This window comes from Ovis canadensis, chromosome 23 (genome assembly GCF_042477335.2).
Source record: "Ovis canadensis isolate MfBH-ARS-UI-01 breed Bighorn chromosome 23, ARS-UI_OviCan_v2, whole genome shotgun sequence".
Taxonomy (NCBI): domain Eukaryota; kingdom Metazoa; phylum Chordata; class Mammalia; order Artiodactyla; family Bovidae; genus Ovis; species Ovis canadensis.
Window position 1 is genome coordinate 1,629,622 of NC_091267.1, and position 71,017 is coordinate 1,700,638.

Genomic DNA, 71,017 nt, shown 5'->3' on the forward strand with positions numbered 1-71,017 from the left:
CCCCCGAGGAACTCGCATGGGGACTGCCCTTTCCTGAGGCCACCAGAGCGGGTACCCGAGGTCCCCGTCGTAAGTCGAGAGCACCTGCCGCAACTCGAGAAAATCCAGGAGGTTTTGCCCTCCAGGCGAGATGAGGCCCATTTCCGCTGAGGCTTCTCGAGGTTAATCACATCTAACCACTGGAACTTCCAAAGGGTCCTTCACACCCTTGCTGCAACTCAAGAAGTTCCCCGACATACCCGTCTCCACTCGAGAGGAAGCACGAGGGTCCCGCACACATCCAGGGGAGCCCCGTTTCCGCCTCCTAGCTCGAGATGAGGTATCCTTTCCCTGTTTCGTAGGGAAAGAATTCCCGGCGTTCCCGTCGCATCTCAAGAGGAGGCGCTCTCCACAGGAAAGGCGAGAGGATCTCCAGGGTCGTGCCACCATTTCAAGAGTCCCCCAGATGTGTCAGTCCATTCCAGAAGAACCTGTTTTCCCTGCACTGCCTTGACATTCAAGCCGAGGATCGACTCCCACCACTTGTGCACGTGGGACAGCCCTGTGGGAAAGCCTCGTGGGAAAGCCTCATGGGAAAGACTCGAGGGAAAACCATAGATCCTTTGATCCACGCGGCGGACTGCGTGACACTGCAGCTACCGCTCTGGAGGAAAGCGCATGTGCATGTCCACATTCGAGACGAGTACTGACTCCCTTGGGGAGACTACAGAAGTACCCCAGGATCCATGTCAGCACTGCAGAGGAATCCTCAGGTTCAGGCCCCGACTCCACACAAGGTCTTAGGCCCCGGCATCGACGGGAGAGGAATCCCGAGAGGCCCCCGAGGAACTCGCATGGGGTCTGGCCTTTCCTGAGGCCACCAGAGTGGGTCCCCGAGGTCCCCGTCGTAAGTCGAGAGCACCTGCCGCAACTCGAGAAAATACAGGAGGTTTTGCCCTCCAGGCGAGATGAGGCCCATTTCCGCTGAGGCTTCTCGAGGCTAATCACATCTAACCTCTGGAACTTCCAAAGGGTCCTTCACACCCTTGCTGCAACTCAAGAAATTCCCCGACATACACGTCTCCACTCGAGAGGAAGCACGTGTGTCCCGCACACATCCAGGGGAGCCCCGTTTCCGCCTCCTAGCTCGAGATGAGGGATCCTTTCCCTGTTTCGTAGGGAAAGAATTCCCGGCGTTCCCGTCGCATCTCAAGAGGAGGCGCTCTCCACAGGAAAGGCGAGAGGAACTCCAGGGTCGTGCCACCATTCCAAGAGTCCCCCAGATGTGTCAGTCCATTCCAGAGGAACCTGTTTTCCCTGCACTGCCTTGACGTTCAAGCCGAGGATCGACTCCCACCACGTGTGCACGTGGGACAGCCCTGTGGGAAAGCCTCGTGGTAAAGCCTCGTGGGAAAGACTCGAGGGAAAACCATAGATGCTTTGATCCACGCGGCGGACTGCGTGACACTGCTGCTACCGCTCTGGAGGAAAGCGCAAGTGCATGCCCGCATTCGAGACGAGGACTGACCCCCCTGGGAAGACTCCAGAAGTACCCCAAGATGCATGTCAGCACTGGAGAGGAATCCTCAGGTTCCGGCCCCGACTCCACACAAGGTCTTAGGCCCCGGCATCGACGGGAGGGGTATCCCGAGAGGCCCCCGAGGAACTCGCATGGGGACTGGCCTTTCCTGAGGTCACCAGAGCGGGTCCCTGAGGTCCCCGTCGTAAGTCGAGAGCACCTGCCTCAACTCGAGAAAATCCAGGAGGTTTTGCCCTCCAGGCGAGATGAGGCCCATTTCCGCTGAGGCTTCTCGAGGCCAATCACGTCTAACCACTGGAACTTCCAAAGGGTCCTTCACACCCTTGCTGCAACTCAAGAAGTTCCCCGACATACCCGTCTCCACTCGAGAGGAAGCACGTGGGTCCCGCACACATCCAGAGGAGACCCGTTTCCGCCTCCTAGCTCGAGATGAGGGATCCTTTCCCTGTTTCTTAGGGACAGAATTCCCGGCGTTCCCGTCGCATCTCAAGAGGAGGCGCTCTCCACAGGAAAGGCGAGAGGAAGTCGAGGGTCGTGCCACCATTCCAAGAGTCCCCCAGATGTGTCAGTCCATTCCAGAGGAACCTGTTTTCCCTGCACTGCCTTGACGTTCAAGCCGAGGATCGACTCCCACCACGTGTGCACGTGGGACAGCCCTGTGGGAAAGCCTCGTGGGAAAGCCTCGTGGGAAAGACTCGAGGGAAAACCATAGATCCTTTGATCCACGCGGCGGACTGCGTGACACTGCTGCTACCGCTCTGGAGGAAAGCGCAAGTGCATGCCCGCATTCGAGACGAGGACTGAGTCCCCTGGGGAGACTCCAGAAGTACCCCAAGATCCATGTCAGCACTGGAGAGGAATCCTCAGGTTCCGGCCCCGACTCCACACAAGGTCTTAGGCCCCGGCATCGACGGGAGAGGAATCCCGAGAGGCCCCCGAGGAACTCGCATGGGGACTGGCCTTTCCTGAGGCCACCAGAGCGGGTCCCTGAGGTCCCCGTCGTAAGTCGAGAGCACCTGCCTCAACTCGAGAAAATCCAGGAGGTTTTGCCCTCCAGGCGAGATGAGGCCCATTTCCGCTGAGGCTTCTCGAGGCCAATCACATCTAACCACTGGAACTTCCAAAGGGTCCTTCACACCCTTGCTGCAACTCAAGAAGATCCCCGACATACCCGTCTCCACTCGAGAGGAAGCACGTGGTGTCCCGCACACATCCAGGGGAGCCCCGTTTCCGCCTCCTAGCTCGAGATGAGGGATCCTTTTCCTGTTTCGTAGGGAAAGAATTCCCGGCGTTCCCGTTGCATCTCAAAAGGAGGCGCTCTCCACAGGAAAGGCGAGAGGAACTCCAGGGTCGTGCCACCATTCCAACAGTCCCCCAGATGTGTCAGTCCATTCCAGAGGAACCTGTTTTCACTGCACGGCCTTGACGTTCAAGCCGAGGATCGACTCCCACCATGTGTGCACGTGGGACAGCCCTCTGGGAAAGCCTCGTGGGAAAGCCTCGTGGGAAAGACTCGAGGGAAAACCATAGATCCTTTGATCCACGCGGCGGACTGCGTGACACTGCTGCTACCGCTCTGGAGGAAAGCGCAAGTGCATGCCCGCATTCGAGACGAGGACTGACTCCCCTGTGGAGACTCCAGAAGTACCCCAAGATCCATGTCAGCACTGGAGAGGAATCCTCAGGTTCCGGCCCCGACTCCACACAAGGTCTTAGGCCCCGGCATCGACGGGAGGGGTATCCCGAGAGGCCCCCGAGGAACTCGCATGGGGACTGGCCTTTCCTGAGGCCACCAGAGCGGGTCCCTGAGGTCCCCGTCGTAAGTCGAGAGCACCTGCCGCAACTCGAGAAAATCCAGGAGGTTTTGCCCTCCAGGCGAGATGAGGCCCATTTCCGCTGAGGCTTCTCGAGGCCAATCACATCTAACCACTGGAACTTCCAAAGGGTCCTTCACACCCTTGCTGCAACTCAAGAAGTTCCCCGACATACCCGTCTCCACTCGAGAGGAAGCACGTGGTGTCCCGCACACATCCAGGGGAGCCCCGTTTCCGCCTCCTAGCTCGAGATGAGGGATCCTTTCCCTCTTTCGTAGGGAAAGAATTCCCGGCGTTCCCGTCGCATCTCAAGAGGAGGCGCTCTCCACAGGAAAGGCGAGAGGAACTCCAGGGTCGTGCCACCATTCCAACAGTCCCCCAGATGTGTCAGTCCATTCCAGAGGAAACTGTTTTCCCTGCACTGCCTTGACGTTCAAGCCGAGGATCGACTCCCACCACGTGTGCACGTGGGACAGCCCTGTGGGAAATCCTCGTGGGAAAGACTCGAGGGAAAACCATAGATCCTTTGATCCACGCGGCGGACTGCGTGACACTGCTGCTACCGCTCTGGAGGAAAGCTCAAGTGCATGCCCGCATTCGAGACGAGGACTGACTCCCCTGGGGAGACTCCATAAGTAACCCAAGATCCATGTCAGCACTGGAAAGGAATCCTCATTTCCGGCCCCGACTCCACACAAGGTCTTAGGCCCCGGCATCGACGGGAGAGGAATCCCGAGAGGCCCCAGAGGATCTCGCATGGGGACAGGCCATTCCTGAGGCCAACAGAGCGGGTCCCTGAGGTCCCCGTCGTAAGTCGAGAGCACCTGCCGCAACTCGAGAAAATCCAGGAGGTTTTGCCCTCCAGGCGAGATGAGGCCCATTTCCGCTGAGGCTTCTCGAGGCTAATCACGTCTAACCACTGGAACATTCAAAGGGTCCTTCACACCCTTGCTGCAACTCAAGAAGTTCCCCGACATACCCGTCTCCACTTGAGAGGAAGCACGAGGGTCCCACACACATCCAGGTGAGCCCCGTTTCCGCCTCCTAGCTCGAGATGAGGGATCCTTTCCCTGTTTCGTACGGAAAGAATTCCCGGCGTTCCCGTCGCATCTCAAGAGAAGGCGCTCTCCACAGGAAAGGCGAGAGGAACTCCAGGGTCGTGCCACCATTCCAAGAGTCCCCCAGATGTGTCAGTCCATTCCAGAGGAACCTGTTTTCCCTGCACTGCCTTGACGCTCAAGCCGAGGATCGACTCCCACCACGTGTGCACGTGGGACAGCCCTGTGGGAAAGCCTCGTGGGAAAGCCTCGTGGGAAAGACTCGAGGGAAAACCATAGATCCTTTGATCCACGCGGCGGACTGCGTGACACTGCTGCTACTGCTCTGGAGGAAAGCATAAGTGCATGCCCGCATTCGAGAAGAGGACTGACTCCCCTGGGGAGACTCCAGAAGTTGCCCAAGATCCATGTCAGCACTGGAGAGGAATCCTCAGGTTCCGGCCCCGACTCCACACAAGGTCTCAGGCCCCGGCATCGACGGGAGAGGAATCCCGAGAGGCCCCCGAGGAACTCGCATGGGGACTGGCCTTTCCTGAGGCCACCAGAGCGGGTCCCCGAGGTCCCCGTCGTACGTCGAGAGCACCTGCCGCAACTCGAGAAAATCCAGGAGGTTTTGCCCTCCAGGCGCGATGAGGCCCATTTCCGCTGAGGCTTCTCGAGGCTAATCACATCTAACCACTGGAACTTCCAAAGGGTCCTTCACACCCTTGCTGCAACTCAAGAAGTTCCCCGACATACCCGTCTCCACTCGAGAGGAAGCACGAGGGTCCCGCACACATCCAGGGGAGCCCCGTTTCCGCCTCCTAGCTCGAGATGAGGGATCCTTTCCCTGTTTCGTAGGGAAAGAATTCCCGGCGTTCCCGTCGCATCTCAAGAGGAGGCGCTCTCCACAGGAAAGGCGAGAGGAACTCCAGGGTCGTGACACCATTCCAAGAGTCCCCCAGATGTGTCAGTCCATTCCAGAGGAACCTGTATTCCCTGCACTGCCTTGACGTTCAAGCCGAGGATCGACTCCCACCACGTGTGCACGTGGGACAGCCCTGTGGGAAAGCCTCGTGGGAAAGCCTCGTGGGAAAGACTCGAGGGAAAACCATAGATCCTTTGATCCACGCGGCGGACTGGGTGACACTGCTGCTACCGCTCTGGAGGAAAGCGCAAGTGCATGCCCCCATTCGAGTCGAGGACTGACTCCCCTGGGGAGACTCCAGAAGTACCCCAAGATCCATGTCAGCACTGGAGAGGAATCCTCAGGTTCCGGCCCCGACTCCACACAAGGTCTTAGGCCCCGGCATCGATGGGAGAGGAATCCCGAGAGGCCCCCGAGGAACTCGCATGGGGACTGGCCTTTCCTGAGGCCACCAGAGCGGGTCCCTGAGGTCCCCGTCGTAAGTCGAGAGCACCTGCCGCAACTCGAGAAAATCCAGGAGGTTTTGCCCTCCAGGCGAGATGAGGCCCATTTCCGCTGAGGCTTCTCGAGGCCAATCACATCTAACCACTGGAACTTCCAAAGGGTCCTTCACACCCTTGCTGCAACTCAAGAAGTTCCCCGACATACCCGTCTCCACTCGAGAGGAAGCACGTGGGGTCCGGCCCACATCCAGGGGAGCTCCGTTTCCGACTCCTAGCTCGAGATGAGGGATCCTTTCCCTGTTTCGTAGGGAAAGAATTCCCGGCGTTCCCGTCGCATCTCAAGACGAGGCGCTCTCCACAGGAAAGGCGAGAGGAACTCCAGGGTCGTGCCACCATTCCAAGAGTCCCCCAGATGTGTCAGTCCATTCCAGAGGAACCTGTTTTCCCTGCACTGCCTTGACGTTCAAGCCGAGGATCGACTTCCACCACGTGTGCACGTGGGACAGCCCTGTGGGAAAGCCTCGTGGGAATGCCTCGTGGGAAAGACTCGAAGGAAAACCATAGATCCTTTGACCCACGAGGCGGACTGCGTGACACTGCTGCTACCGCTCTGGAGGAAAGCGCAAGTGCATGCCCGCATTCGAGACGAAGACTGACTCCCCTGGGGAGACTCCAGAAGTACCCCAAGATCCATGTCAGCACTGGAGAGGAATCCTCAGGTTCCGGCCCCGATTCCACACAAGGTCTTAGGCCCCGGCATCGACGGGAGAGGAATCCCGAGAGGCCCCCGAGGAACTCGCATGGGGACTGGCCTTTCCTGAGGCCACCAGAGCGGGTCCCTGAGGTCCCCGTCGTAAGTCGAGAGCACCTGCCGCAACTCGAGAAAATCCAGGAGGTTTTGCCCTCCAGGCGAGATGAGGCCCATTTCCGCTGAGGCTTCTCCAAGCTAATCACGTCTAACAACTGGAACTTCCAAAGGGTCCTTCACACCCTTGCTGAAACTCAAGAAGTTCCCCGACATACCCGTCTCCACTCGAGAGGAAGCACGTGGGTCCCGCACACATCCAGGGGAGCCCCGTTTCCGCCTCCTAGCTCGAGATGAGGGATCCTTTCCCTGTTTCGTAGGGAAAGAATTCCCGGCGTTCCCGTCGCATCTCAAGAGGAGGCGCTCTCCACAGGAAAGGCGAGAGGAACTCCAGGGTCGTGCCACCATTCCAAGAGTCCCCCAATTGTGTCAGTCCATTCCAGAGGAACCTGTTTTCCCTGCACTGCCTTGACGTTCAAGCCGAGGATCGACTCCCACCACGTGTGCACGTGGGACAGCCCTGTGGGAAAGCCTCGTGGGAAAGCCTCGTGGGAAAGACTCGAGGGAAAACCATAGATCCTTTGATCCACGCGGCGGACTGTGTGACACTGCTGCTACCGCTCTGGAGGAAAGCGCAAGTGCATGCCCGCATCGAGACGAGCACTGACTCCCCTTGGGAGACTCCAGAAGTACCCCAAGATCCATGTCAGCACTGGAGAGGAATCCTCAGGTTCCGGCCCCGAATCCACACAAGGTCTTAGGCCCCGGCATCGACGGGAGAGGAATCCCGAGAGGCCCCCGAGGAACTCGCATGGGGACTGGCCTTTCCTGAGGCCACCAGAGCGGGTCCCTGAGGTCCCCGTCGTAAGTCGAGAGCACCTGCCGCAACTCGAGAAAATCCAGGAGGTTTTGCCCTCCCGGCGAGATGAGGCCCATTTCCGCTGAGGCTTCTCGAGGCTAATCACGTCTAACAACTGGAACTTCCAAAGGGTCCTTCACACCCTTGCTGCAACTCAAGAAGTTCCCCGACATACCCGTCTCCACTCTAGAGGAAGCACGTGGGTCCCGCACACATCCAGGGGAGCCCCGTTTCCGCCTCCTAGCTCGAGATGAGGGATCCTTTAGCTGTTTCGTAGGGAAAGAATTCCCGGCGTTCCCGTCGCATCTCAAGAGGAGGCGCTCTCCACAGGAAAGGCGAGAGGAACTCCAGGGTCGTGCCACCATTCCAAGAGTCCCCCAGATGTGTCAGTCCATTCCAGAGGAACCTGTTTTCCCTGCACTGCCTTGACGTTCAAGCCGAGGATCGACTCCCACCACGTGTGCACGTGGGACAGCCCTGTGGGAAAGCCTCGAGGGAAAGACTCGTGGGAAAGACTCGAGGGAAAACCATAGATCCTTTGATCCACGCGGCGGACTGCGTGACACTGCTGCTACCGCTCTGGAGGAAAGCGCAAGTGCATGCCCGCATTCGAAACGAGGACTGACTCCCCTGGGGAGACTCCAGAAGTACCCCAAGATCCATGTCAGCACTGGAGAGGAATCCTCAGGTTCCGGCCACGACTCCACACAAGGTCTTAGGCCCCGGCATCGACGGGAGAGGAATCCCGAGAGGCCCCCGAGGAACTCGCATGGGGACTGGCCTTTCCTGAGGCCACCAGAGCGGGTCCCTGAGGTCCCCGTCGTAAGTCGAGAGAACCTGCCGCAACTCGAGAAAATCCAGGAGGTTTTGCCCTCCAGGCGAGATGAGGCCCATTTCCGCTGAGGCTTCTCGAGGCCAATCACATCTAACCACTGGAACTTCCAAAGGGTCCTTCACACCCTTGCTGCAACTCAAGAAGTTCCCCGACAAACCGTCTCCACTCGAGAGGAAGCACGTGGTGTACCGCACACATCCAGGGGAGCCCCGTTTCCGCCTCCTAGCTCGAGATGAGGGATCCTTTCCCTGTTTCGTAGGGAAAGAATTCCCGGCGTTCCCGTCGCATCTCAAGAGGAGGCGCTCTCCACAGGAAAGGCGAGAGGAACTCCAGGGTCGTGCCACCATTCCAAGAGTCCCCCAGATGTGTCAGTCCATTCCAGAGGAACCTGTTTTCCCTGCACTGCCTTGACGTTCAAGCCGAGGATCGACTCCCACCACGTGTGCACGTGGGACAGCCCTGTGGGAAAGCCTCGTGGGAAAGCCTCGTGGGAAAGACTCGAGGGAAAACCATAGATCCTTTGATCCACGCGGCGGACTGCGTGACACTGCTGCTACCGCTCTGGAGGAAAGCGCAAGTGCATGCCCGCATTCGAAACGAGGACTGACTCCCCTGGGGAGACTCCAGAAGTACCCCAAGATCCATGTCAGCACTGGAGAGGAATCCTCAGGTTCCGGCCCCGACTCCACACAAGGTCTTAGGCCCCGGCATCGACGGGAGAGGAATCCCGAGAGGCCCCCGAGGAACTCGCATGGGGACTGGCCTTTCCTGAGGCCACCAGAGCGGGTCCCTGAGGTCCCCGTCGTAAGTAGAGAGCACCTGCCGCAACTCGAGAAAATCCAGGAGGTTTTGCCCTCCAGGCGAGATGAGGCCCATTTCCGCTGAGGCTTCTCGAGGCCAATCACATCTAACCACTGGAACTTCCAAAGGGTCATTCACACCCTTGCTGCAACTCAAGAAGTTCCCCGACAAACCGTCTCCACTCGAGAGGAAGCACGTGGTGTCCCGCACACATCCAGGGGAGCCCCGTTTCCGCCTCCTAGCTCGAGATGAGGGATCCTTTCCCTGTTTCGTAGGGAAAGAATTCCCGGCGTTCCCGTCGCACCTCAAGAGGAGGCGCTCTCCACAGGAAAGGCGAGAGGAACTCCAGGGTCGTGCCACCATTCCAAGAGTCCCCCAGATGTGTCAGTCCATTCCAGAGGAACCTGTTTTCCCTGCACTGCCTTGACGTTCAAGCCGAGGATCGACTCCCACCACGTGTGCACGTGGGACAGCCCTGTGGGAAAGCCTCGTGGGAAAGCCTCGTGGGAAAGACTCGAGGGAAAACCATAGATCCTTTGATCCACGCGGCGGACTGCGTGACACTGCTGCTACCGCTCTGGAGGAAAGCGCAAGTGCATGCCCGCATTCGAGACGAGGACTGACTCCCCTGGGGAGACTCCAGAAGTACCCCAAGATCCATGTCAGCACTGGAGAGGAATCCTCAGGTTCCGGCCCCGAATCCACACAAGGTCTTAGGCCCCGGCATCGACGGGAGAGGAATCCCGAGAGGCCCCCGAGGAACTCGCATGGGGACTGGCCTTTCCTGAGGCCACCAGAGCGGGTCCCTGAGGTCCCCGTCGTAAGTCGAGAGCACCTGCCGCAACTCGAGAAAATCCAGGAGGTTTTGCCCTCCAGGCGAGATGAGGCCCATTTCCGCTGAGGCTTCTCGAGGCTAATCACGTCTAACAACTGGAACTTCCAAAGGGTCCTTGACACCCTTGCTGCAACTCAAGAAGTTCCCCGACATACCCGTCTCCACTCGAGAGGAAGCACGTGGGTCCCGCACACATCCAGGGGAGCCCCGTTTCCGCCTCCTAGCTCGAGATGAGGGATCCTTTCCCTGTTTCGTAGGGAAAGAATTCCCGGCGTTCCCGTCGCATCTCAAGAGGAGGCGCTCTCCACAGGAAAGGCGAGAGGAACTCCAGGGTCATGCCACCATTCCAAGAGTCCCCCAGATCTGTCAGTCCATTCCAGAGGAACCTGTTTTCCCTGCACTGCCTTGACGTTCAAGCCGAGGATCGACTCCCACCACGTGTGCACGTGGGACAGCCCTGTGGGAAAGCCTCGTGGGAAAGCCTCGTGGAAAAGACTCGAGGGAAAACCATAGATCCTTTGATCCACGCGGCAGACTGCGTGACACTGCTGCTAACGCTCTGGAGGAAAGCGCAAGTGCATGCCCGCATTCGAGACGAAGACTGACTCCCCTGGGGAGACTCCAGAAGTACCCCAAGATCCATGTCAGCACTGGAGAGGAATCCTCATGTTCCGACCCCGACTCCACACAAGGACTTAGGACCGGGCATCGACGGGAGAGGAATCCCGAGAGGCCCCCGAGGAACTCGCATGGGGACTGGCCTTTCCTGAGGCCACCAGAGCGGGTCCCTGAGGTCCCCGTCGTAAGTCGAGAGCACCTGCCGCAACTCGAGAAAATCCAGGAGGTTTTGCCCTCCAGGCGAGATGAGGCCCATTTCCGCTGAGGCTTCTCCAGGCTAATCACGTCTAACCACTGGAACTTCCAAAGGGTCCTTCACACCCTTGCTGCAACTCAAGAAGTTCCCCGACATACCCGTCTCCACTCGAGAGGAAGAACGTGGGTCCCGCACACATCCAGGGGAGCCCCGTTTCCGCCTCCTAGCTCTAGATGAGGGATCCTTTCCCTGTTTCGTAGGGAAAGAATTCCCGGCGTTCCCGTCGCATCTCAAGAGGAGGGGCTCTCCACAGGAAAGGCGAGAGGAACTGAAGGGTCGTGCCACCATTCCAAGAGTCCCCCAGATGTGTCAGTCCATTCCAGAGGAACCTGTTTTCCCTGAACTGCCTTGACGTTCAAGCCGAGGATCGACTCCCACCACGTGTGCACGTGGGACAGCCCTGTGGGAAAGCCTCGTGGGAAAGCCTCGTGGGAAAGACTCGAGGGAAAACCATAGATCCTTTGATCCACGCGGCGGACTGCGTGACACTGCTGCTACCGCTCTGGAGGAAAGCGCAAGTGCATGCCCGCATTCGAGACGAGGACTGACTCCCCTGGGGAGACTCCAGAAGTACCCCAAGATCCATGTCAGCACTGGAGAGGAATCCTCAGGTTCCGGCCCCGACTCCACACAATGTCTTAGGCCCCGGCATCGATGGGAGAGGAATCCCGAGAGGCCCCCGAGGAACTCGCATGGGGACTGGCCTTTCCTGAGGCCACCAGAGCGGGTCCCTGAGGTCCCCGTCGTAAGTCGAGAGCACCTGCCGCAACTCGAGAAAATCCAGGAGGTTTTGCCCTCCAGGCGAGATGAGGCCCATTTCCGCTGAGGCTTCTCGAGGCCAATCACATCTAACCACTGGAACTTCCAAAGGGTCCTTCACACCATTGCTGCAACTCAAGAAGTTCCCCGACATACCCGTCTGCACTCGAGAGGAAGCACGTGGGGTCTCGCACACATCCAGGGGAGCCCCGTTTCCGCCTCCTAGCTCGAGATGAGGGATCCTGTCCCTGTTTCGTAGGGAAAGAATTCCCGGCGTTCCCGTCGCATCTCAAGAGGAGGCGCTCTCCACAGGAAAGGCGAGAGGAACTCCAGGGTCGTGCCACCATTCCAAGAGTCCCCCAGATGTGTCAGTCCATTCCAGAGGAACCTGTTTTCCCTGCACTGCCTTGACGTTCAAGCCGAGGATCGACTCCCACCACGTGTGCACGTGGGACAGCCCTGTGGGAAAGCCTCGTGGGAAAGCCTAGTGGGAAAGACTCGAGGGAAAACCATAGATCCTTTGATCCACGCGGCGGATTGCGTGACACTGCTGCTACCGCTCTGGAGGAAAGCGCAAGTGCATGCTCGCATTCGAGACGAGGACTGACTCCCCTGGGGAGACTCCAGAAGTACCCCAAGATCCATGTCAGCACTGGAGAGGAATCCTCAGGTTCCGGCCCCGATTCCACACAAGGTCTTAGGCCCCGGCATCGACGGGAGAGGAATCCCGAGAGGCCCCCGAGGAACTCGCATGGGGACTGGCCTTTCCTGAGGCCACCAGAGCGGGTCCCTGAGGTCCCCGTCGTAAGTCGAGAGCACCTGCCGCAACTCGAGAAAATCCAGGAGGTTTTGCCCTCCAGGCGAGATGAGGCCCATTTCCGCTGAGCCTTCTCGAGGCCAATCATATCTAACCACTGGAACTGCCAAAGGGTCCTTCACACCATTGCTGCAACTCAAGAAGTTCCCCGACATACCCGTCTCCACTCGAGAGGAAGCACGTGGGTCCCGCACACATCCAGGGGAGCCCCGTTTCCGCCTCCTAGCTCGAGATGAGGGATCCTTTCCCTGTTTCGTAGGGAAAGAATTCCCGGCGTTCCCGTCGCATCTCAAGAGGAGGCGCTCTCCACAGGAAAGGCGAGAGGAACTCCAGGGTTCTGACACCATTCCAAGAGTCCCCCAGATGTGTCAGTCCATTCCAGAGGAACCTCTTTTCCCTGAACTGCCTTGACGTTCAAGCCGAGGATCGACTCCCACCACGTGTGCACGTGGGACAGCCCTGTGGGAAAGCCTCGTGGGAAAGCCTCGTGGGAAAGACTCGAGGGAAAACCATAGATCCTTTGATCCACGCGGCGGACTGCGTGACACTGCTGCTACCGCTCTGGAGGAAAGCGCAAGTGCATGCCCGCATTCGAGACGAGGACTGACTCCCCTGGGGAGACTCCAGAAGTACCCCAAGATCCATGTCAGCACTGGAGAGGAATCCTCAGGTTCTGGCCACGACTCCACACAAGGTCTTAGGCCCCGGCATCGACGGGAGAGGAATCCCGAGAGGCCCCCGAGGAACTCGCATGGGGACTGGCCTTTCCTGAGGCCACCAGAGTGGGTCCCTGAGGTCCCCGTCGTAAGTCGAGAGCACCTGCCGCAACTCGAGAAAATCCAGGAGGTTTTGCCCTCCAGGCGAGATGAGGCCCATTTCCGCTGAGGCTTCTCGAGGCCAATCACATCTAACCACTGGAACTTCCAAAGGGTCCTTCACACCATTGCTGCAACTCAAGAAGTTCCCCGACATACCCGTCTGCACTCGAGAGGAAGCACGTGGGGTCCCGCACACATCCAGGGGAGCCCCGTTTCCGCCTCCTAGCTCGAGATGAGGGATCCTGTCCCTGTTTCGTAGGGAAAGAATTCCCGGCGTTCCCGTCGCATCTCAAGAGGAGGCGCTCTCCACAGGAAAGGCGAGAGGAAATCCAGGGTCGTGCCACCATTCCAAGAGTCCCCCAGATGTGTCAGTCCATTCCAGAGGAACCTGTTTTCCCTGCACTGCCTTGACGTTCAAGCCGAGGATCGACTCCCACCACGTGTGCACGTGGGACAGCCCTGTGGGAAAGCCTCGTGGGAAAGCCTCGTGGGAAAGACTCGAGGGAAAACCATAGATCCTTTAATCCACGCGGCGGACTGCGTGACACTGCTGCTACCGCTCTGGAGGAAAGCGCAAGTGCATGCCCGCATTCGAGACGAGGACTGACTCCCCTGGGGAGACTCCAGAAGTACCCCAAGATCCATGTCAGCACTGGAGAGGAATCCTCAGGTTCTGGCCACGACTCCACACAAGGTCTTAGGCCCCGGCATCGACGGGAGAGGAATCCCGAGAGGCCCCCGAGGAACTCGCATGGGGACTGGCCTTTCCTGAGGCCACCAGAGCGGGTCCCTGAGGTCCCCGTCGTAAGTCGAGAGCACCTGCCGCAACTCGAGAAAATCCAGGAGGTTTTGCCCTCCAGGCGCGATGAGGCCCATTTCCGCTGAGGCTTCTCGAGGCTAATCACGTCTAACAACTGGAACTTCCAAAGGGTCCTTCACACCCTTGCTGCAACTCAAGAAGTTCCCCGACATACCCGTCTCCACTCGAGAGGAAGCACGTGGGTCCCGCACACATCCAGGGGAGCCCCGTTTCCGCCTCCTAGCTCGAGATGAGGGATCCTTTCCCTGTTTCGTAGGGAAAGAATTCCCGGCGTTCCCGTCGCATCTCAAGAGGAGGCGCTCTCCACAGGAAAGGCGAGAGGAACTCCAGGGTCGTGCCACCATTCCAAGAGTCCCCCAGATGTGTCAGTCCATTCCAGAGGAACCTGTTTTCCCTGAACTGCCTTGACGTTCAAGCCGAGGATCGACTCCCACCTCGTGTGCACGTGGGACAGCCCTGTGGGAAAGCCTCGTGGGAAAGCCTCGTGGGAAAGACTCGAGGGAAAACCATAGATCCTTTGATCCACGCGGCGGACTGCGTGACACTGCTGCTACCGCTCTGGAGGAAAGCGCAAGTGCATGCCCGAATTCGAGACGAGGACTGACTCCCCTGGGGAGACTCCAGACGTACCCCAAGATCCATGTCAGCACTGGAGAGGAATCCTCAGGTTCCGGCCCCGACTCCACACAAGGTCTTAGGCCCCGGCATCGACGGGAGAGGAATCCCGAGAGGCCCCCGAGGAACTCGCATGGGGACTGGCCTTTCCTGAGGCCACCAGAGCGGGTCCCTGAGGTCCCCGTCGTAAGTCGAGAGCACCTGCCGCAACTCGAGAAAATCCAGGAGGTTTTGCCCTCCAGGCGAGATGAGGCCCATTTCCGCTGAGGCTTCTCGAGGCCAATCACATCTAACCACTGGAACTGCCAAAGGGTCCTTCACACCATTGCTGCAACTCAAGAAGTTCCCCGACATAACCGTCTGCACTCGAGAGGACGCACGTGGGGTCCCGCACACATCCAGGGGAGCCCCGTTTCCGCCTCCTAGCTCGAGATGAGGGATCCTTTCCCTGTTTCGTAGGGAAAGAATTCCCGGCGTTCCCGTCGCATCTCAAGAGGAGGCGCTCTCCACAGGAAAGGCGAGAGGAACTCCAGGGTCGTGCCACCATTCCAAGAGTCCCCCAGATGTGTCAGTCCATTCCAGAGGAACCTGTTTTCCCTGAACTGCCTTGACGTTCAAGCCGAGGATCGACTCCCACCTCGTGTGCACGTGGGACAGCCCTGTGGGAAAGCCTCGTGGGAAAGCCTCGTGGGAAAGACTCGAGGGAAAACCATAGATCCTTTGATCCACGCGGCGGACTGTGTGACACTGCTGCTACCGCTCTGGAGGAAAGCGCAAGTGCATGCCCGCATTCGAGACGAGGACTGACTCCCCTGGGGAGACTCCAGACGTACCCCAAGATCCATGTCAGCACTGCAGAGGAATCCTCAGGTTCCGGCCCCGAATCCACACAAGGTCTTAGGCCCCGGCATCGACGGGAGAGGAATCCCGAGAGGCCCCCGAGGAACTCGCATGCGGACTGGCCTGTCCTGAGGCCATCAGAGCGGGTCCCTGAGGTCCCCGTCGTAAGTCGAGAGCACCTGCCGCAACTCGAGAAAATCCAGGAGGTTTTGCCCTCCAGGCGAGATGAGGCCCATTTCCTCTGAGGCTTCTCGAGGCTAATCACATCTAACCACTGGAACTTCCAAAGGGTCCTTCACACCATTGCTGCAACTCAAGAAGTTCCCCGACATACCCGTCTCCACTCGAGAGGAAGCACGTGGTGTCCCGCACACATCCAGGGGAGCCCCGTTTCCGCCTCCTAGCTCGAGATGAGGGATCCTTTCCCTGTTTCATAGGGAAAGAATTCCCGGCGTTCCCGTCGCATCTCAAGAGGAGGCGCTCTCCACAGGAAAGGCGAGAGGAACTCCAGGGTCGTGCCACCATTCCAAGAGTCCCCCAGATGTGTCAGTCCATACCAGAGGAACCTGTTTTCCCTGCACTGCCTAGACGTTCAAGCCGAGGATCGACTCCCACCACGTGTGCACGTGGGACAGCCCTGTGGGAAAGCCTCGTGGGAAAGCCTCGTGGGAAAGACTCGAGGGAAAACCATAGATCCTTTGATCCACGCGGCGGACTGCGTGACACTGCTGCTACCGTTCTGGAGGAAAGCGCAAGTGCATGCCTGCATTCGAGACGAGGACTGACGCCCCTGGGGAGACTCCAGAAGTACCCCAAGATCCATGTCAGCACTGGAGAGGAATCCTCAGGTTCCGGCCCCGACTCCACGCAAGGTCTTAGGCCCCGGCATCTACGGGAGAGGAATCCCGAGACGCCCCCGAGGAACTCACATGGGGACTGGCCTTTCCTGAGGCCACCAGAGCGGGTCCCTGAGGTCCCCGTCGTAAGTCGAGAGCACCTGCCGCAACTCGAGAAAATCCAGGAGGTTTTGCCCTCCAGGCGAGATGAGGCCCATTTCCGCTGAGGCTTCTCGAGGCCAATCACATCTAACCACTGGAACTTCCAAAGGGTCCTTCACACCATTGCTGCAACTCAAGAAGTTCCCCGACATACCCGTCTCCACTCGAGAGGAAGCACGTGGTGTCCCGCACACATCCAGGGGAGCCCCGTTTCCGCCTCCTAGCTCGAGATGAGGGATCCTTTCCCTGTTTCGTAGGGAAAGAATTCCCGGCGTTCCCGTCGCATCTCAAGAGGAGGCGCTCTCCACAGGAAAGGCGAGAGAAACTCCAGGGTCGTGCCACCATTCCAAGAGTCCCCCAGATGTGTCAGTCCATTCCAGAGGAACCTGTTTTCCCTGCACTGCCTTGACGTTCATGCCGAGGATCGACTCCCACCACGTGTGCACGTGGGACAGCCCTGTGGGAAAGCCTCGTGGGAAAGCCTCGTGGGAAAGACTCGAGGGAAAACCATAGATCCTTTGATCCACGCGGCGGAATGAGTGACACTGCTGCTACCGCTCTGGAGGAAAGCGCAAGTGCATGCCCGCATTCGAGACAAGGACTGACTCCCCTGGGGAGACTCCAGAAGTACCCCAGGATCCATGTCAGCACTGGAGAGGAATCCTCACGTTCCGGCCCCGACTCCACACAAGGTCTTAGGCCCCGGCATCGACGGGAGAGGAACCCCGAGAGGCCCCCGAGGAACTCGCATGGGGACTGGCCTTTCCTGAGTCCACCAGAGCGGTTCCCTGAGGTCCCCGTCGTAAGTCGAGAGCACCTGCCGCAACTCGAGAAAATCCAGGAGGTTTTGCCGTCCAGGCGAGACGAGGCCCATTTCCGCTGAGGCTTCTCGAGGCCAATCACATCTAACCACTGGAACTGCCAAAGGGTCCTTCACACCATTGCTGCAACTCAAGAAGTTCCCCGACATACCCGTCTGCACTCGAGAGGAAGCACGTGGTGTCCCGCACACATCCAGGGGAGCCCCGTTTCCGCCTCCTAGCTCGAGATGAGGGATCCTTTCCCTGTTTCGTAGGGAAAGAATTCCCGGCGTTCCCGTCGCATCTCAAGAGGAGGCGCTCTCCACAGGAAAGGCGAGAGGAACTCCAGGGTCGTGCCACCATTTCAAGAGTCCCCCAGATGTGTCAGTCCATTCCAGAGGAACCTGTTTTCCCTGAACTGCCTTGACGTTCAAGCCGAGGATCGACTCCCACCTCGTGTGCACGTGGGACAGCCCTGTGGGAAAGCCTCGTGGGAAAGCCTCGTGGGAAAGACTCGAGGGAAAACCATAGATCCTTTGATCCACGCGGCGGACTGCGTGACACTGCTGCTACCGCTCTGGAGGAAAGCGCAAGTGCATGCCCGCATTCGAGACGAGGACTGACTCCCCTGGGGAGACTCCAGACGTACCCCAAGATCCATGTCAGCACTGGAGAGGAATCCTCAGGTTCCGGCCCCGACTCCACACAAGGTCTTATGCCCCGGCATCGACGGGAGAGGAATCCCGAGAGGCCCCCGAAGAACTCGCATGGGGACTGGCCTTTCCTGAGGCCACCAGAGCGGGTCCCTGAGGTCCCCGTCGTAAGTCGAGAGCACCTGCCGCAACTCGAGAAAATCCAGGAGGTTTTGCCCTCCAGGCGAGATGAGGCCCATTTCCGCTGAGGCTTCTCGAGGCCAATCACATCTAACCACTGGAACTTCCAAAGGGTCCTTCACACCATTGCTGCAACTCAAGAAGTTCCCCGACATACCCGTCTCCACTCGAGAGGAAGCACGTGGGGTCCCGCACACATCCAGGGGAGCCCCGTTTCCACCTCCTAGCTCGAGATGAGGGATCCTTTCCCTGTTTCGTAGGGAAAGAATTCCCGGCGTTCCCGTCGCATTTCAAGAGGAGGCGCTCTCCACAGGAAAGGCGAGAGGAACTCCAGGGTCGTGCCACCATTCCAAGAGTCCCCCAGATGTGTCAGTCCATTCCAGAGGAACCTGTTTTCCCTGCACTGCCTTGACATTCAAGCCGAGGATCGACTCCCACCACGTGTGCACGTGGGACAGCCTTGTGGGAAAGCCTCGTGGGAAAGCCTCGTGGGAAAGACTCGAGGGAAAACCATAGATCCTTTGATCCACGCGGCGGACTGCGTGACACTGCTGCTACCGCTCTGGAGGAAAGCACAATGCATGCCCGCATTCGAGACGAGGACTGACTCCCCTGGGGAGACTTCAAAAGTACCCCAAGATCCATGTCAGCACTGGAGAGGAATCCTCAGGTTCCGGCCCCGACTCCACACAAGGTCTTAGGCCCCGGCATCGACGGGAGAGGAATCCCGAGAGGCCCCCGAGGAACTCGCATGGGGACTGGCCTTTCCTGAGGCCACCAGAGCGGGTTCCTGAGGTCCCCGTCGTAAGTCGAGAGCACCTGCCGCAACTCGAGAAAATCCAGGAGGTTTTGGCCTCCAGGCGAGATGAGGCCCATTTCCGCTGAGGCTTCTCGAGGCTAATCACGTCTAACCACTGGAACTTCCAAAGGGTCCTTCACACCCTTGCTGCAACTCAAGAAGTTCCCCAACATACCCGTCTCCACTCGAGAGGAAGCACGTGGGTCCCGCACACATCCAGGGGAGCCCCGTTTCCGCCTCCTAGCTCGAGATGAGGGATCCTTTCCCTGTTTCGTAGGGAAAGAATTCCCGGCGTTCCCGTTGCAACTCAAGAGGAGGCGCTCTCCACAGGAAAGGCGAGAGGAACTCCAGGGTCGTGCCACCATTCCAAGAGTCCCCCAGATGTGTCAGTCCATTCCAGAGGAACCTGTTTTCACTGCACTGCCTTGACGTTCAAGCCGAGGATCGACTCCCACCACGTGTCCACGTGGGACAGCCTCGGGGAAAGCCTCGTGGGAAAGACTCGAGGGAAAACCAAACATCCTTTGAAACACGCGGCGGACTGCGTTACACTGCTGCTACCGCTCTGGAGGAAAGCGCAAGTGCATGCCCGCATTCGAAACGAGGACTGACTCCCCTGGGGAGACTCCAGAAGTACCCCAAGATCCATGTCAGCACTGGATAGGAATCCTCAGGTTCTGGCCCCGACTCCACACAAGGTCTTAGGCCCCGGCATCGACGGGAGAGGAATCCCGAGAGGCCCCCGAGGAACTCGCATGGGGACTGGCCTTTCCTGATGCCACCAGAGCGGGTCCCTGAGGTCCCCGTCGTAAGTCGAGAGCACCTGCCGCAACTCGAGAAAATCCAGGAGGTTTTGCCCTCCAGGCGAGATGAGGCCCATTTCCGCTGAGGCTTCTGGAGGCCAATCACATCTAACCACTGGAACTTCCAAAGGGTCCTTCACAACCTTGCTGCAACTCAAGAAGTTCCCCGACATACCCGTCTACACTCGAGAGGAAGCAAGTGGTGTCCCGCACACATCCAGGGGAGCCCCGTTTCCGCCTCCTAGCTCGAGATGAGGGATCCTTTCCCTGTTTCATAGGGAAAGAATTCCCGGCGTTCCCGTCGCATCTCAAGAGGAGGCGCTCTCCACAGGAAAGGCGAGAGGAACTCCAGGGTCGTGCCACCATTCCAAGAGTCCCCCAGATGTTTCAGTCCATACCAGAGGAACCTGTTTTCCCTGCACTGCCTTGACGTTCAAGCCGAGGATCGACTCCCACCACGTGTGCACGTGGGACAGCCCTGTGGGAAAGCCTCGTGGGAAAGCCTCGTGGGAAAGACTCGAGGGAAAACCATAGATCCTTTGATCCACGCGGCGGACTGCGTGACACTGCTGCTACCGTTCTGGAGGAAAGCGCAAGTGCATGCCTGCATTCGAGACGAGGACTGACGCCCCTGGGGAGACTCCAGAAGTACCCCAAGATCCATGTCAGCACTGGAGAGGAATCCTCAGGTTCCGGCCCCGACTCCACGCAAGGTCTTAGGCCCCGGCATCTACGGGAGAGGAATCCCGAGACGCCCCCGAGGAACTCACATGGGGACTGGCCTTTCCTGAGGCCACCAGAGCGGGTCCCTGAGGTCCCCGTCGTAAGTCGAGAGCACCTGCCGCAACTCGAGAAAATCCAGGAGGTTTTGCCCTCCAGGCGAGATGAGGCCCATTTCCGCTGAGGCTTCTCGAGGCCAATCACATCTAACCACTGGAACTTCCAAAGGGTCCTTCACACCATTGCTGCAACTCAAGAAGTTCCCCGACATACCCGTCTCCACTCGAGAGGAAGCACGTGGTGTCCCGCACACATCCAGGGGAGCCCCGTTTCCGCCTCCTAGCTCGAGATGAGGGATCCTTTCCCTGTTTCGTAGGGAAAGAATTCCCGGCGTTCCCGTCGCATCTCAAGAGGAGGCGCTCTCCACAGGAAAGGCGAGAGGAACTCCAGGGTCGTGCCACCATTCCAAGAGTCCCCCAGATGTGTCAGTCCATTCCAGAGGAACCTGTTTTCCCTGCACATGACGTTCAAGCCGAGGATCGACTCCCACCACGTGTGCACGTGGGACAGCACTTTGGGAAAGCCTCATGGGAAAGCCTCGTGGGAAAGACTCGAGGGAAAACCATAGATCCTTTGATCCACGCGTGGAATGCGTGACACTGCTGCTACCGCTCTGGAGGAAAGTGCAATGCATGCCCGCATTCGAGACGAGGACTGACTCCCCTGGGGAGACTCCAGATGTACCCCAAGATCCATGTCAGCACTGGAGAGGAATCCTCAGGTTCCGGCCCCGACTCCACACAAGGTCTTAGGCACCGGCATCGACGGGAGAGGGACCCCGAGACGCCCCCGAGGAACTCGCATGGGGACTGGCCTTTCCTGAGGCCACCAGAGCGGGTCCCTGAGGTCCCCGTCGTAAGTCGAGAGCACCTGCCGCAACTCCAGAAAATCCAGGAGGTTTTGCCCTCCAGGTGAGATGAGGCCCATTTCCCCTGAGGGTTCTCGAGGCCAATCACATCTAACCACTGGAACTTCCAAAGGGTCCTTCACACCATTGCTGCAACTCAAGAAGTTCCCCGACATACCCGTCTCCACTCGAGAGGAAGCACGTGGGGTCCCGCACACATCCAGGGGAGCCCCGTTTCCGCCTCCTAGCTCGAGATGAGGGATCCTTTCCCTGTTTCGTAGGGAAAGAATTCCCGGCGTTCCCGTCGCATCTCAAGAGGAGGCGCTCTCCACAGGAAAGGCGAGAGGAACTCCAGGGTCGTGCCACCATTCCAAGAGTCCCCCAGATGTGTCAGTCCATTCCAGAGGAACCTGTTTTCCCTGCACTGCCTTGACGTTCAAGCCGAGGATCGACTCCCACCACGTGTGCACGTGGGACAGCCCTGTGGGAAAGCCTCGTGGGAAAGCCTCGTGGGAAAGACTCGAGGGAAAACCATAGATCCTTTGATCCACGCGGCGGACTGCGTGACACTGCTGCTACCGCTCTGGAGGAAAGCGCAAGTGCATGCCCGCATTCGAGACGAGGACTGACTCCCCTGGGGAGACTCCAGAAGTACCCCAAGATCCATGTCAGCACTGGAGAGGAATCCTCAGGTTCCGGCCCCGACTCCACACAAGGTCTTAGGCCCCGGAATCGACGGGAGAGGAATCCCGAGAGGCCCCCGAGGAACTCGCATGGGGACTGGCCTTTCCTGAGGCCACCAGAGCGGGTCCCTGAGGTCCCCGTCGTAAGTCGAGAGCACCTGCCGCAACTCGAGAAAATCCAGGAGGTTTTGCCCTACAGGCGAGATGAGGCCAATTTCCGCTGAGGCTTCTCGAGGCCAATCACATCTAACCACTGGAACTTCCAAAGGGTCCTTCACACCCTTGCTGCAACTCAAGAAGTTCCCCGACATACCCGTCTCCACTCGAGAGGAAGCACGTGGGTTCCCGCACACATCCAGGGGAGCCCCGTTTCCGCCTCCTAGCTCGAGATGAGGGATCCTTTCCCTGTTTCGTAGGGAAAGAATTCCCGGCGTTCCCGTCGCATCTCAAGAGGAGGCGCTCTCCACAGGAAAGGCGAAAGGAACTCCAGGGAGATGCCACCATTCCAAGAGTCCCCCAGATGTGTCAGTCCATTCCAGAGGTACCTGTTTTCCCTGCACATGATGTTCAAGCCGAGGATTGACTCCCACCACGTGTGCACGTGGGACAGCTCTTTGGGAAAGCCTCATGGGAAAGCCTCGTGGGAAAGACTCGAGGGAAAACCATAGATCCTTTGATCCACGCGTGGAATGCGTGACACTGCTGCTACCGCTCTGGAGGAAAGTGCAATGCATGCCCGCATTCGAGTCGAGGACTGACTCCCCTGGGGAGACTCCAGATGTACCCCAAGATCCATGTCAGCACTGGAGAGGAATCCTCAGGTTCCGGCCCCGACTCCACACAAGGTCTTAGGCCCCGGCATCGACGGGAGAGGGACCCCTAGACGCCCCCGAGGAACTCGCATGGGGACTGGCCTTTCCTGAGGCCACCAGAGCGGTTCCCTGAGGTCCCCGTCGTAAGTCGAGAGCACCTGCCGCAACTCCAGAAAATCCAGGAGGTTTTGCCCTCCAGGTGAGATGAGGCCCATTTCCCCTGAGGGTTCTCGAGGCCAATCACATCTAACCACTGGAACTTCCAAAGGGTCCTTCACACCATTGCTGCAACTCAAGAAGTTCCCCGACATACCCGTCTCCACTCGAGAGGAAGCACGTGGGGTCCCGCACACATCCAGGGGAGCCCCGTTTCCGCCTCCTAGCTCGAGATGAGGGATCCTTTCCCTGTTTCGTAGGGAAAGAATTCCCGGCGTTCCCGTCGCATCTCAAGAGGAGGCGCTCTCCACAGGAAAGGCGAGAGGAACTCCAGGGTCGTGCCACCATTCCAAGAGTCCCCCAGATGTGTCAGTCCATTCCAGAGGAACCTGTTTTCCCTGCACTGCCTTGACGTTCAAGTCGAGGATCGACTCCCACCACGTGTGCACGTGGGACAGCCCTGTGGGAAAGCCTCGTGGTAAAGCCTCGTGGGAAAGGCTCGAGGGAAAACCATAGATCCTTTGATCCACGCGGCGGACTGCGTGACACTGCTGCTACCGCTCTGGAGGAAAGCGCAAGTGCATGCCCGCATTCGAGACGAGGACTGACTCCCCTGGGGAGACTCCAGAAGTACCCCAAGATCCATGTCAGCACTGGAGAGGAATCCTCAGATTCCGGCCCTGACTCCACACAATGTCTTAGGCCCCGGCATCGACGGGAGAGGAATCCCGAGAGGCCCCCGAAGAACTCGCATGGGGACTGGCCTTTCCTGAGGCCACCAGAGCGGGTCCCTGAGGTCCCCGTCGTAAGTCGAGAGCACCTGCCGCAACTCGAGAAAATCCAGGAGGTTTTGCCCTCCAGGCGAGATGAGGCCCATTTCCCCTGAGGCTTCTCGAGGCTAATCACGTCTAACCACTGGAACTTCCAAAGGGTCCTTCACACCCTTGCTGCAACTCAAGAAGTTCCCCGACATACCCGTCTCCACTCGAGAGGAAGCACGTGCGTCCCGCACACATCCAGGGGAGCCCCGTTTCCGCCTCCTAGCTCGAGATGAGGGATCCTTTCCCTGTTTCGTAGGGAAAGAATTCCCGGCCTTCCCGACACATCTCAAGAGGAGGCGCTCTCCACAGGAAAGGCGAGAGGAACTCCAGGGTCGTGCCACCATTCCAAGAGTCCCCCAGATGTGTCAGTCCATTCCATAGGAACCTGTTTTCCCTGCACTGCCTTGACGTTCAAGCAGAGGATCGACTCCCACCACGTGTGCACGTGGGACAGCCCTGTGGGAAAGCCTCGTGGGAAAGCCTCGTGGGAAAGACTCGAGGGAAAACCATAGATCCTTTGATCCACGCGGCGGACTGCGTGACACTGCTGCTACCGCTCTGTAGGAAAGCCCAAGTGCATGCCCGCATTCGAGACGAGGACTGACTCCCCTGGGGAGACTCCAGAAGTACCCCAAGATCCATGTCAGCACTGGAGAGGAATCCTCAGGTTCCGGCCCCGACTCCACACAAGGTCTTAGGCCCCGGCATCGACGGGAGAGGAATCCCGAGACGCCCCCGAGGAACTCACATGGGGACTGGCCTTTCCTGAGGCAACCAGAGCGGGTCCCTGAGGTCCCCGTCGTAAGTCGAGAGCACCTGCCGCAACTCGAGAAAATCCAGGAGGTTTTGCCCTCCAGGCGAGATGAGGCCCATTTCCGCTGAGGTTTCTCGAGGCTAATCACGTCTAACCACTGGAACTTCCAAAGGGTCCTTCACACCCTTGCTGCAACTCAAGAAGTTCCCGGACATACCCGTCTCCACTCGAGAGGAAGCACGTGGGGTCCCGCACACATCCAGGGGAGCCCCGTTTCCGCCTCCTAGCTCGAGATGAGGGATCCTTTCCCTGTTTCGTAGGGAAAGAATTCCCGGCGTTCCCGTCGCATCTCAAGAGGAGGCGCTCTCCACAGGAAAGGCGAGAGGAACTCCAGGGTCGTGCCACCATTCCAAGAGTCCCCCAGATGTGTCAGTCCATTCCAGAGGAACCTGTTTTCCCTGCACTGCCTTGACGTTCAAGCCGAGGATCGACTCCCACCACGTGTGCACGTGGGACAGCCCTGTGGGAAAGCCTCGTGGGAAAGCCTCGTGGGAAAGACTCGAGGGAAAACCATAGATCCTTTGATCCACGCGGCGGACTGCGTGACACTGCTGCTACCGCTCTGGAGGAAAGCGCAAGTGCATGCCCGCATTCGAGACGAGGACTGACTCCCCTGGGGAGACTCCAGAAGTACCCCAAGATCCATGTCAGCACTGGAGAGGAATCCTCAGGTTCCGGCCCCGAATCCACACAAGGTCTTAGGCCCCGGCATCGACGGGAGAGGAATCCCGAGAGGCCCCCGAGGAACTCGCATGGGGACTGGCCTTTCCTGAGGCCACCAGAGCGGGTCCCTGAGGTCCCCGTCGTAAGTCGAGAGCACCTGCCGCAACTCGAGAAAATCCAGGAGGTTTTGCCCTCCAGGCGAGATGAGGCCCATTTCCGCTGAGGCTTCTCGAGGCTAATCACGTGTAACAACTGGAACTTCCAAAGGGTCCTTCACACCCTTGCTGCAACTCAAGAAGTTCCCCGACATACCCGTCTCCACTCGAGAGGAAGCACGTGGGTCCCGCACACATCCAGGGGAGCCCCGTTTCCGCCTCCTAGCTCGAGATGAGGGATCCTTTCCCTGTTTCGTAGGGAAAGAATTCCCGGCGTTCCCGTCGCATCTCAAGAGGAGGCGCTCTCCACAGGAAAGGCGAGAGGAACTCCAGGGTCATGCCACCATTCCAAGAGTCCCCCAGATCTGTCAGTCCATTCCAGAGAAACCTGTTTTCCCTGCACTGCCTTGACGTTCAAGCCGAGGATCGACTCCCACCACGTGTGCACGTGGGACAGCCCTGTGGGAAAGCCTCGTGGGAAAGCCTCGTGGAAAAGACTCGAGGGAAAACCATAGATCCTTTGATCCACGCGGCAGACTGCGTGACACTGCTGCTACCGCTCTGGAGGAAAGCGCAAGTGCATGCCCGCATTCGAGACGAAGACTGACTCCCCTGGGGAGACTCCAGAAGTACCCCAAGATCCATGTCAGCACTGGAGAGGAATCCTCAGGTTCCGACCCCGACTCCACACAAGGACTTAGGACACGGCATCGACGGGAGAGGACTCCCGAGAGGCCCCCGAGGAACTCGCATGGGGACTGGCCTTTCCTGAGGCCACCAGAGCGGGTCCCTGAGGTCCCCGTCGTAAGTCGAGAGCACCTGCCGCAACTCGAGAAAATCCAGGAGGTTTTGCCCTCCAGGCGAGATGAGGCCCATTTCCGCTGAGGCTTCTCCAGGCTAATCACGTCTAACCACTGGAACTTCCAAAGGGTCCTTCACACCCTTGCTGCAACTCAAGAAGTTCCCCGACATACCCGTCTCCACTCGAGAGGAAGAACGTGGGTCCCGCACACATCCAGGGGAGCCCCGTTTCCGCCTCCTAGCTCTAGATGAGGGATCCTTTCCCTGTTTCGTAGGGAAAGAATTCCCGGCGTTCCCGTCGCATCTCAAGAGGAGGGGCTCTCCACAGGAAAGGCGAGAGGAACTGAAGGGTCGTGCCACCATTCCAAGAGTCCCCCAGATGTGTCAGTCCATTCCAGAGGAACCTGTTTTCCCTGAACTGCCTTGACGTTCAAGCCGAGGATCGACTCCCACCACGTGTGCACGTGGGACAGCCCTGTGGGAAAGCCTCGTGGGAAAGCCTCGTGGGAAAGACTCGAGGGAAAACCATAGATCCTTTGATCCACGCGGCGGACTGCGTGACACTGCTGCTACCGCTCTGGAGGAAAGCGCAAGTGCATGCCCGCATTCGAGACGAGGACTGACTCCCCTGGGGAGACTCCAGAAGTACCCCAAGATCCATGTCAGCACTGGAGAGGAATCCTCAGGTTCCGGCCCCGACTCCACACAATGTCTTAGGCCCCGGCATCGATGGGAGAGGAATCCCGAGAGGCCCCCGAGGAACTCGCATGGGGACTGGCCTTTCCTGAGGCCACCAGAGCGGGTCCCTGAGGTCCCCGTCGTAAGTCGAGAGCACCTGCCGCAACTCGAGAAAATCCAGGAGGTTTTGCCCTCCAGGCGAGATGAGGCCCATTTCCGCTGAGGCTTCTCGAGGCCAATCACATCTAACCACTGGAACTTCCAAAGGGTCCTTCACACCATTGCTGCAACTCAAGAAGTTCCCCGACATACCCGTCTGCACTCGAGAGGAAGCACGTGGGGTCCCGCACACATCCAGGGGAGCCCCGTTTCCGCCTCCTAGCTCGAGATGAGGGATCCTGTCCCTGTTTCGTAGGGAAAGAATTCCCGGCGTTCCCGTCGCATCTCAAGAGGAGGCGCTCTCCACAGGAAAGGCGAGAGGAACTCCAGGGTCGTGCCACCATTCCAAGAGTCCCCCAGATGTGTCAGTCCATTCCAGAGGAACCTGTTTTCCCTGCACTGCCTTGACGTTCAAGCCGAGGATCGACTCCCACCACGTGTGCACGTGGGACAGCCCTGTGGGAAAGCCTCGTGGGAAAGCCTCGTGGGAAAGACTCGAGGGAAAACCATAGATCCTTTGATCCACGCGGCGGACTGCGTGACACTGCTGCTACCGCTCTGGAGGAAAGCGCAAGTGCATGCCCGCATTCGAGACGAGGACTGACTCCCCTGGGTAGACTCCAGAAGTACCCCAAGATCCATGTCAGCACTGGAGAGGAATCCTCAGGTTCCGGCCCCGACTCCACACAAGGTCTTAGGCCCCGGCATCGACGGGAGAGGAATCCCGAGAGGCCCCCGAGGAACTCGCATGGGGACTGGCCTTTCCTGAGGCCACCAGAGCGGGTCCCTGAGGTCCCCGTCGTAAGTCGAGAGCACCTGCCGCAACTCGAGAAAATCCAGGAGGTTTTGCCCTCCAGGCGCGATGAGGCCCATTTCCGCTGAGGCTTCTCGAGGCCAATCACATCTAACCACTGGAACTTCCAAAGGGTCCTTCACACCATTGCTGCAACTCAAGAAGTTCCCCGACATACCCGTCTCCACTCGAGAGGAAGCACGTGGGGTCCCGCACACATCCAGGGGAGCCCCGTTTCCGCCTCCTAGCTCGAGATGAGGGATCCTTTCCCTGTTTCGTAGGGAAAGAATTCCCGGCGTTCCCGTCGCATCTCAAGAGGAGGCGCTCTCCACAGGAAAGGCGAGAGGAACTCCAGGGTCGTGCCACCATTCCAAGAGTCCCCCAGATGTGTCAGTCCATTCCAGAGGAACCTGTTTTCCCTGCACTGCCTTGACGTTCAAGCCGAGGATCGACTCCCACCACGTGTGCACGTGGGACAGCCCTGTGGGAAAGCCTCGTGGGAAAGCCTCGTGGGAAAGACTCGAGGGAAAACCATAGATCCTTTGATCCACGCGGCGGACTGCGTGACACTGCTGCTACCGCTCTGGAGGAAAGCGCAAGTGCATGCCCGCATTCGAGACGAGGACTGACTCCCCTGGGGAGACTCCAGAATTACCCCAAGATCCATGTCAGCACTGGAGAGGAATCCTCAGGTTCCGGCCCCGATTCCACACAAGGTCTTAGGCCCCGGCATCGACGGGAGAGGAATCCCGAGAGGCCCCCGAGGAACTCGCATGGGGACTGGCCTTTCCTGAGGCCACCAGAGCGGGTCCCTGAGGTCCCCGTCGTAAGTCGAGAGCACCTGCCGCAACTCGAGAAAATCCAGGAGGTTTTGCCCTCCAGGCGAGATGAGGCCCATTTCCGCTGAGCCTTCTCGAGGCCAATCACATCTAACCACTGGAACTGCCAAAGGGTCCTTCACACCATTGCTGCAACTCAAGAAGTTCCCCGACATACCCGTCTCCACTCGAGAGGAAGCACGTGGGGTCCCGCACACATCCAGGGGAGCCCCGTTTCCGCCTCCTAGCTCGAGATGAGGTGTCCTTTCCCTGTTTCGTAGGGAAAGAATTCCCGGCGTTCCCGTCGCATTTCAAGAGGAGGCGCTCTCCACAGGAAAGGCGAGAGGAACTCCAGGGTCGTGCCACCATTCCAAGAGTCCCCCAGATGTGTCAGTCCATTCCAGAGGAACCTGTTTTCCCTGCACTGCCTTGACGTTCAAGCCGAGGATCGACTCCCACCACGTGTGCACGTGGGACAACCCTGTGGGAAAGCCTCGTGGGAAAGCCTCGTGTGAAAGACTCGAGGGAAAACCATAGATCCTTTGATCCACGCGGCGGACTGCGTGACACTGCTGCTACCGCTCTGGAGGAAAGCGCAAGTGCATGCCCGCATTCGAGACGAGGACTGACTCCCCTGGGGAGACTACAGAAGTACCCCAAGATCCATGTCAGCACTGGAGAGGAATCCTCAGGTTCCGGCCACGACTCCACACAAGGTCTTAGGCCCCGGCATCGACGGGAGAGGAATCCCGAGAGGCCCCCGAGGAACTCGCATGGGGACTGGCCTTTCCTGAGGCCACCAGAGCGGGTCCCTGAGGTCCCCGTCGTAAGTCGAGAGCACCTGCCGCAACTCGAGAAAATCCAGGAGGTTTTGCCCTCCAGGCGCGATGAGGCCCATTTCCGCTGAGGCTTCTCGAGGCTAATCACGTCTAACAACTGGAACTTCCAAAGGGTCCTTCACACCCTTGCTGCAACTCAAGAAGTTCCCCGACATACCCGTCTCCACTCGAGAGGAAGCACGTGGGTCCCGCACACATCCAGGGGAGCCCCGTTTCCGCCTCCTAGCTCGAGATGAGGGATCCTTTCCCTGTTTCGTAGGGAAAGAATTCCCGGCGTTCCCGTCGCATCTCAAGAGGAGGCGCTCTCCACAGGAAAGGCGAGAGGAACTCCAGGGTCGTGCCACCATTCCAAGAGTCCCCCAGATGTGTCAGTCCATTCCAGAGGAACCTGTTTTCCCTGCACTGCCTTGACGTTCAAGCCGAGGATCGACTCCCACCACGTGTGCACGTGGGACAGCCCTGTGGGAAAGCCTCGTGGGAAAGCCTCGTGGAAAAGACTCGAGGGAAAACCATAGATCCTTTGATCCACGCGGCGGACTGCGTGACACTGCTGCTACCGCTCTGGAGGAAAGCGCAAGTGCATGCCCGAATTCGAGACGAGGACTGACTCCCCTGGGGAGACTCCAGACGTACCCCAAGATCCGTGTCAGCACTGGAGAGGAATCCTCAGGTTCCGGCCCCGACTCCACACAAGGTCTTAGGCCCCGGCATCGACGGAAGAGGAATCCCGAGAGGCCCCCGAGGAACTCGCATGGGGACTGGCCTTTCCTGATGCCACCAGAGCGGGTCCCTGAGGTCCCCGTCGTAAGTCGAGAGCACCTGCCGCAACTCGAGAAAATCCAGGAGGTTTTGCCCTCCAGGCGAGATGAGGCCCATTTCCGCTGAGGCTTCTCGAGGCCAATCACATCTAACCACTGGAACTGCCAAAGGGTCCTTCACACCATTGCTGCAACTCAAGAAGTTCCCCGACATACCCGTCTCCACTCGAGAGGAAGCACGTGGTGTCCCGCACACATCCAGGGGAGCCCCGTTTCCGCCTCCTAGCTCGAGATGAGGGATCCTTTCCCTGTTTCGTAGGGAAAGAATTCCCGGCGTTCCCGTCGCATCTCAAGAGGAGGCGCTCTCCACAGGAAAGGCGAGAGGAACTCCAGGGTCGTGCCACCATTTCAAGAGTCCCCCAGATGTGTCAGTCCATTCCAGAGGAACCTGTTTTCCCTGCACTGCCTTGACGTTCAAGCAGAGGATCGACTCCCACCACGTGTGCACGTGGGAAAGCCCTGTGGGAAAGCCTCGTGGGAAAGCCTCGTGGGAAAGACTCGAGGGAAATCCATAGATCCTTTGATCCACGCGGCGGACTGCGTGACACTGCTGCTACCGCTCTGGAGGAAAGCGCAATGAATACCCGCATTCGAGACGAGGACTGACTCCCCTGGGGAGACTCCAGACGTACCCCAAGATCCATGTCAGCACTGGAGAGGAATCCTCAGGTTCCGGCCCCGACTCCACACAAGGTCTTAGGCCCCGGCATCGACGGGAGAGGAATCCCGAGAGGCCCCCGAAGAACTCGCATGGGGACTGGCCTTTCCTGAGGCCACCAGAGCGGGTCCCTGAGGTCCCCGTCGTAAGTCGAGAGCACCTGCCGCAACTCGAGAAAATCCAGGAGGTTTTGCCCTCCAGGCGAGATGAGGCCCATTTCCGCTGAGGCTTCTCGAGGCCAATCACATCTAACCACTGGAACTTCCAAAGGGTCCTTCACACCCTTGCTGCAACTCAAGAAGTTCCCCGACATACCCGTCTCCACTCGAGAGGAATCACGTGGGGTCCCGCACACATCCAGGGGAGCCCCGTTTCCACCTCCTAGCTCGAGATGAGGGATCCTTTCCCTGTTTCGTAGGGAAAGAATTCCCGGCATTCCCGTCGCATCTCAAGAGGAGGCGCTCTCCACAGGAAAGGCGAGAGGAACTCCAGGGTCGTGCCACCATTCCAAGAGTCCCCCAGATGTGTCAGTCCATTCCAGAGGAACCTGTTTTCCCTGCACTGCCTTGACATTCAAGCCGAGGATCGACTCCCACCACGTGTGCACGTGGGACAGCCTTGTGGGAAAGCCTCGTGGGAAAGCCTCGTGGGAAAGACTCGAGGGAAAACCATAGATCCTTTGATCCACGCGGCGGACTGCGTGACACTGCTGCTACCGCTCTGTAGGAAAGCGCAAGTGCATGCCCGCATTCGAGACGAGGACTGACTCCCCTGGGGAGACTCCAGAAGTACCCCAAGATCCATGTCAGCACTGGAGAGGAATCCTCAGGTTCCGGCCCCGACTCCACACAAGGTCTTAGGCCCCGGCATCGACGGGAGAGGAATCCCGAGACGCCCCCGAGGAACTCGCATGGGGACTGGCCTTTCCTGAGGCAACCAGAGCGGGTCCCTGAGGTCCCCGTCGTAAGTCGAGAGCACCTGCCGCAACTCGAGAAAATCCAGGAGGTTTTGCCCTCCAGGCGAGATGAGGCCCATTTCCGCTGAGGTTTCTCGAGGCTAATCACGTCTAACCACTGGAACTTCCAAAGGGTCCTTCACACCCTTGCTGCAACTCAAGAAGTTCCCGGACATACCCGTCTCCACTCGAGAGGAAGCACGTGGGGTCCCGCACACATCCAGGGGAGCCCCGTTTCCGCCTCCTAGCTCGAGATGAGGGATCCTTTCCCTGTTTCGTAGGGAAAGAATTCCCGGCGTTCCCGTCGCATCTCAAGAGGAGGCGCTCTCCACAGGAAAGGCGAAAGGAACTCCAGGGTCGTGCCACAATTCCAAGAGTCCCCCAGATGTGTCAGTCCATTCCAGAGGAACCTGTTTTCCCTGCACATGACGTTCAAGCCGAGGATCGACTCCCACCACGTGTGCACGTGGGACAGCCCTGTGGGAAAGCCTCGTGGGAAAGCCTCGTGGGAAAGACTCGAGGGAAAACCATAGATCCTTTGATCCACGCGTGGAATGCGTGACACTGCTGCTACCGCTCTGGAGGAAAGTGCAATGCATGCCCGCATTCGAGAGGAGGACTGACTCCCCTGGGGAGACTCCAGAAGTACCCCAAGATCCATGTCAGCACTGGAGAGGAATCCTCAGGTTCCGGCCCCGACTCCACACAAGGTCTTAGGCCACGGCATCGACGGGAGAGGAACCCCGAGACGCCCCCGAGGAACTCGCATGGGGACTGGCCTTTCCTGAGGCCACCAGAGCGGTTCCCTGAGGTCCCCGTCGTAAGTCGAGAGCACCTGCCGCAACTCTAGAAAATCCAGGAGGTTTTGCCCTCCAGGTGAGATGAGGCCCATTTTCCCCTGAGGGTTCTCGAGGCCAATCACATCTAACCACTGGAACTTCCAAAGGGTCCTTCACACCATTGCTGCAACTCAAGAAGTTCCCCGACATACCCGTCTCCACTCGAGAGGAAGCACGTGGGGTCCCGCACACATCCAGGGGAGCCCCGTTTCCGCCTCCTAGCTCGAGATGAGGGATCCTTTCCCTGTTTCGTAGGGAAAGAATTCCCGGCGTTCCCGTCGCATCTCAAGAGGAGGCGCTCTCCACAGGAAAGGCGAGAGGAACTCCAGGGTCGTGCCACCATTCCAAGAGTCCCCCAGATGTGTCAGTCCATTCCAGAGGAACCTGTTTTCACTGCACTGCCTTGACGTTCAAGCAGAGGATCGACTCCCACCACGTGTCCACGTGGGACAGCCTCGGGGAAAGCCTCGTGGGAAAGACTCGAGGGAAAACCATAGATCCTTTGATCCACGCGGCGGAATGAGTGACACTGCTGCTACCGCTCTGGAGGAAAGCGCAAGTGCATGCCCGCATTCGAGACAAGGACTGACTCCCCTGGGGAGACTCCAGAAGTACCCCAGGATCCATGTCAGCACTGGAGAGGAATCCTCACGTTCCGGCCCCGACTCCACACAAGGTCTTAGGCCCCGGCATCGACGGGAGAGGAACCCCGAGAGGCCCCCGAGGAACTCGCATGGGGACTGGCCTTTCCTGAGTCCACCAGAGCGGTTCCCTGAGGTCCCCGTCGTAAGTCGAGAGCACCTGCCGCAACTCGAGAAAATCCAGGAGGTTTTGCCCTCCAGGCGAGACGAGGCCCATTTCCCCTGAGGGTTCTCGAGGCCAATCACATCTAACCACTGGAACTGCCAAAGGGTCCTTCACACCATTGCTGCAACTCAAGAAGTTCCCCGACATACCCGTCTCCACTCGAGAGGAAGCACGTGGTGTCCCGCACACATCCAGGGGAGCCCCGTTTCCGCCTCCTAGCTCGAGATGAGGGATCCTTTCCCTGTTTCGTAGGGAAAGAATTCCCGGCGTTCCCGTCGCATCTCAAGAGGAGGCGCTCTCCACAGGAAAGGCGAGAGGAACTCCAGGGTCGTGCCACCATTTCAAGAGTCCCCCAGATGTGTCAGTCCATTCCAGAGGAACCTGTTTTCCCTGCACTGCCTTGACGTTCAAGCAGAGGATCGACTCCCACCACGTGTGCACGTGGGAAAGCCCTGTGGGAAAGCCTCGTGGGAAAGCCTCGTGGGAAAGACTCGAGGGAAATCCATAGATCCTTTGATCCACGCGGCGGACTGCGTGACACTGCTGCTACCGCTCTGGAGGAAAGCGCAATGAATACCCGCATTCGAGACGAGGACTGACTCCCCTGGGGAGACTCCAGACGTACCCCAAGATCCATGTCAGCACTGGAGAGGAATCCTCAGGTTCCGGCCCCGACTCCACACAAGGTCTTAGGCCCCGGCATCGACGGGAGAGGAATCCCGAGAGGCCCCCGAAGAACTCGCATGGGGACTGGCCTTTCCTGAGGCCACCAGAGCGGGTCCCTGAGGTCCCCGTCGTAAGTCGAGAGCACCTGCCGCAACTCGAGAAAATCCAGGAGGTTTTGCCCTCCAGGCGAGATGAGGCCCATTTCCGCTGAGGCTTCTCGAGGCCAATCACATCTAACCACTGGAACTTCCAAAGGGTCCTTCACACCCTTGCTGCAACTCAAGAAGTTCCCCGACATACCCGTCTCCACTCGAGAGGAATCACGTGGGGTCCCGCACACATCCAGGGGAGCCCCGTTTCCACCTCCTAGCTCGAGATGAGGGATCCTTTCCCTGTTTCGTAGGGAAAGAATTCCCGGCGTTCCCGTCGCATCTCAAGAGGAGGCGCTCTCCACAGGAAAGGCGAGAGGAACTCCAGGGTCGTGCCACCATTCCAAGAGTCCCCCAGATGTGTCAGTCCATTCCAGAGGAACCTGTTTTCCCTGCACTGCCTTGACATTCAAGCCGAGGATCGACTCCCACCACGTGTGCACGTGGGACAGCCTTGTGGGAAAGCCTCGTGGGAAAGCCTCGTGGGAAAGACTCGAGGGAAAACCATAGATCCTTTGATCCACGCGGCGGACTGCGTGACACTGCTGCTACCGCTCTGTAGGAAAGCGCAAGTGCATGCCCGCATTCGAGACGAGGACTGACTCCCCTGGGGAGACTCCAGAAGTACCCCAAGATCCATGTCAGCACTGGAGAGGAATCCTCAGGTTCCGGCCCCGACTCCACACAAGGTCTTAGGCCCCGGCATCGACGGGAGAGGAATCCCGAGACGCCCCCGAGGAACTCGCATGGGGACTGGCCTTTCCTGAGGCAACCAGAGCGGGTCCCTGAGGTCCCCGTCGTAAGTCGAGAGCACCTGCCGCAACTCGAGAAAATCCAGGAGGTTTTGCCCTCCAGGCGAGATGAGGCCCATTTCCGCTGAGGTTTCTCGAGGCTAATCACGTCTAACCACTGGAACTTCCAAAGGGTCCTTCACACCCTTGCTGCAACTCAAGAAGTTCCCGGACATACCCGTCTCCACTCGAGAGGAAGCACGTGGGGTCCCGCACACATCCAGGGGAGCCCCGTTTCCGCCTCCTAGCTCGAGATGAGGGATCCTTTCCCTGTTTCGTAGGGAAAGAATTCCCGGCGTTCCCGTCGCATCTCAAGAGGAGGCGCTCTCCACAGGAAAGGCGAAAGGAACTCCAGGGTCGTGCCACAATTCCAAGAGTCCCCCAGATGTGTCAGTCCATTCCAGAGGAACCTGTTTTCCCTGCACATGACGTTCAAGCCGAGGATCGACTCCCACCACGTGTGCACGTGGGACAGCCCTGTGGGAAAGCCTCGTGGGAAAGCCTCGTGGGAAAGACTCGAGGGAAAACCATAGATCCTTTGATCCACGCGTGGAATGCGTGACACTGCTGCTACCGCTCTGGAGGAAAGTGCAATGCATGCCCGCATTCGAGAGGAGGACTGACTCCCCTGGGGAGACTCCAGAAGTACCCCAAGATCCATGTCAGCACTGGAGAGGAATCCTCAGGTTCCGGCCCCGACTCCACACAAGGTCTTAGGCCACGGCATCGACGGGAGAGGAACCCCGAGACGCCCCCGAGGAACTCGCATGGGGACTGGCCTTTCCTGAGGCCACCAGAGCGGTTCCCTGAGGTCCCCGTCGTAAGTCGAGAGCACCTGCCGCAACTCTAGAAAATCCAGGAGGTTTTGCCCTCCAGGTGAGATGAGGCCCATTTCCCCTGAGGGTTCTCGAGGCCAATCACATCTAACCACTGGAACTTCCAAAGGGTCCTTCACACCATTGCTGCAACTCAAGAAGTTCCCCGACATACCCGTCTCCACTCGAGAGGAAGCACGTGGGGTCCCGCACACATCCAGGGGAGCCCCGTTTCCGCCTCCTAGCTCGAGATGAGGGATCCTTTCCCTGTTTCGTAGGGAAAGAATTCCCGGCGTTCCCGTCGCATCTCAAGAGGAGGCGCTCTCCACAGGAAAGGCGAGAGGAACTCCAGGGTCGTGCCACCATTCCAAGAGTCCCCCAGATGTGTCAGTCCATTCCAGAGGAACCTGTTTTCACTGCACTGCCTTGACGTTCAAGCAGAGGATCGACTCCCACCACGTGTCCACGTGGGACAGCCTCGGGGAAAGCCTCGTGGGAAAGACTCGAGGGAAAACCATAGATCCTTTGATCCACTCGGCGGAATGAGTGACACTGCTGCTACCGCTCTGGAGGAAAGCGCAAGTGCATGCCCGCATTCGAGACAAGGACTGACTCCCCTGGGGAGACTCCAGAAGTACCCCAGGATCCATGTCAGCACTGGAGAGGAATCCTCACGTTCCGGCCCCGACTCCACACAAGGTCTTAGGCCCCGGCATCGACGGGAGAGGAACCCCGAGAGGCCCCCGAGGAACTCGCATGGGGACTGGCCTTTCCTGAGTCCACCAGAGCGGTTCCCTGAGGTCCCCGTCGTAAGTCGAGAGCACCTGCCGCAACTCGAGAAAATCCAGGAGGTTTTGCCCTCCAGGCGAGACGAGGCCCATTTCCGCTGAGGCTTCTCGAGGCCAATCACATCTAACCACTGGAACTGCCAAAGGGTCCTTCACACCATTGCTGCAACTCAAGAAGTTCCCCGACATACCCGTCTCCACTCGAGAGGAAGCACGTGGTGTCCCGCACACATCCAGGGGAGCCCCGTTTCCGCCTCCTAGCTCGAGATGAGGGATCCTTTCCCTGTTTCGTAGGGAAAGAATTCCCGGCGTTCCCGTCGCATCTCAAGAGGAGGCGCTCTCCACAGGAAAGGCGAGAGGAACTCCAGGGTCGTGCCACCATTTCAAGAGTCCCCCAGATGTGTCAGTCCATTCCAGAGGAACCTGTTTTCCCTGCACTGCCTTGACGTTCAAGCAGAGGATCGACTCCCACCACGTGTGCACGTGGGAAAGCCCTGTGGGAAAGCCTCGTGGGAAAGCCTCGTGGGAAAGACTCGAGGGAAATCCATAGATCCTTTGATCCACGCGGCGGACTGCATGACACTGCTGCTACCGCTCTGGAGGAAAGCGCAATGAATACCCGCATTCGAGACGAGGACTGACTCCCCTGGGGAGACTCCAGACGTACCCCAAGATCCATGTCAGCACTGGAGAGGAATCCTCAGGTTCCGGCCCCGACTCCACACAAGGTCTTAGGCCCCGGCATCGACGGGAGAGGAATCCCGAGAGGCCCCCGAAGAACTCGCATGGGGACTGGCCTTTCCTGAGGCCACCAGAGCGGGTCCCTGAGGTCCCCGTCGTAAGTCGAGAGCACCTGCCGCAACTCGAGAAAATCCAGGAGGTTTTGCCCTCCAGGCGAGATGAGGCCCATTTCCGCTGAGGCTTCTCGAGGCCAATCACATCTAACCACTGGAACTTCCAAAGGGTCCTTCACACCCTTGCTGCAACTCAAGAAGTTCCCCGACATACCCGTCTCCACTCGAGAGGAATCACGTGGGGTCCCGCACACATCCAGGGGAGCCCCGTTTCCACCTCCTAGCTCGAGATGAGGGATCCTTTCCCTGTTTCGTAGGGAAAGAATTCCCGGCGTTCCCGTCGCATCTCAAGAGGAGGCGCTCTCCACAGGAAAGGCGAGAGGAACTCCAGGGTCGTGCCACCATTCCAAGAGTCCCCCAGATGTGTCAGTCCATTCCAGAGGAACCTGTTTTCCCTGCACTGCCTTGACATTCAAGCCGAGGATCGACTCCCACCACGTGTGCACGTGGGACAGCCTTGTGGGAAAGCCTCGTGGGAAAGCCTCGTGGGAAAGACTCGAGGGAAAACCATAGATCCTTTGATCCACGCGGCGGACTGCGTGACACTGCTGCTACCGCTCTGTAGGAAAGCGCAAGTGCATGCCCGCATTCGAGACGAGGACTGACTCCCCTGGGGAGACTCCAGAAGTACCCCAAGATCCATGTCAGCACTGGAGAGGAATCCTCAGGTTCCGGCCCCGACTCCACACAAGGTCTTAGGCCCCGGCATCGACGGGAGAGGAATCCCGAGAGGCCCCCGAGGAACTCGCATGGGGACTGGCCTTTCCTGAGGCCACCAGAGCGGGTCCCTGTGGTCCCCGTCGTAAGTCGAGAGCACCTGCCGCAACTCGAGAAAATCCAGGAGGTTTTGCCCTCCAGGCGAGATGAGGCCCATTTCCGCTGAGGTTTCTCGAGGCTAATCACGTCTAACCACTGGAACTTCCAAAGGGTCCTTCACACCCTTGCTGCAACTCAAGAAGTTCCCGGACATACCCGTCTCCACTCGAGAGGAAGCACGTGGGGTCCCGCACACATCCAGGGGAGCCCCGTTTCCGCCTCCTAGCTCGAGATGAGGGATCCTTTCCCTGTTTCGTAGGGAAAGAATTCCCGGCGTTCCCGTCGCATCTCAAGAGGAGGCGCTCTCCACAGGAAAGGCGAAAGGAACTCCAGGGTCGTGCCACAATTCCAAGAGTCCCCCAGATGTGTCAGTCCATTCCAGAGGAACCTGTTTTCCCTGCACATGACGTTCAAGCCGAGGATCGACTCCCACCACGTGTGCACGTGGGACAGCCCTGTGGGAAAGCCTCGTGGGAAAGCCTCGTGGGAAAGACTCGAGGGAAAACCATAGATCCTTTGATCCACGCGTGGAATGCGTGACACTGCTGCTACCGCTCTGGAGGAAAGTGCAATGCATGCCCGCATTCGAGAGGAGGACTGACTCCCCTGGGGAGACTCCAGAAGTACCCCAAGATCCATGTCAGCACTGGAGAGGAATCCTCAGGTTCCGGCCCCGACTCCACACAAGGTCTTAGGCCACGGCATCGACGGGAGAGGAACCCCGAGACGCCCCCGAGGAACTCGCATGGGGACTGGCCTTTCCTGAGGCCACCAGAGCGGTTCCCTGAGGTCCCCGTCGTAAGTCGAGAGCACCTGCCGCAACTCTAGAAAATCCAGGAGGTTTTGCCCTCCAGGCGAGATGAGGCCCATTTCCCCTGAGGGTTCTCGAGGCCAATCACATCTAACCACTGGAACTTCCAAAGGGTCCTTCACACCATTGCTGCAACTCAAGAAGTTCCCCGACATACCCGTCTCCACTCGAGAGGAAGCACGTGGGGTCCCGCACACATCCAGGGGAGCCCCGTTTCCGCCTCCTAGCTCGAGATGAGGGATCCTTTCCCTGTTTCGTAGGGAAAGAATTCCCGGCGTTCCCGTCGCATCTCAAGAGGAGGCGCTCTCCACAGGAAAGGCGAGAGGAACTCCAGGGTCGTGCCACCATTCCAAGAGTCCCCCAGATGTGTCAGTCCATTCCAGAGGAACCTGTTTTCCCTGCACTGCCTTGACGTTCAAGCCGAGGATCGACTCCCACCACGTGTGCACGTGGGACAGCCCTGTGGGAAAGCCTCGTGGGAAAGCCTCGTGGGAAAGACTCGAGGGAAAACCATAGATCCTTTGATCCACGCGGCGGACTGCGTGACACTGCTGCTACCGCTCTGGAGGAAAGCGCAAGTGCATGCCCGCATTCGAGACGAGGACTGACTCCCCTGGGGAGACTCCAGAAGTACCCCAAGATCCATGTCAGCACTGGAGAGGAATCCTCAGGTTCCGGCCCCGACTCCACACAAGGTCTTAGGCCCCGGAATCGACGGGAGAGGAATCCCGAGAGGTCCCCGAGGAACTCGCATGGGGACTGGCCTTTCCTGAGGCCACCAGAGCGGGTCCCTGAGGTCCCCGTCGTAAGTCGAGAGCACCTGCCGCAACTCGAGAAAATCCAGGAGGTTTTGCCCTACAGGCGAGATGAGGCCAATTTCCGCTGAGGCTTCTCGAGGCCAATCACATCTAACCACTGGAACTTCCAAAGGGTCCTTCACACCCTTGCTGCAACTCAAGAAGTTCCCCGACATACCCGTCTCCACTCGAGAGGAAGCACGTGGGTTCCCGCACACATCCAGGGGAGCCCCGTTTCCGCCTCCTAGCTCGAGATGAGGGATCCTTTCCCTGTTTCGTAGGGAAAGAATTCCCGGCGTTCCCGTCGCATCTCAAGAGGAGGCGCTCTCCACAGGAAAGGCGAAAGGAACTCCAGGGTGGTGCCACCATTCCAAGAGTCCCCCAGATGTGTCAGTCCATTCCAGAGGTACCTGTTTTCCCTGCACATGATGTTCAAGCCGAGGATCGACTCCCACCACGTGTGCACGTGGGACAGCACTTTGGGAAAGCCTCATGGGAAAGCCTCGTGGGAAAGACTCGAGGGAAAACCATAGATCCTTTGATCCACGCGTGGAATGCGTGACACTGCTGCTACCGCTCTGGAGGAAAGTGCAATGCATGCCCGCATTCGAGACGAGGACTGACTCCCCTGGGGAGACTCCAGATGTACCCCAAGATCCATGTCAGCACTGGAGAGGAATCCTCAGGTTCCGGCCCCGACTCCACACAAGGTCTTAGGCACCGGCATCGACGGGAGAGGGACCCCGAGACGCCCCCGAGGAACTCGCATGGGGACTGGCCTTTCCTGAGGCCACCAGAGCGGGTCCCTGAGGTCCCCGTCGTAAGTCGAGAGCACCTGCCGCAACTCCAGAAAATCCAGGAGGTTTTGCCCTCCAGGTGAGATGAGGCCCATTTCCCCTGAGGGTTCTCGAGGCCAATCACATCTAACCACTGGAACTTCCAAAGGGTCCTTCACACCATTGCTGCAACTCAAGAAGTTCCCCGACATACCCGTCTCCACTCGAGAGGAAGCACGTGGGGTCCCGCACACATCCAGGGGAGCCCCGTTTCCGCCTCCTAGCTCGAGATGAGGGATCCTTTCCCTGTTTCGTAGGGAAAGAATTCCCGGCGTTCCCGTCGCATCTCAAGAGGAGGCGCTCTCCACAGGAAAGGCGAGAGGAACTCCAGGGTCGTGCCACCATTCCAAGAGTCCCCCAGATGTGTCAGTCCATTCCAGAGGAACCTGTTTTCCCTGCACTGCCTTGACGTTCAAGCCGAGGATCGACTCCCACCACGTGTGCACGTGGGACAGCCCTGTGGGAAAGCCTCGTGGGAAAGCCTCGTGGGAAAGACTCGATGGAAAATCATAGATCCTTTGATCCACGCGGCGGACTGCGTGACACTGCTGCTACCGCTCTGGAGGAAAGCGCAAGTGCATGCCCGCATTCGAGACGAGGACTGACTCCCCTGGGGAGACTCCAGAAGTACCCCAAGATCCATGTCAGCACTGGAGAGGAATCCTCAGGTTCCGGCCCCAACTCCACACAAGGTCTTAGGCCCCGGAATCGACGGGATAGGAATCCCGAGAGGCCCCCGAGGAACTCGCATGGGGACTGGCCTTTCCTGAGGCCACCAGAGCGGGTCCCTGAGGTCCCCGTGGTAAGTCGAGAGCACCTGCCGCAACTCGAGAAAATCCAGGAGGTTTTGCCCTACAGGCGAGATGAGGCCAATTTCCGCTGAGGCTTCTCGAGGCCAATCACATCTAACCACTGGAACTTCCAAAGGGTCCTTCACACCCTTGCTGCAACTCAAGAAGTTCCCCGACATACCCGTCTCCACTCGAGAGGAAGCACGTGGGTTCCCGCACACATCCAGGGGAGCCCCGTTTCCGCCTCCTAGCTCGAGATGAGGGATCCTTTCCCTGTTTCGTAGGGAAAGAATTCCCGGCGTTCCCGTCGCATCTCAAGAGGAGGCGCTCTCCACAGGAAAGGCGAAAGGAACTCCAGGGTGGTGCCACCATTCCAAGAGTCCCCCAGATGTGTCAGTCCATTCCAGAGGTACCTGTTTTCCCTGCACATGATGTTCAAGCCGAGGATTGACTCCCACCACGTGTGCACGTGGGACAGCTCTTTGGGAAAGCCTCATGGGAAAGCCTCGTGGGAAAGACTCGAGGGAAAACCATAGATCCTTTGATCCACGCGTGGAATGCGTGACACTGCTGCTACCGCTCTGGAGGAAAGTGCAATGCATGCCCGCATTCGAGACGAGGACTGACTCCCCTGGGGAGACTCCAGATGTACCCCAAGATCCATGTCAGCACTGGAGAGGAATCCTCAGGTTCCGGCCCCGACTCCACACAAGGTCTTAGGCCCCGGCATCGACGGGAGAGGGACCCCGAGACGCCCCCGAGGACCTCGCATGGGGACTGGCCTTTCCTGAGGCCACCAGAGCGGTTCCCTGAGGTCCCCGTCGTAAGTCGAGAGCACCTGCCGCAACTCCAGAAAATCCAGGAGGTTTTGCCCTCCAGGTGAGATGAGGCTCATTTCCCCTGAGGGTTCTCGAGGCCAATCACATCTAACCACTGGAACTTCCAAAGGGTCCTTCACACCATTGCTGCAACTCAAGAAGTTCCCCGACATACCCGTCTCCACTCGAGAGGAAGCACGTGGGGTCCCGCACACATCCAGGGGAGCCCCGTTTCCGCCTCCTAGCTCGAGATGAGGGATCCTTTCCCTGTTTCGTAGGGAAAGAATTCCCGGCGTTCCCGTCGCATCTCAAGAGGAGGCGCTCTCCACAGGAAAGGCGAGAGGAACTCCAGGGTCGTGCCACCATTCCAAGAGTCCCCCAGATGTGTCAGTCCATTCCAGAGGAACCTGTTTTCCCTGCACTGCCTTGACGTTCAAGTCGAGGATCGACTCCCACCACGTGTGCACGTGGGACAGCCCTGTGGGAAAGCCTCGTGGTAAAGCCTCGTGGGAAAGGCTCGAGGGAAAACCATAGATCCTTTGATCCACGCGGCGGACTGCGTGACACTGCTGCTACCGCTCTGGAGGAAAGCGCAAGTGCATGCCCGCATTCGAGACGAGGACTGACTCCCCTGGGGAGACTCCAGAAGTACCCCAAGATCCATGTCAGCACTGGAGAGGAATCCTCAGATTCCGGCCCTGACTCCACACAATGTCTTAGGCCCCGGCATCGACGGGAGAGGAATCCCGAGAGGCCCCCGAGGAACTCGCATGGGGACTGGCCTTTCCTGAGGCCACCAGAGCGGGTCCCTGAGGTCCCCGTCGTAAGTCGAGAGCACCTGCCGCAACTCGAGAAAATCCAGGAGGTTTTGCCCTCCAGGCGAGATGAGGCCCATTTCCCCTGAGGCTTCTCGAGGCTAATCACGTCTAACCACTGGAACTTCCAAAGGGTCCTTCACACCCTTGCTGCAACTCAAGAAGTTCCCCGACATACCCGTCTCCACTCGAGAGGAAGCACGTGCGTCCCGCACACATCCAGGGGAGCCCCGTTTCCGCCTCCTAGCTCGAGATGAGGGATCCTTTCCCTGTTTCGTAGGGAAAGAATTCCCGGCCTTCCCGACACATCTCAAGAGGAGGCGCTCTCCACAGGAAAGGCGAGAGGAACTCCAGGGTCGTGCCACCATTCCAAGAGTCCCCCAGATGTGTCAGTCCATTCCAGAGGAACCTGTTTTCCCTGCACTGCCTTGACGTTCAAGCCGAGGATCGACTCCCACCACGTGTGCACGTGGGACAGCCCTGTGAGAAAGCCTCGTGGGAAAGCCTCGTGGGAAAGACTCGAGGGAAAACCATAGATCCTTTGATCCACGCGGCGGACTGCGTGACACTGCTGCTACCGCTCTGGAGGAAAGCGCAAGTGCATGCCCGCATTCGAGACGAGGACTGACTCCCCTGGGGAGACTCCAGAAGTACCCCAAGATCCATGTCAGCACTGGAGAGGAATCCTCAGGTTCCGGCCCCGAATCCACACAAGGTCTTAGGCCCCGGCATCGACGGGAGAGGAATCCCGAGAGGCCCCCGAGGAACTCGCATGGGGACTGGCCTTTCCTGAGGCCACCAGAGCGGGTCCCTGAGGTCCCAGTCGTAAGTCGAGAGCACCTGCCGCAACTCGAGAAAATCCAGGAGGTTTTGCCCTCCAGGCGAGATGAGGCCCATTTCCGCTGAGGCTTCTCGAGGCTAATCACGTCTAACAACTGGAACTTCCAAAGGGTCCTTCACACCCTTGCTGCAACTCAAGAAGTTCCCCGACATACCCGTCTCCACTCGAGAGGAAGCACGTGGGTCCCGCACACATCCAGGGGAGCCCCGTTTCCGCCTCCTAGCTCGAGATGAGGGATCCTTTCCCTGTTTCGTAGGGAAAGAATTCCCGGCGTTCCCGTCGCATCTCAAGAGGAGGCGCTCTCCACAGGAAAGGCGAGAGGAACTCCAGGGTCATGCCACCATTCCAAGAGTCCCCCAGATCTGTCAGTCCATTCCAGAGGAACCTGTTTTCCCTGCACTGCCTTGACGTTCAAGCCGAGGATCGACTCCCACCACGTGTGCACGTGGGACAGCCCTGTGGGAAAGCCTCGTGGGAAAGCCTCGTGGAAAAGACTCGAGGGAAAACCATAGATCCTTTGATCCACGCGGCAGACTGCGTGACACTGCTGCTACCGCTCTGGAGGAAAGCGCAAGTGCATGCCCGCATTCGAGACGAAGACTGACTCCCCTGGGGAGACTCCAGAAGTACCCCAAGATCCATGTCAGCACTGGAGAGGAATCCTCAGGTTCCGACCCCGACTCCACACAAGGACTTAGGACACGGCATCGACGGGAGAGGAATCCCGAGAGGCCCCCGAGGAACTCGCATGGGGACTGGCCTTTCCTGAGGCCACCAGAGCGGGTCCCTGAGGTCCCCGTCGTAAGTCGAGAGCACCTGCCGCAACTCGAGAAAATCCAGGAGGTTTTGCCCTCCAGGCGAGATGAGGCCCATTTCCGCTGAGGCTTCTCCAGGCTAATCACGTCTAACCACTGGAACTTCCAAAGGGTCCTTCACACCCTTGCTGCAACTCAAGAAGTTCCCCGACATACCCGTCTCCACTCGAGAGGAAGAACGTGGGTCCCGCACACATCCAGGGGAGCCCCGTTTCCGCCTCCTAGCTCTAGATGAGGGATCCTTTCCCTGTTTCGTAGGGAAAGAATTCCCGGCGTTCCCGTCGCATCTCAAGAGGAGGGGCTCTCCACAGGAAAGGCGAGAGGAACTGAAGGGTCGTGCCACCATTCCAAGAGTCCCCCAGATGTGTCAGTCCATTCCAGAGGAACCTGTTTTCCCTGAACTGCCTTGACGTTCAAGCCGAGGATCGACTCCCACCACGTGTGCACGTGGGAAAGCCCTGTGGGAAAGCCTCGTGGGAAAGCCTCGTGGGAAAGACTCGAGGGAAATCCATAGATCCTTTGATCCACGCGGCGGACTGCGTGACACTGCTGCTACCGCTCTGGAGGAAAGCGCAATGAATACCCGCATTCGAGACGAGGACTGACTCCCCTGGGGAGACTCCAGACGTACCCCAAGATCCATGTCAGCACTGGAGAGGAATCCTCAGGTTCCGGCCCCGACTCCACACAAGGTCTTAGGCCCCGGCATCGACGGGAGAGGAATCCCGAGAGGCCCCCGAAGAACTCGCATGGGGACTGGCCTTTCCTGAGGCCACCAGAGCGGGTCCCTGAGGTCCCCGTCGTAAGTCGAGAGCACCTGCCGCAACTCGAGAAAATCCAGGAGGTTTTGCCCTCCAGGCGAGATGAGGCCCATTTCCGCTGAGGCTTCTCGAGGCCAATCACATCTAACCACTGGAACTTCCAAAGGGTCCTTCACACCCTTGCTGCAACTCAAGAAGTTCCCCGACATACCCGTCTCCACTCGAGAGGAATCACGTGGGGTCCCGCACACATCCAGGGGAGCCCCGTTTCCACCTCCTAGCTCGAGATGAGGGATCCTTTCCCTGTTTCGTAGGGAAAGAATTCCCGGCGTTCCCGTCGCATCTCAAGAGGAGGCGCTCTCCACAGGAAAGGCGAGAGGAACTCCAGGGTCGTGCCACCATTCCAAGAGTCCCCCAGATGTGTCAGTCCATTCCAGAGGAACCTGTTTTCCCTGCACTGCCTTGACATTCAAGCCGAGGATCGACTCCCACCACGTGTGCACGTGGGACAGCCTTGTGGGAAAGCCTCGTGGGAAAGCCTCGTGGGAAAGACTCGAGGGAAAACCATAGATCCTTTGATCCACGCGGCGGACTGCGTGACACTGCTGCTACCGCTCTGTAGGAAAGCGCAAGTGCATGCCCGCATTCGAGACGAGGACTGACTCCCCTGGGGAGACTCCAGAAGTACCCCAAGATCCATGTCAGCACTGGAGAGGAATCCTCAGGTTCCGGCCCCGACTCCACACAAGGTCTTAGGCCCCGGCATCGACGGGAGAGGAATCCCGAGAGGCCCCCGAGGAACTCGCATGGGGACTGGCCTTTCCTGAGGCCACCAGAGCGGGTCCCTGTGGTCCCCGTCGTAAGTCGAGAGCACCTGCCGCAACTCGAGAAAATCCAGGAGGTTTTGCCCTCCAGGCGAGATGAGGCCCATTTCCGCTGAGGTTTCTCGAGGCTAATCACGTCTAACCACTGGAACTTCCAAAGGGTCCTTCACACCCTTGCTGCAACTCAAGAAGTTCCCGGACATACCCGTCTCCACTCGAGAGGAAGCACGTGGGGTCCCGCACACATCCAGGGGAGCCCCGTTTCCGCCTCCTAGCTCGAGATGAGGGATCCTTTCCCTGTTTCGTAGGGAAAGAATTCCCGGCGTTCCCGTCGCATCTCAAGAGGAGGCGCTCTCCACAGGAAAGGCGAAAGGAACTCCAGGGTCGTGCCACAATTCCAAGAGTCCCCCAGATGTGTCAGTCCATTCCAGAGGAACCTGTTTTCCCTGCACATGACGTTCAAGCCGAGGATCGACTCCCACCACGTGTGCACGTGGGACAGCCCTGTGGGAAAGCCTCGTGGGAAAGCCTCGTGGGAAAGACTCGAGGGAAAACCATAGATCCTTTGATCCACGCGTGGAATGCGTGACACTGCTGCTACCGCTCTGGAGGAAAGTGCAATGCATGCCCGCATTCGAGAGGAGGACTGACTCCCCTGGGGAGACTCCAGAAGTACCCCAAGATCCATGTCAGCACTGGAGAGGAATCCTCAGGTTCCGGCCCCGACTCCACACAAGGTCTTAGGCCACGGCATCGACGGGAGAGGAACCCCGAGACGCCCCCGAGGAACTCGCATGGGGACTGGCCTTTCCTGAGGCCACCAGAGCGGTTCCCTGAGGTCCCCGTCGTAAGTCGAGAGCACCTGCCGCAACTCTAGAAAATCCAGGAGGTTTTGCCCTCCAGGCGAGATGAGGCCCATTTCCCCTGAGGGTTCTCGAGGCCAATCACATCTAACCACTGGAACTTCCAAAGGGTCCTTCACACCATTGCTGCAACTCAAGAAGTTCCCCGACATACCCGTCTCCACTCGAGAGGAAGCACGTGGGGTCCCGCACACATCCAGGGGAGCCCCGTTTCCGCCTCCTAGCTCGAGATGAGGGATCCTTTCCCTGTTTCGTAGGGAAAGAATTCCCGGCGTTCCCGTCGCATCTCAAGAGGAGGCGCTCTCCACAGGAAAGGCGAGAGGAACTCCAGGGTCGTGCCACCATTCCAAGAGTCCCCCAGATGTGTCAGTCCATTCCAGAGGAACCTGTTTTCCCTGCACTGCCTTGACGTTCAAGCCGAGGATCGACTCCCACCACGTGTGCACGTGGGACAGCCCTGTGGGAAAGCCTCGTGGGAAAGCCTCGTGGGAAAGACTCGAGGGAAAACCATAGATCCTTTGATCCACGCGGCGGACTGCGTGACACTGCTGCTACCGCTCTGGAGGAAAGCGCAAGTGCATGCCCGCATTCGAGACGAGGACTGACTCCCCTGGGGAGACTCCAGAAGTACCCCAAGATCCATGTCAGCACTGGAGAGGAATCCTCAGGTTCCGACCCCGACTCCACACAAGGTCTTAGGCCCCGGAATCGACGGGAGAGGAATCCCGAGAGGTCCCCGAGGAACTCGCATGGGGACTGGCCTTTCCTGAGGCCACCAGAGCGGGTCCCTGAGGTCCCCGTCGTAAGTCGAGAGCACCTGCCGCAACTCGAGAAAATCCAGGAGGTTTTGCCCTACAGGCGATATGAGGCCAATTTCCGCTGAGGCTTCTCGAGGCCAATCACATCTAACCACTGGAACTTCCAAAGGGTCCTTCACACCCTTGCTGCAACTCAAGAAGTTCCCCGACATACCCGTCTCCACTCGAGAGGAAGCACGTGGGTTCCCGCACACATCCAGGGGAGCCCCGTTTCCGCCTCCTAGCTCGAGATGAGGGATCCTTTCCCTGTTTCGTAGGGAAAGAATTCCCGGCGTTCCCGTCGCATCTCAAGAGGAGGCGCTCTCCACAGGAAAGGCGAAAGGAACTCCAGGGTGGTGCCACCATTCCAAGAGTCCCCCAGATGTGTCAGTCCATTCCAGAGGTACCTGTTTTCCCTGCACATGATGTTCAAGCCGAGGATCGACTCCCACCACGTGTGCACGTGGGACAGCACTTTGGGAAAGCCTCATGGGAAAGCCTCGTGGGAAAGACTCGAGGGAAAACCATAGATCCTTTGATCCACGCGTGGAATGCGTGACACTGCTGCTACCGCTCTGGAGGAAAGTGCAATGCATGCCCGCATTCGAGACGAGGACTGACTCCCCTGGGGAGACTCCAGATGTACCCCAAGATCCATGTCAGCACTGGAGAGGAATCCTCAGGTTCCGGCCCCGACTCCACACAAGGTCTTAGGCACCGGCATCGACGGGAGAGGGACCCCGAGACGCCCCCGAGGAACTCGCATGGGGACTGGCCTTTCCTGAGGCCACCAGAGCGGGTCCCTGAGGTCCCCGTCGTAAGTCGAGAGCACCTGCCGCAACTCCAGAAAATCCAGGAGGTTTTGCCCTCCAGGTGAGATGAGGCCCATTTCCCCTGAGGGTTCTCGAGGCCAATCACATCTAACCACTGGAACTTCCAAAGGGTCCTTCACACCATTGCTGCAACTCAAGAAGTTCCCCGACATACCCGTCTCCACTCGAGAGGAAGCACGTGGGGTCCCGCACACATCCAGGGGAGCCCCGTTTCCGCCTCCTAGCTCGAGATGAGGGATCCTTTCCCTGTTTCGTAGGGAAAGAATTCCCGGCGTTCCCGTCGCATCTCAAGAGGAGGCGCTCTCCACAGGAAAGGCGAGAGGAACTCCAGGGTCGTGCCACCATTCCAAGAGTCCCCCAGATGTGTCAGTCCATTCCAGAGGAACCTGTTTTCCCTGCACTGCCTTGACGTTCAAGCCGAGGATCGACTCCCACCACGTGTGCACGTGGGACAGCCCTGTGGGAAAGCCTCGTGGGAAAGCCTCGTGGGAAAGACTCGATGGAAAATCATAGATCCTTTGATCCACGCGGCGGACTGCGTGACACTGCTGCTACCGCTCTGGAGGAAAGCGCAAGTGCATGCCCGCATTCGAGACGAGGACTGACTCCCCTGGGGAGACTCCAGAAGTACCCCAAGATCCATGTCAGCACTGGAGAGGAATCCTCAGGTTCCGGCCCCAACTCCACACAAGGTCTTAGGCCCCGGAATCGACGGGATAGGAATCCCGAGAGGCCCCCGAGGAACTCGCATGGGGACTGGCCTTTCCTGAGGCCACCAGAGCGGGTCCCTGAGGTCCCCGTGGTAAGTCGAGAGCACCTGCCGCAACTCGAGAAAATCCAGGAGGTTTTGCCCTACAGGCGAGATGAGGCCAATTTCCGCTGAGGCTTCTCGAGGCCAATCACATCTAACCACTGGAACTTCCAAAGGGTCCTTCACACCCTTGCTGCAACTCAAGAAGTTCCCCGACATACCCGTCTCCACTCGAGAGGAAGCACGTGGGTTCCCGCACACATCCAGGGGAGCCCCGTTTCCGCCTCCTAGCTCGAGATGAGGGATCCTTTCCCTGTTTCGTAGGGAAAGAATTCCCGGCGTTCCCGTCGCATCTCAAGAGGAGGCGCTCTCCACAGGAAAGGCGAAAGGAACTCCAGGGTGGTGCCACCATTCCAAGAGTCCCCCAGATGTGTCAGTCCATTCCAGAGGTACCTGTTTTCCCTGCACATGATGTTCAAGCCGAGGATTGACTCCCACCACGTGTGCACGTGGGACAGCTCTTTGGGAAAGCCTCATGGGAAAGCCTCGTGGGTAAGACTCGAGGGAAAACCATAGATCCTTTGATCCACGCGTGGAATGCGTGACACTGCTGCTACCGCTCTGGAGGAAAGTGCAATGCATGCCCGCATTCGAGACGAGGACTGACTCCCCTGGGGAGACTCCAGATGTACCCCAAGATCCATGTCAGCACTGGAGAGGAATCCTCAGGTTCCGGCCCCGACTCCACACAAGGTCTTAGGCCCCGGCATCGACGGGAGAGGGACCCCGAGACGCCCCCGAGGAACTCGCATGGGGACTGGCCTTTCCTGAGGCCACCAGAGCGGGTCCCTGAGGTCCCCGTCGTAAGTCGAGAGCACCTGCCGCAACTCCAGAAAATCCAGGAGGTTTTGCCCTCCAGGTGAGATGAGGCCCATTTCCCCTGAGGGTTCTCGAGGCCAATCACATCTAACCACTGGAACTTCCAAAGGGTCCTTCACACCATTGCTGCAACTCAAGAAGTTCCCCGACATACCCGTCTCCACTCGAGAGGAAGCACGTGGGGTCCCGCACACATCCAGGGGAGCCCCGTTTCCGCCTCCTAGCTCGAGATGAGGGATCCTTTCCCTGTTTCGTAGGGAAAGAATTCCCGGCGTTCCCGTCGCATCTCAAGAGGAGGCGCTCTCCACAGGAAAGGCGAGAGGAACTCCAGGGTCGTGCCACCATTCCAAGAGTCCCCCAGATGTGTCAGTCCATTCCAGAGGAACCTGTTTTCCCTGCACTGCCTTGACGTTCAAGCCGAGGATCGACTCCCACCACGTGTGCACGTGGGACAGCCCTGTGGGAAAGCCTCGTGGGAAAGCCTCGTGGGAAAGACTCGATGGAAAATCATAGATCCTTTGATCCACGCGGCGGACTGCGTGACACTGCTGCTACCGCTCTGGAGGAAAGCGCAAGTGCATGCCCGCATTCGAGACGAGGACTGACTCCCCTGGGGAGACTCCAGAAGTACCCCAAGATCCATGTCAGCACTGGAGAGGAATCCTCAGGTTCCGGCCCCAACTCCACACAAGGTCTTAGGCCCCGGAATCGACGGGATAGGAATCCCGAGAGGCCCCCGAGGAACTCGCATGGGGACTGGCCTTTCCTGAGGCCACCAGAGCGGGTCCCTGAGGTCCCCGTGGTAAGTCGAGAGCACCTGCCGCAACTCGAGAAAATCCAGGAGGTTTTGCCCTACAGGCGAGATGAGGCCAATTTCCGCTGAGGCTTCTCGAGGCCAATCACATCTAACCACTGGAACTTCCAAAGGGTCCTTCACACCCTTGCTGCAACTCAAGAAGTTCCCCGACATACCCGTCTCCACTCGAGAGGAAGCACGTGGGTTCCCGCACACATCCAGGGGAGCCCCGTTTCCGCCTCCTAGCTCGAGATGAGGGATCCTTTCCCTGTTTCGTAGGGAAAGAATTCCCGGCGTTCCCGTCGCATCTCAAGAGGAGGCGCTCTCCACAGGAAAGGCGAAAGGAACTCCAGGGTGGTGCCACCATTCCAAGAGTCCCCCAGATGTGTCAGTCCATTCCAGAGGTACCTGTTTTCCCTGCACATGATGTTCAAGCCGAGGATTGACTCCCACCACGTGTGCACGTGGGACAGCTCTTTGGGAAAGCCTCATGGGAAAGCCTCGTGGGTAAGACTCGAGGGAAAACCATAGATCCTTTGATCCACGCGTGGAATGCGTGACACTGCTGCTACCGCTCTGGAGGAAAGTGCAATGCATGCCCGCATTCGAGACGAGGACTGACTCCCCTGGGGAGACTCCAGATGTACCCCAAGATCCATGTCAGCACTGGAGAGGAATCCTCAGGTTCCGGCCCCGACTCCACACAAGGTCTTAGGCCCCGGCATCGACGGGAGAGGGACCCCGAGACGCCCCCGAGGAACTCGCATGGGGACTGGCCTTTCCTGAGGCCACCAGAGCGGTTCCCTGAGGTCCCCGTCGTAAGTCGAGAGCACCTGCCGCAACTCCAGAAAATCCAGGAGGTTTTGCCCTCCAGGTGAGATGAGGCTCATTTCCCCTGAGGGTTCTCGAGGCCAATCACATCTAACCACTGGAACTTCGAAAGGGTCCTTCACACCATTGCTGCAACTCAAGAAGTTCCCCGACATACCCGTCTCCACTCGAGAGGAAGCACGTGGGGTCCCGCACACATCCAGGGGAGCCCCGTTTCCGCCTCCTAGCTCGAGATGAGGGATCCTTTCCCTGTTTCGTAGGGAAAGAATTCCCGGCGTTCCCGTCGCATCTCAAGAGGAGGCGCTCTCCACAGGAAAGGCGAGAGGAACTCCAGGGTCGTGCCACCATTCCAAGAGTCCCCCAGATGTGTCAGTCCATTCCAGAGGAACCTGTTTTCCCTGCACTGCCTTGACGTTCAAGTCGAGGATCGACTCCCACCACGTGTGCACGTGGGACAGCCCTGTGGGAAAGCCTCGTGGTAAAGCCTCGTGGGAAAGGCTCGAGGGAAAACCATAGATCCTTTGATCCACGCGGCGGACTGCGTGACACTGCTGCTACCGCTCTGGAGGAAAGCGCAAGTGCATGCCCGCATTCGAGACGAGGACTGACTCCCCTGGGGAGACTCCAGAAGTACCCCAAGATCCATGTCAGCACTGGAGAGGAATCCTCAGATTCCGGCCCTGACTCCACACAATGTCTTAGGCCCCGGCATCGACGGGAGAGGAATCCCGAGAGGCCCCCGAGGAACTCGCATGGGGACTGGCTTTCCTGAGGCCACCAGAGCGGGTCCCTGAGGTCCCCGTCGTAAGTCGAGAGCACCTGCCGCAACTCGAGAAAATCCAGGAGGTTTTGCCCTCCAGGCGAGATGAGGCCCATTTCCCCTGAGGCTTCTCGAGGCTAATCACGTCTAACCACTGGAACTTCCAAAGGGTCCTTCACACCCTTGCTGCAACTCAAGAAGTTCCCCGACATACCCGTCTCCACTCGAGAGGAAGCACGTGCGTCCCGCACACATCCAGGGGAGCCCCGTTTCCGCCTCCTAGCTCGAGATGAGGGATCCTTTCCCTGTTTCGTAGGGAAAGAATTCCCGGCCTTCCCGACACATCTCAAGAGGAGGCGCTCTCCACAGGAAAGGCGAGAGGAACTCCAGGGTCGTGCCACCATTCCAAGAGTCCCCCAGATGTGTCAGTCCATTCCAGAGGAACCTGTTTTCCCTGCACTGCCTTGACGTTCAAGCCGAGGATCGACTCCCACCACGTGTGCACGTGGGACAGCCCTGTGAGAAAGCCTCGTGGGAAAGCCTCGTGGGAAAGACTCGAGGGAAAACCATAGATCCTTTGATCCACGCGGCGGACTGCGTGACACTGCTGCTACCGCTCTGGAGGAAAGCGCAAGTGCATGCCCGCATTCGAGACGAGGACTGACTCCCCTGGGGAGACTCCAGAAGTACCCCAAGATCCATGTCAGCACTGGAGAGGAATCCTCAGGTTCCGGCCCCGAATCCACACAAGGTCTTAGGCCCCGGCATCGACGGGAGAGGAATCCCGAGAGGCCCCCGAGGAACTCGCATGGGGACTGGCCTTTCCTGAGGCCACCAGAGCGGGTCCCTGAGGTCCCCGTCGTAAGTCGAGAGCACCTGCCGCAACTCGAGAAAATCCAGGAGGTTTTGCCCTCCAGGCGAGATGAGGCCCATTTCCGCTGAGGCTTCTCGAGGCTAATCACGTCTAACAACTGGAACTTCCAAAGGGTCCTTCACACCCTTGCTGCAACTCAAGAAGTTCCCCGACATACCCGTCTCCACTCGAGAGGAAGCACGTGGGTCCCGCACACATCCAGGGGAGCCCCGTTTCCGCCTCCTAGCTCGAGATGAGGGATCCTTTCCCTGTTTCGTAGGGAAAGAATTCCCGGCGTTCCCGTCGCATCTCAAGAGGAGGCGCTCTCCACAGGAAAGGCGAGAGGAACTCCAGGGTCATGCCACCATTCCAAGAGTCCCCCAGATCTGTCAGTCCATTCCAGAGGAACCTGTTTTCCCTGCACTGCCTTGACGTTCAAGCCGAGGATCGACTCCCACCACGTGTGCACGTGGGACAGCCCTGTGGGAAAGCCTCGTGGGAAAGCCTCGTGGAAAAGACTCGAGGGAAAACCATAGATCCTTTGATCCACGCGGCAGACTGCGTGACACTGCTGCTACCGCTCTGGAGGAAAGCGCAAGTGCATGCCCACATTCGAGACGAAGACTGACTCCCCTGGGGAGACTCCAGAAGTACCCCAAGATCCATGTCAGCACTGGAGAGGAATCCTCAGGTTCCGACCCCGACTCCACACAAGGACTTAGGACACGGCATCGACGGGAGAGGAATCCCGAGAGGCCCCCGAGGAACTCGCATGGGGACTGGCCTTTCCTGAGGCCACCAGAGCGGGTCCCTGAGGTCCCCGTCGTAAGTCGAGAGCACCTGCCGCAACTCGAGAAAATCCAGGAGGTTTTGCCCTCCAGGCGAGATGAGGCCCATTTCCGCTGAGGCTTCTCCAGGCTAATCACGTCTAACCACTGGAACTTCCAAAGGGTCCTTCACACCCTTGCTGCAACTCAAGAAGTTCCCCGACATACCCGTCTCCACTCGAGAGGAAGAACGTGGGTCCCGCACACATCCAGGGGAGCCCCGTTTCCGCCTCCTAGCTCTAGATGAGGGATCCTTTCCCTGTTTCGTAGGGAAAGAATTCCCGGCGTTCCCGTCGCATCTCAAGAGGAGGGGCTCTCCACAGGAAAGGCGAGAGGAACTGAAGGGTCGTGCCACCATTCCAAGAGTCCCCCAGATGTGTCAGTCCATTCCAGAGGAACCTGTTTTCCCTGAACTGCCTTGACGTTCAAGCCGAGGATCGACTCCCACCACGTGTGCACGTGGGACAGCCCTGTGGGAAAGCCTCGTGGGAAAGCCTCGTGGGAAAGACTCGAGGGAAAACCATAGATCCTTTGATCCACGCGGCGGACTGCGTGACACTGCTGCTACCGCTCTGGAGGAAAGCGCAAGTGCATGCCCGCATTCGAGACGAGGACTGACTCCCCTGGGGAGACTCCAGAAGTACCCCAAGATCCATGTCAGCACTGGAGAGGAATCCTCAGGTTCCGGCCCCGACTCCACACAATGTCTTAGGCCCCGGCATCGATGGGAGAGGAATCCCGAGAGGCCCCCGAGGAACTCGCATGGGGACTGGCCTTTCCTGAGGCCACCAGAGCGGGTCCCTGAGGTCCCCGTCGTAAGTCGAGAGCACCTGCCGCAACTCGAGAAAATCCAGGAGGTTTTGCCCTCCAGGCGAGATGAGGCCCATTTCCGCTGAGGCTTCTCGAGGCCAATCACATCTAACCACTGGAACTTCCAAAGGGTCCTTCACACCATTGCTGCAACTCAAGAAGTTCCCCGACATACCCGTCTGCACTCGAGAGGAAGCACGTGGGGTCCCGCACACATCCAGGGGAGCCCCGTTTCCGCCTCCTAGCTCGAGATGAGGGATCCTGTCCCTGTTTCGTAGGGAAAGAATTCCCGGCGTTCCCGTCGCATCTCAAGAGGAGGCGCTCTCCACAGGAAAGGCGAGAGGAACTCCAGGGTCGTGCCACCATTCCAAGAGTCCCCCAGATGTGTCAGTCCATTCCAGAGGAACCTGTTTTCCCTGCACTGCCTTGACGTTCAAGCCGAGGATCGACTCCCACCACGTGTGCACGTGGGACAGCCCTGTGGGAAAGCCTCGTGGGAAAGACTCGTGGGAAAGACTCGAGGGAAAACCATAGATCCTTTGATCCACGCGGCGGACTGCGTGACACTGCTGCTACCGCTCTGGAGGAAAGCGCAAGTGCATGCCCGCATTCGAGACGAGGACTGACTCCCCTGGGTAGACTCCAGAAGTACCCCAAGATCCATGTCAGCACTGGAGAGGAATCCTCAGGTTCCGGCCACGACTCCACACAAGGTCTTAGGCCCCGGCATCGACGGGAGAGGAATCCCGAGAGGCCCCCGAGGAACTCGCATGGGGACTGGCCTTTCCTGAGGCCACCAGAGCGGGTCCCTGAGGTCCCCGTCGTAAGTCGAGAGCACCTGCCGCAACTCGAGAAAATCCAGGAGGTTTTGCCCTCCAGGCGCGATGAGGCCCATTTCCGCTGAGGCTTCTCGAGGCTAATCACATCTAACCACTGGAACTTCCAAATGGTCCTTCACACCATTGCTGCAACTCAGGAAGTTCCCCGACATACCCGTCTCCACTCGAGAGGAAGCACGTGGCGTCCCGCACACATCCAGGGGAGCCCCGTTTGCGCCTCCTAGCTCGAGATGAGGGATCCTTTCCCTGTTTCGTAGGGAAAGAATTCCCGGCGTTCCCATCGCATCTCAAGAGGAGGCGCTCTCCACAGGAAAGGCGAGAGGAACTCCAGGGTCGTGCCACCATTCCAAGAGTCCCCCAGATGTGTCAGTCCATTCCAGAGGAACCTGTTTTCCCTGCACTGCCTTGATGTTCAAGCCGAGGATCGACTCCCACCACGTGTGCACGTGGGACAGCCCTGTGGGAAAGCCTCGTGGGAAAGCCTCGTGGGAAAGACTCGAGGGAAAACCATAGATCCTTTGATCCACGCGGCGGACTGCGTGACACTGCTGCTACCGCTCTGGAGGAAAGCGCAAGTGCATGCCCGCATTCGAGACGAGGACTGACTCCCCTGGGGAGACTCCAGAAGTACCCCAAGATCCATGTCAGCACTGGAGAGGAATCCTCAGGTTCCGGCCACGACTCCACACAAGGTCTTAGGCCCCGGCATCGACGGGAGAGGAATCCTGAGAGGCCCCCGAGGAACTCGCATGGGGACTGGCCTTTCCTGAGGCCACCAGAGCGGGTCCCTGAGGTCCCCGTCGTAAGTCGAGAGCACCTGCCGCAACTCGAGAAAATCCATGAGGTTTTGCCCTCCAGGCGCGATGAGGCCCATTTCCGCTGAGGCTTCTCGAGGCTAATCACGTCTAACAACTGGAACTTCCAAAGGGTCCTTCACACCCTTGCTGCAACTCAAGAAGTTCCCCGACATACCCGTCTCCACTCGAGAGGAAGCACGTGGGTCCCGCACACATCCAGGGGAGCCCCGTTTCCGCCTCCTAGCTCGAGATGAGGGATCCTTTCCCTGTTTCGTAGGGAAAGAATTCCCGGCGTTCCCGTCGCATCTCAAGAGGAGGCGCTCTCCACAGGAAAGGCGAGAGGAACTCCAGGGTCGTGCCACCATTCCAAGAGTCCCCCAGATGTGTCAGTCCATTCCAGAGGAACCTGTTTTCCCTGCACTGCCTTGACGTTCAAGCCGAGGATCGACTCCCACCACGTGTGCACGTGGGACAGCCCTGTGGGAAAGCCTCGTGGGAAAGCCTCGTGGAAAAGACTCGAGGGAAAACCATAGATCCTTTGATCCACGCGGCGGACTGCGTGACACTGCTGCTACCGCTCTGGAGGAAAGCGCAAGTGCATGCCCGCATTCGAGACGAAGACTGACTCCCCTGGGGAGACTCCAGAAGTACCCCAAGATCCATGTCAGCACAGGAGAGGAATCCTCAGGTTCTGGCCACGACTCCACACAAGGTCTTAGGCCCCGGCATCGACGGGAGAGGAATCCCGAGAGGCCCCCGAGGAACTCGCATGGGGACTGTCCTTTCCTGAGGCCACCAGAGCGGGTCCCTGAGGTCCCCGTCGTAAGTCGAGAGCACCTGCCGCAACTCGAGAAAATCCAGGAGGTTTTGCCCTCCAGGCGCGATGAGTCCCATTTCCGCTGAGGCTTCTCGAGGCCAATCACATCTAACCACTGGAACTTCCAAAGGGTCCTTCACACCATTGCTGCAACTCAAGAAGTTCCCCGACATACCCGTCTCCACTCGAGAGGAAGCACGTGGGGTCCCGCACACATCCAGGGGAGCCCCGTTTCCGCCTCCTAGCTCGAGATGAGGGATCCTTTCCCTGTTTCGTAGGGAAAGAATTCCCGGCGTTCCCGTCGCATCTCAAGAGGAGGCGCTCTCCACAGGAAAGGCGAGAGGAACTCCAGGGTCGTGCCACCATTCCAAGAGTCCCCCAGATGTGTCAGTCCATTCCAGAGGAACCTGTTTTCCCTGCACTGCCTTGACGTTCAAGCCGAGGATCGACTCCCACCACGTGTGCACGTGGGACAGCCCTGTGGGAAAGCCTCGTGGGAAAGCCTCGTGGGAAAGACTCGAGGGAAAACCATAGATCCTTTGATCCACGCGGCGGACTGCGTGACACTGCTGCTACCGCTCTGGAGGAAAGCGCAAGTGCATGCCCGCATTCGAGACGAGGACTGACTCCCCTGGGGAGACTCCAGAAGTACCCCAAGATCCATGTCAGCACTGGAGAGGAATCCTCAGGTTCCGGCCCCGATTCCACACAAGGTCTTAGGCCCCGGCATCGACGGGAGAGGAATCCCGAGAGGCCCCCGAGGAACTCTCATGGGGACTGGCCTTTCCTGAGGCCACCAGAGCGGGTCCCTGAGGTCCCCGTCGTAAGTCGAGAGCACCTGCCGCAACTCGAGAAAATCCAGGAGGTTTTGCCCTCCAGGCGAGATGAGGCCCATTTCCGCTGAGCCTTCTCGAGGCCAATCACATCTAACCACTGGAACTGCCAAAGGGTCCTTCACACCATTGCTGCAACTCAAGAAGTTCCCCGACATACCCGTCTCCACTCGAGAGGAAGCACGTGGGGTCCCGCACACATCCAGGGGAGCCCCGTTTCCGCCTCCTAGCTCGAGATGAGGGATCCTTTCCCTGTTTCGTAGGGAAAGAATTCCCGGCGTTCCCGTCGCATCTCAAGAGGAGGCGCTCTCCACAGGAAAGGCGAGAGGAACTCCAGGGTCGTGCCACCATTCCAAGAGTCCCCCAGATGTGTCAGTCCATTCCAGAGGAACCTGTTTTCCCTGCACTGCCTTGACGTTCAAGCCGAGGATCGACTCCCACCACGTGTACACGTGGGACAACCCTGTGGGAAAGCCTCGTGGGAAAGCCTCGTGTGAAAGACTCGAGGGAAAACCATAGATCCTTTGATCCACGCGGCGGACTGCGTGACACTGCTGCTACCGCTCTGGAGGAAAGCGCAAGTGCATGCCCGAATTCGAGACGAGGACTGACTCCCCTGGGGAGACTCCAGACGTACCCCAAGATCCGTGTCAGCACTGGAGAGGAATCCTCAGGTTCCGGCCCCGACTCCACACAAGGTCTTAGGCCCCGGCATCGACGGGAGAGGAATCCCGAGAGGCCCCCGAGGAACTCGCATGGGGACTGGCCTTTCCTGATGCCACCAGAGCGGGTCCCTGAGGTCCCCGTCGTAAGTCGAGAGCACCTGCCGCAACTCGAGAAAATCCAGGAGGTTTTGCCCTCCAGGCGAGATGAGGCCCATTTCCGCTGAGGCTTCTGGAGGCCAATCACATCTAACCACTGGAACTTCCAAAGGGTCCTTCACACCCTTGCTGCAACTCAAGAAGTTCCCCGACATACCCGTCTGCACTCGAGAGGAAGCAAGTGGTGTCCCGCACACATCCAGGGGAGCCCCGTTTCCGCCTCCTAGCTCGAGATGAGGGATCCTTTCCCTGTTTCATAGGGAAAGAATTCCCGGCGTTCCCGTCGCATCTCAAGAGGAGGCGCTCTCCACAGGAAAGGCGAGAGGAACTCCAGGGTCGTGCCACCATTCCAAGAGTCCCCCAGATGTGTCAGTCCATACCAGAGGAACCTGTTTTCCCTGCACTGCCTTGACGTTCAAGCCGAGGATCGACTCCCACCACGTGTGCACGTGGGACAGCCCTGTGGGAAAGCCTCGTGGGAAAGCCTCGTGGGAAAGACTCGAGGGAAAACCATAGATCCTTTGATCCACGCGGCGGACTGCGTGACACTGCTGCTACCGTTCTGGAGGAAAGCGCAAGTGCATGCCTGCATTCGAGACGAGGACTGACGCCCCTGGGGAGACTCCAGAAGTACCCCAAGATCCATGTCAGCACTGGAGAGGAATCCTCAGGTTCCGGCCCCGACTCCACGCAAGGTCTTAGGCCCCGGCATCGACGGGAGAGGAATCCCGAGACGCCCCCGAGGAACTCACATGGGGACTGGCCTTTCCTGAGGCCACCAGAGCGGGTCCCTGAGGTCCCCGTCGTAAGTCGAGAGCACCTGCCGCAACTCGAGAAAATTCAGGAGGTTTTGCCCTCCAGGCGAGATGAGGCCCATTTCCGCTGAGGCTTCTCGAGGCCAATCACATCTAACCACTGGAACTTCCAAAGGGTCCTTCACACCATTGCTGCAACTCAAGAAGTTCCCCGACATACCCGTCTCCACTCGAGAGGAAGCACGTGGTGTCCCGCACACATCCAGGGGAGCCCCGTTTCCGCCTCCTAGCTCGAGATGAGGGATCCTTTCCCTGTTTCGTAGGGAAAGAATTCCCGGCGTTCCCGTCGCATCTCAAGAGGAGGCGCTCTCCACAGGAAAGGCGAGAGGAACTCCAGGGTCGTGCCACCATTCCAAGAGTCCCCCAGATGTGTCAGTCCATTCCAGAGGAACCTGTTTTCCCTGCACTGCCTTGACGTTCAAGCCGAGGATCGACTCCCACCACGTGTGCACGTGGGACAGCCCTGTGGGAAAGCCTCGTGGGAAAGCCTCGTGGGAAAGACTCGAGGGAAAACCATAGATCCTTTGATCCACGCGGCGGAATGAGTGACACTGCTGCTACCGCTCTGGAGGAAAGCGCAAGTGCATGCCCGCATTCGAGACAAGGACTGACTCCCCTGGGGAGACTCCAGAAGTACCCCAGGATCCATGTCAGCACTGGAGAGGAATCCTCACGTTCCGGCCCCGACTCCACACAAGGTCTTAGGCCCCGGCATCGACGGGAGAGGAACCCCGAGAGGCCCCCGAGGAACTCGCATGGGGACTGGCCTTTCCTGAGTCCACCAGAGCGGTTCCCTGAGGTCCCCGTCGTAAGTCGAGAGCACCTGCCGCAACTCGAGAAAATCCAGGAGGTTTTGCCCTCCAGGCGAGACGAGGCCCATTTCCGCTGAGGCTTCTCGAGGCCAATCACATCTAACCACTGGAACTGCCAAAGGGTCCTTCACACCATTGCTGCAACTCAAGAAGTTCCCCGACATACCCGTCTGCACTCGAGAGGAAGCACGTGGTGTCCCGCACACATCCAGGGGTGCCCCGTTTCCGCCTCCTAGCTCGAGATGAGGGATCCTTTCCCTGTTTCGTAGGGAAAGAATTCCCGGCGTTCCCGTCGCATCTCAAGAGGAGGCGCTCTAAACAGGAAAGGCGAGAGGAACTCCAGGGTCGTGCCACCATTTCAAGAGTCCCCCAGATGTGTCAGTCCATTCCAGAGGAACCTGTTTTCCCTGCACTGCCTTGACGTTCAAGCCGAGGATCGACTCCCACCACGTGTGCACGTGGGAAAGCCCTGTGGGAAAGCCTCGTGGGAAAGCCTCGTGGGAAAGACTCGAGGGAAATCCATAGATCCTTTGATCCACGCGGCGGACTGCGTGACACTGCTGCTACCGCTCTGGAGGAAAGCGCAATGAATGCCCGCATTCGAGACGAGGACTGACTCCCCTGGGGAGACTCCAGACGTACCCCAAGATCCATGTCAGCACTGGAGAGGAATCCTCAGGTTCCGGCCCCGACTCCACACAAGGTCTTAGCCCCGGCATCGACGGGAGAGGAATCCCGAGAGGCCCCCGAAGAACTCGCATGGGGACTGGCCTTTCCTGAGGCCACCAGAGCGGGTCCCTGAGGTCCCCGTCGTAAGTCGAGAGCACCTGCCGCAACTCGAGAAAATCCAGGAGGTTTTGCCCTCCAGGCGAGATGAGGCCCATTTCCGCTGAGGCTTCTCGAGGCCAATAACATCTAACCACTGGAACTTCCAAAGGGTCCTTCACACCCTTGCTGCAACTCAAGAAGTTCCCCGACATACCCGTCTCCACTCGAGAGGAAGCACGTGGGGTCCCGCACACATCCAGGGGAGCCCCGTTTCCACCTCCTAGCTCGAGATGAGGGATCCTTTCCCTGTTTCGTAGGGAAAGAATTCCCGGCGTTCCCGTCGCATCTCAAGAGGAGGCGCTCTCCACAGGAAAGGCGAGAGGAACTCCAGGGTCGTGCCACCAATCCAAGAGTCCCCCAGATGTGTCAGTCCATTCCAGAGGAACCTGTTTTCCCTGCACTGCCTTGACATTCAAGCCGAGGATCGACTCCCACCACGTGGGCACGTGGGACAGCCTTGTGGAAAGCCTCGTGGGAAAGCCTCGTGGGAAAGACTCGAGGGAAAACCATAGATCCTTTGATCCACGCGGCGGACTGCGTGACACTGCTGCTACCGCTCTGGAGGAAAGCACAATGCATGCCCGCATTCGAGACGAGGACTGACTCACCTGGGGAGACTTCAAAAGTACCCCAAGATCCATGTCAGCACTGGAGAGGAATCCTCAGGTTCCGGCCCCGACTCCACACAAGGTCTTAGGCCCCGGCATCGACGGGAGAGGAATCCCGAGAGGCCCCCGAGGAACTCGCATGGGGACTGGCCTTTCCTGAGGCCACCAGAGCGGGTTCCTGAGGTCCCCGTCGTAAGTCGAGAGCACCTGCCGCAACTCGAGAAAATCCAGGAGGTTTTGCCCTCCAGGCGAGATGAGGCCCATTTCCGCTGAGGCTTCTCGAGGCTAATCACGTCTAACCACTGGAACTTCCAAAGGGTCCTTCACACCCTTGCTGCAACTCAAGAAGTTCCCCAACATACCCGTCTCCACTCGAGAGGAAGCACGTGGGTCCCGCACACATCCAGGGGAGCCCCGTTTCCGCCTCCTAGCTCGAGATGAGGGATCCTTTCCCTGTTTCGTAGGGAAAGAATTCCCGGCGTTCCCGTCGCATCTCAAGAGGAGGCGCTCTCCACAGGAAAGGCGAGAGGAACTCCAGGGTCGTGCCACCATTCCAAGAGTCCCCCAGATGTGTCAGTCCATTCCAGAGGAACCTGTTTTCACTGCACTGCCTTGACGTTCAAGCAGAGGATCGACTCCCACCACGTGTCCACGTGGGACAGCCTCGGGGAAAGCCTCGTGGGAAAGACTCGAGGGAAAACCAAACATCCTTTGATCCACGCGGCGGACTGCGTTACACTGCTGCTACCGCTCTGGAGGAAAGCGCAAGTGCATGCCCGCATTCGAAACGAGGACTGACTCCCCTGGGGAGACTCCAGAAGTACCCCAAGATCCATGTCAGCACTGGATAGGAATCCTCAGGTTCCGGCCCCGACTCCACACAAGGTCTTAGGCCCCGGTATCGACGGGAGAGGAATCCCGAGAGGCCCCCGAGGAACTCGCATGGGGACTGGCCTTTCCTGAGGCCACCAGAGCGGGTCCCCGAGGTCCCCATCGTAAGTCGAGAGCACCTGCCGCAACTCGAGAAAATCCAGGAGGTTTTGCCCTCCAGGCGAGATGAGGCCCATTTCCGCTGAGGCTTCTCCAGGCCAATCACATCTAACCACTGGAACTTCCAAAGGGTCCTTCACACCCTTGCTGCAACTAAAGAAGTTCCCCTACATACCCGTCTCCACTCGAGAGGAAGCACGTGGTGTCCCGCACACATCCAGGGGAGCCCCGTTTCCGCCTCCTAGCTCGAGATGAGGGATCCTTTCCCTGTTTCGTAGGGAAAGAATTCCCGGCGTTCCCGTCGCATCTCAAGAGGAGGCGCTCTCCACAGGAAAGGCGAGAGGAACTCCAGGGTCGTGCCACCATTCCAAGAGTCCCCCAGATGTGTCAGTCCATTCCAGAGGAACCTGTTTTCCCTGCACTGCCTTGACGTTCAAGCCGAGGATCGACTCCCACCACGTGTGCACGTGGGACAGCCCTGTGGGAAAGCCTCGTGGGAAAGCCTCGTGGGAAAGACTCGAGGGAAAACCATAGATCCTTTGATCCACGCGGCGGAATGAGTGACACTGCTGCTACCGCTCTGGAGGAAAGCGCAAGTGCATGCCCGCATTCGAGACAAGGACTGACTCCCCTGGGGAGACTCCAGAAGTACCCCAGGATCCATGTCAGCACTGGAGAGGAATCCTCACGTTCCGGCCCCGACTCCACTAAGGTCTTAGGCCCCGGCATCGACGGGAGAGGAACCCCGAGAGGCCCCCGAGGAACTCGCATGGGGACTGGCCTTTCCTGAGTCCACCAGAGCGGTTCCCTGAGGTCCCCGTCGTAAGTCGAGAGCACCTGCCGCAACTCGAGAAAATCCAGGAGGTTTTGCCCTCCAGGCGAGACGAGGCCCATTTCCGCTGAGGCTTCTCGAGGCCAATCACATCTAACCACTGGAACTGCCAAAGGGTCCTTCACACCATTGCTGCAACTCAAGAAGTTCCCCGACATACCCGTCTCCACTCGAGAGGAAGCACGTGGTGTCCCGCACACATCCAGGGGAGCCCCGTTTCCGCCTCCTAGCTCGAGATGAGGGATCCTTTCCCTGTTTCGTAGGGAAAGAATTCCCGGCGTTCCCGTCGCATCTCAAGAGGAGGCGCTCTCCACAGGAAAGGCGAGAGGAACTCCAGGGTCGTGCCACCATTTCAAGAGTCCCCCAGATGTGTCAGTCCATTCCAGAGGAACCTGTTTTCCCTGCACTGCCTTGACGTTCAAGCAGAGGATCGACTCCCACCACGTGTGCACGTGGGAAAGCCCTGTGGGAAAGCCTCGTGGGAAAGCCTCGTGGGAAAGACTCGAGGGAAATCCATAGATCCTTTGATCCACGCGGCGGACTGCGTGACACTGCTGCTACCGCTCTGGAGGAAAGCGCAATGAATACCCGCATTCGAGACGAGGACTGACTCCCCTGGGGAGACTCCAGACGTACCCCAAGATCCATGTCAGCACTGGAGAGGAATCCTCAGGTTCCGGCCCCGACTCCACACAAGGTCTTAGGCCCCGGCATCGACGGGAGAGGAATCCCGAGAGGCCCCCGAAGAACTCGCATGGGGACTGGCCTTTCCTGAGGCCACCAGAGCGGGTCCCTGAGGTCCCCGTCGTAAGTCGAGAGCACCTGCCGCAACTCGAGAAAATCCAGGAGGTTTTGCCCTCCAGGCGAGATGAGGCCCATTTCCGCTGAGGCTTCTCGAGGCCAATCACATCTAACCACTGGAACTTCCAAAGGGTCCTTCACACCCTTGCTGCAACTCAAGAAGTTCCCCGACATACCCGTCTCCACTCGAGAGGAATCACGTGGGGTCCCGCACACATCCAGGGGAGCCCCGTTTCCACCTCCTAGCTCGAGATGAGGGATCCTTTCCCTGTTTCGTAGGGAAAGAATTCCCGGCGTTCCCGTCGCATCTCAAGAGGAGGCGCTCTCCACAGGAAAGGCGAGAGGAACTCCAGTGTCGTGCCACCATTCCAAGAGTCCCCCAGATGTGTCAGTCCATTCCAGAGGAACCTGTTTTCCCTGCACTGCCTTGACATTCAAGCCGAGGATCGACTCCCACCACGTGTGCACCTGGGACAGCCTTGTGGGAAAGCCTCATGGGAAAGCCTCGTGGGAAAGACTCGAGGGAAAACCATAGATCCTTTGATCCACGCGGCGGACTGCGTGACACTGCTGCTACCGCTCTGGAGGAAAGCACAATGCATGCCCGCATTCGAGACGAGGACTGACTCCCCTGGGGAGACTTCAAAAGTACCCCAAGATCCATGTCAGCACTGGAGAGGAATCCTCAGGTTCCGGCCCCGACTCCACACAAGGTCTTAGGCCCCGGCATCGACGGGAGAGGAATCCCGAGAGGCCCCCGAGGAACTCGCATGGGGACTGGCCTTTCCTGAGGCCACCAGAGCGGGTTCCTGAGGTCCCCGTCGTAAGTCGAGAGCACCTGCCGCAACTCGAGAAAATCCAGGAGGTTTTGCCCTCCAGGCGAGATGAGGCCCATTTCCGCTGAGGCTTCTCGAGGCTAATCACGTCTAACCACTGGAACTTCCAAAGGGTCCTTCACACCCTTGCTGCAACTCAAGAAGTTCCCCAACATACCCGTCTCCACTCGAGAGGAAGCACGTGGGTCCCGCACACATCCAGGGGAGCCCCGTTTCCGCCTCCTAGCTCGAGATGAGGGATCCTTTCCCTGTTTCGTAGGGAAAGAATTCCCGGCGTTCCCGTCGCATCTCAAGAGGAGGCGCTCTCCACAGGAAAGGCGAGAGGAACTCCAGGGTCGTGCCACCATTCCAAGAGTCCCCCAGATGTGTCAGTCCATTCCAGAGGAACCTGTTTTCACTGCACTGCCTTGACGTTCAAGCCGAGGATCGACTCCCACCACGTGTCCACGTGGGACAGCCTCGGGGAAAGCCTCGTGGGAAAGACTCGAGGGAAAACCAAACATCCTTTGATCCACGCGGCGGACTGCGTTACACTGCTGCTACCGCTCTGGAGGAAAGCGCAAGTGCATGCCCGCATTCGAAACGAGGACTGACTCCCCTGGGGAGACTCCAGAAGTACCCCAAGATCCATGTCAGCACTGGATAGGAATCCTCAGGTTCCGGCCCCGACTCCACACAAGGTCTTAGGCCCCGGTATCGACGGGAGAGGAATCCCGAGAGGCCCCCGAGGAACTCGCATGGGGACTGGCCTTTCCTGAGGCCACCAGAGCGGTTCCCTGAGGTCCCCATCGTAAGTCGAGAGCACCTGCCGCAACTCGAGAAAATCCAGGAGGTTTTGCCCTCCAGGCGAGATGAGGCCCATTTCCGCTGAGGCTTCTCCAGGCCAATCACATCTAACCACTGGAACTTCCAAAGGGTCGTTCACACCATTGCTGCAACTCAAGAAGTTCCCCGACATACCCGTCTCCACTCGAGAGGAAGCACGTGGGTTCCCGCACACATCCAGGGGAGCCCCGTTTCCGCCTCCTAGCTCGAGATGAGGGATCCTTTCCCTGTTTCGTAGGGAAAGAATTCCCGGCGTTCCCGTCGCATCTCAAGAGGAGGCGCTCTCCACAGGAAAGGAGAAAGGAACTCCAGGGTCGTGCCACCATTCCAAGAGTCCCCCAGATGTGTCAGTCCATTCCAGAGGAACCTGTTTTCCCTGCACATGACGTTCAAGCCGAAGATCGACTCCCACCACGTCTGCACGTGGGACAGCCCTGTGGGAAAGCCTCGTGGGAAAGCCTCGTGGGAAAGACTCGAGGGAAAACCATAGATCCTTTGATCCACGCGTGGAATGCGTGACACTGCTGCTACCGCTCTGGAGGAAAGTGCAATGCATGCCCGCATTCGAGACGAGGACTGACTCCCCTGGGGAGACTCCAGAAGTACCCCAAGATCCATGTCAGCACTGGAGAGGAATCCTCAGGTTCCGGCCCCGACTACACACAAGGTCTTAGGCCCCGGCATCGACGGGAGAGGAACCCCGGGACGCCCCCGAGGAACTCGCATGGGGACTGGCCTTTCCTGAGGCCACCAGAGCGGTTCCCTGAGGTCCCCGTCGTAAGTCGAGATCACCTGCCGCAACTCTAGAAAATCCAGGAGGTTTTGCCCTCCAGGTGAGATGAGGCCCATTTCCCCTGAGGGTTCTCGAGGCCAATCACATCTAACCACTGGAACTTCCAAAGGGTCCTTCACACCATTGCTGCAACTCAAGAAGTTCCCCGACATACCCGTCTCCACTCGAGAGGAAGCACGTGGGGTCCCGGAAACATCCAGGGGAGCCCCGTTTCCGCCTCCTAGCTCGAGATGAGGGATCCTTTCCCTGTTTCTTAGGGAAAGAATTCCCGGCGTTCCCGTCGCATCTCAAGAGGAGGCGCTCTCCACAGGAAAGGCGAGAGGAACTCCAGGGTCGTGCCACCATTCCAAGAGTCCCCCAGATGTGTCAGTCCATTCCAGAGGAACCTGTTTTCCCTGCACTGCCTTGACGTTCAAGCCGAGGATCGACTCCCACCACGTGTGCACGTGGGACAGCCCTGTGGGAAAGCCTCGTGGGAAAGCCTCGTGGGAAAGACTCGAGGGAAAACCATAGATCCTTTGATCCACGCGGCGGACTGCGTGACACTGCTGCTACCGCTCTGGAGGAAAGCACAATGCATGCCCGCATTCGAGACGAGGACTGACTCCCCTGGGGAGACTTCAAAAGTACCCCAAGATCCATGTCAGCACTGGAGAGGAATCCTCAGGTTCCGGCCCTGACTCCACACAAGGTCTTAGGCCCTGGCATCGACGGGAGAGGAATCTCGAGAGGCCCCCGAGGAACTCGCATGGGGACTGGCCTTTCCTGAGGCCACCAGAGCGGGTCCCTGAGGTCCCCGTCGTAAGTCGAGAGCACCTGCCGCAACTCGAGAAAATCCAGGAGGTTTTGCCCTCCAGGCGAGATGAGGCACATTTCCGCTGAGGCTTCTCGAGGCCAATCACATCTAACCACTGGAACTTCCAAAGGGTCCTTCACACCCTTGCTGCAACTCAAGAAGTTCCCCGACATACCCGTCTCCACTCGAGAGGAAGCACGTGGGTTCCCGCACACATCCAGGGGAGCCCCGTTTCCGCCTCCTAGCTCGAGATGAGGGATCCTTTCCCTGTTTCGTAGGGAAAGAATTCCCGGCGTTCCCGTCGCATCTCAAGAGGAGGCGCTCTCCACAGGAAAGGCGAAAGGAACTCCAGGGTCGTGCCACAATTCCAAGAGTCCCCCAGATGTGTCAGTCCATTCCAGAGGAACCTGTTTTCCCTGCACATGACGTTCAAGCCGAGGATCGACTCCCACCACGTGTGCACGTGGGACAGCCCGGTGGGAAAGCCTCGTGGGAAAGCCTCGTGGGAAAGACTCGAGGGAAAACCATAGATCCTTTGATCCACGCGTGGAATGCGTGACACTGCTGCTACCGCTCTGGAGGAAAGTGCAATGCATGCCCGCATTCGAGAGGAGGACTGACTCCCCTGGGGAGACTCCAGAAGTACCCCAAGATCCATGTCAGCACTGGAGAGGAATCCTCAGGTTCCGGCCCCGACTCCACACAAGGTCTTAGGCCACGGCATCGACGGGAGAGGAACCCCGAGACGCCCCCGAGGAACTCGCATGGGGACTGGCCTTTCCTGAGGCAACCAGAGCGGGTCCCTGAGGTCCCCGTCGTAAGTCGAGAGCACCTGCCGCAACTCGAGAAAATCCAGGAGGTTTTGCCCTCCAGGCGAGATGAGGCCCATTTCCGCTGAGGTTTCTCGAGGCTAATCACGTCTAACCACTGGAACTTCCAAAGGGTCCTTCACACCCTTGCTGCAACTCAAGAAGTTCCCGGACATACCCGTCTCCACTCGAGAGGAAGCACGTGGGGTCCCGCACACATCCAGGGGAGCCCCGTTTCCGCCTCCTAGCTCGAGATGAGGGATCCTTTCCCTGTTTCGTAGGTAAAGAATTCCCGGCGTTCCCGTCGCATCTCAAGAGGAGGCGCTCTCCACAGGAAAGGCGAGAGGAACTCCAGGGTCGTGACACCATTCCAAGAGTCCCCCAGATGTGTCAGTCCATTCCAGAGGAACCTGTTTTCCCTGCACTGCCTTGACGTTCAAGCCGAGGATCGACTCCCACCACGTGTGCACGTGGGACAGCCCTGTGGGAAAGCCTCGTGGGAAAGCCTCGTGGGAAAGACTCGAGGGAAAACCATAGATCCTTTGATCCACGCGGCGGACTGCGTGACACTGCTGCTACCGCTCTGGAGGAAAGGGCAAGTGCATGCCTGCATTCGAGAGGAGGACTGACTCCCCTGGGGAGACTCCAGAAGTACCCCAAGATCCATGTCAGCACTGGAGAGGAATCCTCAGGTTCCGGCCCCGACTCCACACAAGGTCTTAGGCCCCGGCATCGACGGGAGAGGAATCCCGAGAGGCCCCCGAGGAACTCGCATGGGGACTGGCCTTTCCTGAGGCCACCAGAGCGGGTCCCTGAGGTCCCCGTCGTAAGTCGAGAGCACCTGCCGCAACTCGAGAAAATCCAGGAGGTTTTGCCCTCCAGGCGAGATGAGGCCCATTTCCGCTGAGGCTTCTCGAGGCTAATCACGTCTAACCACTGGAACTTCCAAAGGGTCCTTCACACCCTTGCTGCAACTCAAGAAGTTCCCCGACATACCCGTCTCCACTCGAGAGGAAGAACGTGGTGTCCCGCACACATCCAGGGGAGCCCCGTTTCCGCCACCTAGCTCGAGATGAGGGATCCTTTCCCTGTTTCGTAGGGAAAGAATTCCCGGCGTTCCCGTCGCATCTCAAGAGGAGGCGCTCTCCACAGGAAAGGCGAGAGGAACTCCAGGTTCGTGCCACCATTCCAAGAGTCCCCCAGATGAGTCAGTCCATTCCAGAGGAACTTGTTTTCCCTGCACTGCCTTGACGTTCAAGCCGAGGATCGACTCCCACCACGTGTGCACGTGGGACAGCCCTGTGGGAAAGCCTCGTGGGAAAGCCTCGTGGGAAAGACTCGAGGGAAAAACATAGATCCTTTGATCCACGCGGCGGACTGCGTGACACTGCTGCTACCGCTCTGGAGGAAAGCACAAGTGCATGCCCGCATTCGAGACGAGGACTGACTCCCCTGGGGAGACTCCAGAAGTACCCCAAGATCCATGTCAGCACTGGAGAGGAATCCTCAGGTTCCGGCCCCGACTCCACACAAGGTCTTAGGCCCCGGCATCGACGGGAGAGGAATCCCGAGAGGCCCCCGAGGAACTCGCATGGGGACTGGCCTTTCCTGAGGCCACCAGAGCGGTTC